The sequence below is a fragment of the Emys orbicularis genome, chromosome 14, assembly GCF_028017835.1.
Source record: "Emys orbicularis isolate rEmyOrb1 chromosome 14, rEmyOrb1.hap1, whole genome shotgun sequence".
NCBI lineage: Eukaryota > Metazoa > Chordata > Testudines > Emydidae > Emys > Emys orbicularis.
Genome location: NC_088696.1, coordinates 33,095,680 through 33,166,760, shown reverse-complemented (window position 1 = coordinate 33,166,760; position 71,081 = coordinate 33,095,680). Strand labels below are relative to the sequence as shown.

Sequence of the window (71,081 nt, the reverse complement as noted above, 5' to 3'; positions counted from 1 at the left end):
ATACCGCGGTATTGGCCGACCCGGAGATGAGGTGGCCTTCGTATGGCTCTTTCGAACAGGTTGCCTTAAGAGGAGTAAGGAGCCAGATCGAAAAAGACCATCCGGGACAGTTATGTTACTGGTTTTGTTGGGACACAGCAGCAGAGCTGTGGAAATCTTTAAAAATTATGGCAGTCAGGTATTCTCCCGAGAGTGAATCCCCTCCATGTTATTTCGATGAAGGGTGTAAACCACGGCGTGTTTTGACTCGTCAGTTGGTCCCCACTGCACCTGCCCCTATTCCTCCGCAGGGGGACTCTCTCCAGAGTGCAGAGGGGAATCTGCAGGACTCCAGATCGGAATCTCTGCAGAGGGATAAGGGGGAAGGAAGGGCACACCTCGGGAGGAGTAATTACTAGGCAAAAGATCAAGCAGATGCAGCAGGATGCATACCCCTCCCCTGAGAATAGCCCAGAGGCTGCCTCCGCCAAACCTTTTGTGAGTAATAAAGGTGTAAGTAGAGAAATGCCTTTACAGGTGCACGACCAACCTTTTGTGGACAATAATGGCCAGTTACAACATACTAATATTGTGGAATATAAAGGATGGCTAGAATGGGACTTGAAAGAGTGGGGACGGTTGTCAGGGTCCTTTGGGGAAAATCCCCGAAAGATCACAGAACTTTTAGAAAGATTGTTTTCAAGTCATAATCCTACTTATACGGATGTAGATCAGTTGTTAAGTAGAGTTTTGACCGGAGAGGAACGTAGTAGATTGTGGATGGCAGAAAGGACATGGGGGGGATAGCGATGCGGTTAATACCACTTGGATGGATAGGCGGGATCAAGCCGCTGGCTGGAATCCCCTAGACTGGAGTCAGCCAAGGCTGACTCAGCTGCGAACAGATCGAGAGCGACTGTTAGAGAGACTCAAAGAAATGGCTCGCCGCTCGCCTAATCAGGCTAAGTTCATGCAGATTCGGCAGGAATCTGATGAGCCACCCAGAAAGTTCTGGTCGAGGCTATTGGAGGGGGCCCGAATGTTCACTCAGATGGATCCTGAGAGAGAAGCAGACCACCCTACTCTTATTTCATTTTTTGTGAATCAGTCAGTGCCCCCTGTAAGGGATTATTTCTTAAAGTTTCGCCCTGGTTGGGGAGGTGAGTCAGTCACTTCAGTGTTGGACGTAGCTGATTTTGCATGGGAGAAAGAAAGGGAAAGTAGTAAAAAGAAAGAGAAAAAGGAAGAATATAAGTTGATGGCTTTAGCTTTTCGCGGCGGTATTCGAGGCAGAGGCCGTGGCCGTGGCAGGGGATTTCAGGGTGCTCGGGGAAGAGGGTCCTGGCAACCCCAGCCACCAGGAAATTGTTTTCAGTGCGGACAGCCCGGTCACTTTAAACGTGAATGCCCCTGGGGACGCCCAGAGGGTCCGGTCGCATCCGCAGATACTTACACCAGGGACGAATACACCCCTGCACCACCAGCCCAGCCCGTTCCTCAGGCCTGGATCAACTACGGGCAACAGCAGCAGCTGCAGCAAACTCAGCCTCCTCAATGACGGTACCCCGGGGGCGAAGGCAAACAATGTGATGGTCTTATTTCCTTAATGTCTTTAGCCGGCTCCTTCCTCACTTTCTCCCCTCCCAGCAAAGAGCCTCGTCTAACCCTTTCAGTCCAAGGACTGCCTGTCTCTTTCCTCATTGATACTGGAGCTACTTTCTCTCTTTTAAATCATGCCCCCTCTCCCTGGCTATCCTCTGAGGTTAAAACTGCAACTGGGGTGGAGGGCAACCCACAGTCTCTGGGACTCACTTTGCCTCTAAATGTTATTTATGCTGATAAATGTTTTTCTCACCGTTTTCTTTTCCCCCCAGCTTGTCCGATCCCTTTGATGGGCCGGGATTTACTCTGTAAGCTTGAGGCTACTTTAACCTGCACTCCTGAAGGGGTAGGATTATTGATGACAGTGTTAGGAGATTCGGCCCCAACTCAGGGTAATTGGGAAACCCCCCCCTCTCTCTCCCCTGACCTCACTGACTTGCCTTTAACCCTCTGGGGAATTTCTGACACTGATGTTGGCCTGCTCCTTTCGGCATAGCCAGTAAGGATTCAAGTGAAGCCCTCCTTAACCCCCCCGTCAGTCCCTCAATACCCCCTGTCGCTGGAAGCCCGGGAAGGCATCCGCCCCATTATCGAGGGATTCATTGCACAAAAGCTAGTCCACCCTCAGCGCACTCCCTGTAACACCCCTATACTGCCTGTCTAAAAGCCTCCTAAAAAGGACGGAGACCCTATTCGTTGGCGCTTTGTACAGGATCTACGGGTTGTTAATCAGTATGTGGTCCCTCTTCATGCAGTAGTTCCTGATCCAGCTACTATCATCAGCCAAATCCCCTGGGATGCTGAGTGGTTCACTGTTATTGACTTAAAATCAGCCTTTTTCAGCATTCCTGTGCACCCAGACTCTCAGTATCTCTTTGGTTTCACCTGGGAGGGACAAAGTTATGTCTGGCAACGACTTCCTCAAGGCTACAGAGACAGCCCCACGATTTTCAGCCAATGCCTCCGCCACGACTTGGAAGGCTTCACCAGTCCGCAGGGATCCACATTAGTCCTATACGTAGATGACATCCTATTAGGTAACCGCGAAGAAGCTGCCCTCCGCATCGATGGTAAGGCACTTTTATTATACCTACACACCAGAGGCCACAAGGTAGACCCTAACAAGATTCAGTGGGTCTCACAGAAGGTCCGATATCTGGGCTTCCTGTTAACCCCAGAGGGGAGACAAATGGACCCAGTCCGCATAAAGACTATCCAAAACTGCCCTCTGCCAAACACCAAGAAACAACTTCGAGGTTTCTTAGGATTAATTGGCTTCTGTCGCCCCTGGTTGCCGTCCTGCGGGGAGTTAAGCAAACCGCTCCACCGACTCACTGCTAACCTTGCTCCTGACCCTTTGCAGTGGTCCCCAGACACGATCCAAGCCTTTCAGTTACTCAAGGACAGTGTGGACTCCTCCATGTCTCTCCGCCCCCCCAATTACAGCAAACCCTTTCACCTTTTTGTCCACGAAAGGGGCGGAATTGCTAGTGGCGTCCTTACCCAGCTGAGCGGGCCCCACCATTTCCCGCTTGCTTTTTACTCTCAGCAGATCGACCCTGTCGCTCAGGGAACCCCATCCTGCACCCGGACTCTGGCAGCAGCTGCCCTGCTGATCACAAAGGCAAAGAGCCTGACCCTGGGTCATTTTACCATGGTTTGGACTTCTCATGCCTTGTCAGCCCTTCTGCGTAGGGGCACAACCCAAGTCTTTTCGGCCCATCGTCAGCAACAGCTAGAGGCCGAACTCTTAGAAGACACTAACCTAATTTTTGAAAGGTGTGGGCCCCTTAATCCAGCTACCTTGCTTCCTGACCTGCCAGTCCTCCAGGATCAGCACGACTGTGTGGAAGTAGTTTATAGCATCTTACAGATAAGGAACAACCTGTTTGACGTGCCACTGGACAACCCTGATTGCATCCTCTTCTCGGACGGAAGCTCCTTCTATGTTGATGGCAAGCGTTTCACCGGTTATGCAGTCACCTCTGAATGGGACATTCAAGAGGCCGCCTCACTGCCAGGCAACTGGGGAGCCCAAGCCGCCGAACTCTATGCCCTGGCCCGAGCTTGCCAGTTGGCCGCTGGTAAGACCGTTACCATTTTTACTGATAGCAAGTATGCTTTTGGAGTTGTGCATTGTCACATCCACCTCTGGAAGTTTCGAGGTTTCCGGACAGCTGCCGGTAAACCCATTCAGCACCTCCCCCTCATCCACAAGCTTTTGGACGCCCTCCAAGAACCCTCGGTCCTGGCTGTAGTTCACTGCCGGGCCCATACTAAAGATGATAGCCCCGTCACCCATGGGAATGCCCTGGCTGACGCCTCCGCCAAGACGGCTGCCGTCTTACCCTTAGCCATGCCCACGTTGGCTATTGTAACCTCCTCCTTTACTCCACCGCACCCCGTACCAGTACCCGCTGCTGAACTACAGTCGTGGGAGAGCCTCGGAGCCACTCTGGTCAAAGGGACCTGGCTTATGCCGGATGGCCGAGCCTGCCTCCCTCGCTCCACATACCCCGTGGCAGTTCGCTGGCACCATGATAAGGGGGGTCACTACGGCACGCACGCCCTTGTGGACACCATCGCTCGCTTTTGGTATGCTCCAGGCATTCAACCCTACTGCCTGTCAATAGTGAAAGCATGCAGCACATGTCAGCGTAATGGACCTGCTCCGCCTCTTAACAAAATTAAGGGTGGAAGACCTCCGTCTGCTGCTCCATTTCAATATCTTCAAATTGACGTTGCAGATATGCCAAAGGCTTTTGGGAAAAAGCACCTCCTTGTTTTGGTTTGCCCTCTGACTTCATGGGTCGAAGCTTTTCCTACTGCTAATTGTACTGCTGCCACAGTGGCGAAGATTCTCCTTAGAGACATTGTACCCCATTTTGGCATCCCTCTCGTGCTTGACTCAGATCGCGGACCCCACTTTACTGGTCATGTCCTTGGCCATTTAGAACAAGGACTGGGCATTTCACACTCCTTTCATACACCCTACCACCCCCAGTCTAGCGGGAAAGTTGAGCGTATGAATAGGGAGCTTAAGCTTACATTGGCTAAATACTGTCAGGAAACAGGGTTAAAGTGGCCTCAGGTACTTCCCTTGGTCCTGTTTCACCTTCGTACTCGCCCAACCCGTGTATTGGGATTATCCCCCTTTGAACTGCTCTATGGACACCCCCCTTTCAAAGGCGGGGCGCTACCACGTGCTGATGTTTCACTATTGGGAGGGGATCATATGACCGCGTGCCAGTTTCTCTCCCTACAGGCTCGCCTCCGTACCCTTTGGAAAGCCTCGCAGTTTTCCCAGACCGTGCCGCTGGAAGAACAGATCCACCCGTTCCAACCAGGGGACTTCGTCTGGGCCAAAAAGTTCGTTCGTGGCGACACCCTCCAGCCGAGGTTTACTGGACCCCACCAGGTTCTTTTAACAACCCAGACTGCAGTGTTCCTGGAAGGACGCAAATCCTGGATCCACCACTCCCACGTCAAGCCAGCCGTAGTGGACCACAGTGACGGACCAGCAGCTCTTGCCACCACTGAGGACACTGCCTCTGACCAGTGGACCAGCTTACCTCTTTCAGACATCAGACTTAAATTGACTCGGAAAAAAATGAGAGGACCTTTTATTCTGACAACTGTATGTTTTTTATTATGCCTTTTTAGTTTATTTTCTGCTTATGAAGATAATGCTTTTATTAGATATTCCCACGAGGTTAAAACTCTTATTTTAGGAAATAGAAGTAATTGCTGGGTATGTACTCAATTTCCAGTAAATGCAGAACAGGGACTCCCCTTCACACCCATTCCCCTGACCACTGCTAATATGACTTGGATGCCACCGGCTAGAGTAAAAGATCCAGTCCAACACAATCTTACATGGGACAAAACAGGAGTGCCAATTAACAGATATCTCAGGGTAACCAATCAGACAGGATCACTGTGTTTTGTTAAAGAAAAGGGGTCAACTTTTGTGGGAACAAGTAAATGCAACATGTATTTTAATGGCACCGCCTTTAGTAAAAATCTTGGCTTCAAGCCTTGCGCATCCCACTTATCCCATATGTGGATCCCTCACCCCGATCCAACTTTTTCATGGGTGGGCAAGCCTTCAGAGTCAGCTTTTAAGAAGCCCTGCTCAGATCACGAGGGTGTCCAACTAATTGTTAAGGGATATACGATTGCCTTCTACAACTGCTCAAGCAGTACTACACTGCACTTTGAAAACACCACTACCAAATTGTGCCTCTGCAGTTCGCACAACGACCCCTCTGCGTTACCAGGGGAACAGTGGTCCAACGGGTGGTGGGTTACCTCCTACTTTGAGAAATGGAATACCCGAAACGCACTGTATGGAACATACTGGCTGTGCGGGCCCAAAGCTTATTACTTTCTCTCCCCTGATTGGGCAGGGTCATGTTATTTAGCGTGGCTAACACCGCCTTCTCGCATCTCCCTCACTCCCCCTCATTTTCCCCACGTTCGTAACATCCGTGAAACCTTCAGAGATATTAATATCCGTGATGGTTTGTCGTGGCAGCGGTGGGCTGGTCTCATTAGCTTGAGGGGTGGTGTCATCCGTCTACAGGGACTACTAGAATCTTTAACCAATGAAACTGCGACCCTATTTGAGAATCAGGCCGGGGAAATGTCCCAGCTGCGCCAGTTAGCTTTGCAAAACCGAATGGCTTTAGACATAATGTTAGCAGCCCAGGGAGGAACTTGCGCCCTCATAAATGAAGAATGCTGTGTTTTTGTAAATGACACCTACCCTGACACTTTTCAACGTACCAAACATCTAAGGGAAATGGCTAAGAACTACTCTGGCCAGCCACCTTATGATTGTTGGGGAGCCTTATGGAATTGGCTGCCTGGATTTGGGTGGGTTAAAAAACTCTTGGTGGGTATTGTTGAGGCCATAGTAATCCTTATAATACTGTGTTGCTGTATTCAGTGTGTCCCCTCCCTCATAGACTCATGTGGGTCAGTTTATTCTTTTCCTACTTCAGCCAAAGGCCTTACTCTCTTCGAGTTGGCCCAGGCTGAAATTGCCAAGCGGCCCTTGGCTCCTTAAAATGGGGTGTAGCTTTTGGTAAATAGTTATCCCAAAGCTACAAATGGAGGAATGTTGAGTCTGAACTTTTGATGAGCTTAAACTTAACCCAGACTTGATGTTTCTGTCTGAAAGTTTTAATTAAAGCTCTGACCTGCTAAGTACTCATGACACCCCCCCTCCCCTTAAGTAGCCATCTCCCCTTTTGTCTTTTTAAGTTTACATTTTAACCTGTTTTATCCTGTAGAATCTTGATTGATTATGCATGACCATTATGATCTGTTAATCACTTTGTTTACTTCTGTGTATAAATATTGATGCTCACCCCTAATAAACTTGCCACACTTACTCCGAAGCCTTTTAAGCTAAGGATAGTGTGAGCCCGTTGATCAACGAATTGGTGTCTGGTCTCTGACAGATTGTGAGCCCCATACCAACTCCGCACGAACTCGGGTGCTGGAGAGGTGAGTAAGGACGTGCTTTTTACCTAACAGAGGAATTAGTTATGTACATTTTTTTGATGATTTATAATGTGCAAAGAACAGTTCAAGTTTTTTAAAAGCTCTTTCTGCTTAATTTTTGCATTGGAAATTCAGGTTTTGCCTTCACAAGAAAACTCTGGCCTCGCGAAAGCTGAGGGAAAGACTGAGTTTAAAACTTTCCTATTTTTAACATTTTAACTTCAGTGACTAAAACATTGTAAAGAGAAAATGTATTTGCTAAAGATTTAACACTCCTGACCCTTCAAGGAGGGAGAGCTCATAATACACATGCTCTGAGTCATCCAGGAGGACCTCAAGAAAACAGGGAAGACCAGACTGGACACTCCAGATTCTTTAAGTGTAAGAAGCAGAAAAAACTTTAAAAACTATCTCCAGTATTTAAATAGCAATGTCACGTTTTGCTTTTTAGTGTCAGAATTGTCCTTTGTAGGCCAAATTTATAATTAAGCAAACAAAAATCATGGAGGATTTTGTCAGGTTTGCTTCAGCACTTGGATGTGATCAGCCTCACCAGATAAATATTGGCAGAAAGTCTATTTCAGAAAGAGGTAGCACCATCTGTATCAACCCATTGTATCTTTTCAGATCTCCATGCTATTCCTTTCTTTTCAACAGATGCCATGACTGAATACCATGTCAGAAGCCTGGAAGTTAAGTGAATCTGTGATTTATTTTGACCCAATTGTCACTTTCTTTCTGCTGATTACAAAGTTTTTGTGGCACTATAAGATGCCTGTGGCAGGGCAGGGGTAAAACCCCCTTTAAAGCCCTGCCAAAATGCTGGCTACAGCCTGCTCTCTGGCTAGTAGGCCAGGTGTAGAGATGCAGGTACTCCGCAGGGAGCCCAGCTGCAAGCCCTAACGAGGGCTGGCTCAGAGGAACATGCTGGGCTAAGTAGTGACAGCTGGGCTGGGGCAGGAGAGGGCTATAAAAGCCGTGGGCAAACCTCAGTGGGGAGGCTAGCCTGGGAGGAGATAGGAGAGTAGTATTTCTGTCTCCTTGCTAACAAAGAAGCCTCAAGGGCCAGAAGACTCTGGGGAGGGTCTGTGGGGCACTAACTGTTGGGGGATCTGGGAACTGCACAAGCGCTGTAAATAAAGACACTGGGGTGAGCCAACAAAAGAAGGAGTGAATGCTTTTTATTATACCAGCCTAAACACAGGGTGCAGGCACAAAAGTGGGAGAGCCTGTGCCGACCCTCTGGCAATGCTCCACAAAGGTGTTATGTTCAGAACAAGAAAAATAAAAACAGCTGTGTGCTTCTGATTAGGTGGGAGATAAGAAATACTTAGCTTCAGCCTTTTTTTCCTGTTTCTCTTCAGCCATTGGTGACCTGCGGCCAGTGCAGCTGCGTGAGTATACTGTACCACAAGTAGACAAAGAAAACTGTAAATGACACTAGCTGAGCTTACTCCTGCCAAATTGGAGTCATGCTAATTGTTGCAGCTACACGGATTGGGGAATCAAGGCTAACTCTGTAGACAAAGCGTTTGACTAACTTGGTTCATGATCTGTTTGGATTTCACTAGGTTTGGTCAATACTTAAATGGGAGACCTCCACTGAAAAGCTCATTGCACGGATCCCAGCTCATGTAGGGGAAAGGGGCAATGAGTTGGCAGACAAACAGGCAAAAGATGCTGTTAAAAATGAGCAAGTTGATTTAGAAATCTCTTTAAGTAAACTGGAGTTTAAAAATCTAAGAATGTGTTGAGAGAGGAATGGCAGGAATAAATACGGGCAAAAGAAACGAGGGGGGGAAAAGATTCCATGAAAAATGTCCAACAGTCCAAAGTGCTAATGTACTCCAAGGCCTTGAGAGAGAGAGTGAAGTGGCTCTATTTAGAATTTTAACTGGCTATTGCATACAGACGGATTATGTAGGACATGCAAGGTCCAGGAAATGGTTGATCATCTCCTTTGGGAGCTCAAAGAATGTACCATTGAAATGGGATATTTCTATGAAAAACGTAGAAGCCTTAAAGTATCAAAATTTTCACTGTGACACGTAGTAAGAGCATCAGGAAAATGGAACTTTTTTTTTTTTTTTAAGGAATAATGCAATTCTTTAATAAAACTGGGAGGTGAAAAACTTTAATGCTTGAATTATCTATAGTGTCCAGAACTTGGCGGTTATAGACTTGGCAAGTGAGTCTAAACAAAGTCGATTTCATTTTATGAATTAGAAATGACTTGGAGCTCAGTGAAAGGAATTGCTTGGAACTTTGATGATGTTCCACCAAACAGCGGTCTTGCAGTATGTCCTACTTCCAACGAACAGCAGCTTTTTGAAGACTGCCAATCTCACTGTATTTTTCACATTAACAGTGCAACTTTTGTAAATCTGCTTTCCTCAATCCAGTCTTTGCATGCAATGATTCCCATTTTTAAAAGTTGGCTTCAGCACTGGATTGACAGCCATGGAGACAGAAATCCTTTCACAGAACATGCAGTCCAGGCAGCAACAATGCAGACTTCTTAACTCTATACCAATGTGCTTCAACTGTAAGTTACTTCATAGCCACAGGGGCCTAAGCCGGACTGACCTGATAACAGAATGTTGAAGTACTAGTGAGCAGGGTGGAGGATACATTAAGCTTGCAAAGCATAGGGATATTACAGAAGTTGAGTAAATGCAAAGTTTAAAACGGCTGTCATTGGGTGCATCTCTATATTCTATATAGACCTATATTCTAATAATGGTGCAATTGAACTTGTCCTAAGTGCTAGTGAAGTGAGTGGTAAAAATGCTTGAACTCTGTCATTAAACCCGGTTTTATGGTACAGTGGTTAAAAATGCTTGAATGCTGGCTACGCTAGTACGTTTACTAAAACCAGTGTAGCTGCTGTGTGCTGAAGATAGCTGAATTACAGGTACAGGCTTTTGTAGTATAAACAAAGTCTAAATGTATGCTGTTACATCAGACTTCTGTGTTCTAAAAGCAAGTGATTATACTTATGTGATACAATTGCAGCAGTCAGTTTACAGGTTCTCAACTTGCATGGAAATTTCCAGAAAATAATACAAGTGGGGATTGCTTTGATTGGGAGCAGCTGTGCAGATATCCTTTCAATTATAATTTATTTTAAAAAAGAGCAGAGCTCTGCCAGACAGAGGAGCTTGTAAACAAGAAGTACATCTCGAATGCCAATAATGCAGGCATTATTAAACATAAAGTCAAAATGAAGAGCTATTGCAGTCAAAGAAATCCAAGGACACCTGACCACGAGTCAAAGGAACAATTTGTTTTTTGCAACTTTAAAAATACCCTAAACATTCTAAACTTGTGTGACACACTTGGTTTTGTGAGGGGAGAAAATTCAACATTTTCTTCTTTTTTTTTTTTTTGGTGTTGGAGATGATAATGGCCATGTAGGCTTATGAGTATTGGAAGAAGAGGGAAAGGTGTAAATAAAGGCTGAGAATTGTATTCAGTGTTGGCAAGGAAATAGGAGCTGAGACAGAGTCCCTTTAAGGCAAGCTAGGCTTAGCCTTGCCTGTGATATACCAGCTAGTCCCCACAAGATAGTGATATGGCAACTTAATGATAACTAGTGACCCCAGCTGTTAAAAGGTCAGGAAATGACATAAGTGAAGAACTTTATTAGGGGGAAGACCTAGGAGAGAGGAGCAAGGGGAGTACCCTCTCTGGGAAAGGCCATCTTGAGGCAAAGAAAGTGACTGCCATGGGGCGTTAGAGATGTGGTCCCCGTACAAGTAGACAGGAAGGAGTTCCCACGAGGTGAAGGCGCTCTGTAACAGATTGGGGCAGATGTGGGAGTCTGAGGCTGAGACTAGCATTTGGTGATGGGAGTGAAAGTTGGGAATAAAGAAAGGCTTTGTGCTCAAGGTTCAGAGTGGAGAGGAACACTTTACAAAAGAGAGAATTTGTCCCAACCCTGACCTTAAATATCTTTTTTGTTTAGGATGCTGTAATTCATGTGAGTTGACAGAAAATGTTCATAACTGAAGCTCACTGCACTAACAATGTCCAGTTAAAATTCTAATGGACTCAGGATTTCTCTCTGTTTGCATCCTAGAGTACAGAGAGTTCTATTTCTGTGGAAATGATGACATACAAACATTCCTGTTAAGAATCTTGACCAATCCTGAAGCTATTGGGTGTAGCTTTTTAACCAGATTATTCCAGTTTTGGTATGACACTGTATTGCTTTTAGAGGAGACAATAATCAAGATCCTGATCTCTTTTTGCAAGAATAGGGCTATTACCCAATTGTAATTTGGCAATGACATGGTGCTAACTGCTGGCAAAATTCTCGCCCTCTGAAATTCTGTTTTCAAAAGTGACATGGGCATATAGGAGCCTTTGTCATTAAAACCTTTGAATCTTAAATTGACTGTAAATGAGATTTAAAGGTCAGATTTTTAAGGCATTTAGGTGAAAAAAGATGCAGATAGGTGCCTAGTAAGATTTTCAGAAGCACCAAGATACCTAACTCTCCAAAATGAAAGTTAGGTGTTTAGGAGCTTTTAAAAATCCCACTGGGGGGTTAATCTCTATCTTTACGTGCTCAAATACCTTTAAAAATCTGGCCATTTAGTTTAAAGATTTTGACAGTTACAAGCGTGTGCTGTACATTTGGCTTAAAAATATAGTACATACAGTAACAACGGCTTTACCTGAGAAGTTGCTTCAAAGTCTAAATTAGCATAACAGACTACAACATTGTGCCATAGGCTTTACACAGGTAGGCACAGGCCCAGCCTCAAAGAGAAGCTAAGGGTTACCCAAAGAGCCTAATTTTGTTTGAAAATTACTCTATCTATAGTAGGAAAGCTGTCAGGTCCAGTAAAAATGGCTCCTGGCTCCTCTCAAAGTAATATGATGACACCCGTTGGCTATATAGCCCAATTCAATCTGAAAATGAATGAGACCGTTGAAGCTGACTCCACAGATTATTCAATTGATTTAAAAATACATATTATCCTATAACACCTTCTACTCATTTTAAATGAAAATTTTTATTAACAAACAAAAGTCTCTAAATGGGATCAGGGTCTGAACAGCAGAGTGGTGAGTTGCTCTCAATATGTTGGTTCATTGTATTAATGTTTTCCTACCAGTTCTTACGCCCTAATCTCTAAGATTTGACCCTTTTGGGTTGCTGACACCATTCTAATAATAAACTTCTTTTGGGCAAGTGTTTGCTACTCACATTAATTGCTAATATACAACACCTTGAGATGATTGACCACTGTCAGCCACAGAACATATGCTTACATTGAATGCAGATTGCCCTTTAATGGAAATCTGTATATTTCATACGAAATACCCGTTCCCAGGAGGTGCCAAACACCTACAGCTCCTCTTGAGGTTCCGACTGGAGAATTGGACAGTCCCTATTGGAGCTGATTTTTTTTCACCAGGACTGATCTGTAGTAACAAAATTACAGGATGCCACAAGCTGCTTTGTTGCCATTTGAGCAAGTACTTTTTTTTTATGGAGGCTGCTTTCTTGTACTCCAGAGTATACTTCGTTTGTACAACAACAAAACCCTAAGTTTCTAACTCTTGCAGAAATAACTACGTCTTCCTAGAACCAACACTGCCTTGCCTATTAGGTACAGTATTTTTTTTTGAAACTGCTTAAGGCTTTGTCTACACACATTTGCAATGGTTTAATTAATTTGGTTTATTTAAACTGATACAGTTAAACCAACAAAAAAGGTACTATGGATACTTATTTTGTTTTAGCTTAAAATGAGTAGGAACAGGTTTAGGGTTAAACCAAGATAAGCCACTGTTAGACCCAAATAAGCATCCACATAGAGATTTGCACTGCTTTAACTTGGCAGGTCTAAGGCCTGCTTTACACTGTTTTTGTACAGCATTAACTGCACTGGCTGAGAAACAGGTACAGTTAGAGCAACACATGCCCCTGTGGTGGACACAGTTATAGGGCCATAAATGAGTATAGCTCATTTCCCTAAATCTAGCTATAGCCAGATAAGCTCCTGTTTCTAAACCAATATAGTTAAGCCTTAGCCAAAACAAATAATGATGAGTAATCCCTATCACACTCTGCTTCTAAATTGAGCACCTTTTGGTGGAGGGGATGTGCAAAGAGCAGAGCTAATAGTTTGCCCACAAGGAGGAGCTGATAGTGACGCTGAGCAGCCTGGAAAGTCATCACTTGCCGTCTGCTTTTCAGCGATTACAAACCGGGGGGTGAGACTGTGGTGCTCCTCTGTGCTTATCAGCTGGTGGAAGGCTCCCTAAGCCGGAATGTGAAGCCGGGTATGTTTGTGAGCCATAAAAGAAGCAGAGTTATTTGTGGCGATGTGAAACCAAAAGTAACCAGTGCCAGGCTCGTGCTGTTGTATCCAACCCAGTGGAATGTGGATCTTGCCTCTTTTTCATTGCCCAAAGAAGGTAACCGGCGCCAAGGATACATTTACCATAAAGAAGGAAGAGCTACGAAGCTCTGTCCTGCTCACTTGTGAGCTCTGTTCAGACAGCAGGGGAAATGGCTGAGTGGATTTTATACTTCTATGCAGTGAGTGGCATTTAAATAAGGATGCTTACTGCACCCTGCTTTAGCTTAACTGTACTGTTTGCCATATTCCTAGAGTATTTGCAGAAGCCATTTAAAATTGCTAAATGATAATATGCATTGACTATCCATTTACATGATGTCTTAAGAACATCATTAAGAGAAGAGTGAGGCGGGGGGGATTTGATAGAAGCCTTCAACTACCTGAAGGGGGGTTCCAAAGAGGATGGAGCTCGGCTGTTCTCAGTGGTGGCAGATGCCAGAACAAGAAGCAATGGTCTCAAGTTGCAGTGGGGGAGGTCTAGGTTGGATATTAGGAAACACTATTTCACTAGGAGGGTGGTGAAGCACTGGAATGGGTTACCTAGGGAGGTGGTGGAATCTCCATTCTTAGAGGTTTTTAAGGCTCGGCTTGACAAAGCCCTGGCTGGGATGGTTTAGTGTGTGTTGGTCCTGCTTTGAGCAGGGGGTTGGACTAGATGACCTCCTGAGGTCTCTTCCAACCCTAATCATCTATGATTCTATGATCATAAGACTAAAATGTCAACATTGTGCAGTACAACCCCAGTGAATTAATTGTGGCTTGAGCAGCTCATAAAATCAAAAAGTTCATACAATTGAACGTCTCAGAATTACAGTAGCTCTGGTGCACATACACTGCATCACTTGCTGCTTGTGCTTCACAGTGATTTCCAATGCGTTGAAAATATTGGGAATGTGAAGGAATGTCGACTTGTTCTTCATTGACATCAATTTCATTATGTGACTTTTGTCCACACTGGAAAAAATGGTTTTTATAACTTCTTGTTCTTAAGATTGGTGTTCAGAAAACTGAATTTCTTCCACTACATAATAATTGCATATTTTGTCACAATACTAAGCCTATAAATGATCTTCCATGTATTTTAGTCAACCTTATTTCAGTATCTAAATATTTTCTTTCAAAAGGTAGTGTTACATGGGAAAATTTTGTATCAAATGACATTAGAATTGTTTGGTCAAGTATTTAAAATTGCTGTTATATCTATCTTTATAAAGTACTGGAACAATGTCTATGTGGACAGTAAGATGTTACTTTCCTTTAAAGTATTTTTGTTTTGATAGCTAAGTGTATTGTCAGTTAGCAATCTTAAATGGATTTTGGAACTTGTGTGTGTTTTGTTTTTCAGACTCTTGACTTCTTCTTTTAAATAGATAGTAGACAAAATGGGTGAGGTATTTCCTCTAGAGGTTATTTCCTCTGGGGCTTGAAAGCTTATCTTTCTCACCAACAGAAGTTGGTTGAATAAAAGATATTACCTCCCCTCACCCACCTTGTCACTCAATTCTGTGGCATTTCTCTGTCTGTAATGTGGTAACTTTGAACACACCATCCTATCAATTCCAAAATTTCAGGGAACTGTTCTAGGCATCCTTGACCAGAACCGTGTTGTTTATTGGTGACAATGAGAAAAACCAAAACATGGAAATGGGGGACATACAGAGCCCCTGGCATCTGGTTAGCAGAGTTCTCAATTGTGATTGACTGTAGACCAAAGAACCAGTTGATGGCAGACATTAACCCATTTCAGCATAACAGTAGTCCCCATTTTAGTTCTGCTCATCTTCCCTATGGACTCCCAGACAGATAGAAAAGAAATGAGAAGGGGGGATGGGGGTGAAGTGAAGGGGGGCACAGAGCCTCTCGAGTGTGAAGGGAAAGTGTGGGGGAAGGGGAAATTGGGGGCATACTGTGCCCATGACATAGGGGAAATGTGGGGCACAGCAAGCCCCTGGCATGCGGCACAGGGAGAAATGGGGGGCACACAGAACTTGCATGCTGAAGGGGTGGAGGTGAAATGAGTGGGCACACAGAACTCCTGGCCAGGGGGAGAATAAGAGACCCTGGCATGGGGGAAGAGGGACAAAGGGGCACACAGAGTGTCTGGCATGAGGGGGGGAATGGGGAACAATGGTATGGTTGAAGGGGTGAATGGGGGGCAACACAACTGCTAGCATATGGTGGAGAGGGGAATGTTGGGCACTGGCATGAGGAGGGTGGGGGAATCGGGAACACATAGAGCCCCTGCAGTAGAGGGGGTGGGAGGGTGGCACACAGGGACACTAGCTTGTGGGGGAAATGGAAGAATGCAAAGCACCTGTGCTGTATGCAATGCACTTGGCTAAAAGAAGCAACAAAGTTTGCAACTCCCCAATAGTATGAGCAATTGGGAATATTTTCAGCCTGAAGGATGAATTCTTTGTTTTAGCCCACGAAAGCTTATGCCCAAATAAATGTGTTAGTCTCCAAGGTGCCATAAGGACTCCTCGTTGTTTTTTCTGATACAGACTAACGCGGCTGCCTCTCTGAAACTTGTTTTTGCTGAACACTCACGTACTTGTTGTTCAAAGCATTTTGGTTTGTGTTCCAGGAAATCAACAGTGACAAAGTGCTAAAAGAGAAGATCCGTGAACAAAGGAGCAGCCCTCCCCAGGTGCTACAGGTAGGGCCAAATTCCCCCATGATGTAACTCCCCTGAAGTCAGTAGTGTTAAACCCAGGAGAGCTTTGTCCCATAACATGTGGGTAGACTCAGTGCTTTGTGGGCAGGGCCGGTGCTACCATTTAGGCCAACTAGGCGGTTGCCTAGGGCACCAAGATTTGGGGACGCCAAAAAGCGGTGCCCCCAATTTTTTTTTTTTTTTTTTTTTTTTTTTACAGCGGCCGCTGTGCTGGGAGGGAGAGGGAATCTGAGCTGCTGGCAGGCAGCCCAGGGGAACCCCTGGGTCAGCGCGCCGCCGGCAGCCCAGGGGTTACCCTGGGTCAGAGCTGCCGCACGGATCCTTGGGCCGGGGGGTGGGGAGCTGCCGTGGGGGGGGGGGTGCCTCAGGGTGGGGGGGAGCTGCCGCACGGCTCCCCGGGCCGGGGGGAGAGCTGCCACCGGGGGGGGGGGGGGTGCCTCAGGGCAGGGGGGGAGCTGCCGTGGGGGGAGCGGCTCAGGGTGGAGGGGGGGCGGGGAGCTGCCGCAGGGCTGGGGGGGGGCGCAAGGTGGAAGTTTCGCCTAGGGCACGAAACTTCCTTGCATCGGCCCTGTTTGTGGGTAGCCACCAGGCTGTTGTGGTGATAACTTTACTCACTGAAGATGAAATGCAGAAGGAAACACATGTGAAAAAGATGATTTGTCTAAAACTGAGGAAACCTGAGAAATTTGGAGTTCATATTTCCACTCTGTCCTCTCCTCTGATAGGAATGACTGCATTAAGGCTTTCTTTCTCTCACGGCTGTCATGGGAGAGATGGAATCTCTTCTGAGTCTGGTTTCTTAAAGGAAATATTATCCAGGACTTGGCATTTCTGCATGTGTGTGGGCGGACGTGATAGCAGACAAATGAGCCAACTTTAGAGTGTGCGGAGCTGAAACATTAAATCTGAGGCAACATGGAACAGAGCAGCAAGAACGCCATGGCAATGCTGGCAACAAAGGACCACCCTAGGGGGGAGAGTCTGTGAGACCTTTAATTCCACAAGGGGTTGTAAGTTTCTCCCCATTACAAGCATGAGGTTAACAAGGGATAGTTTTAAAAAAAGGAAACAAATTTGTTTTTGCAGAGTTGTGGTTTAAGGCCTGTGGCATCTGGCCAGTCTTCTGTGAATTAGTTAGTTATAACCACAGCAGAGCCTGCCTAGGTTTGATGTACTGGTGAGTATTTCCAGCAAAAGCCAACATTCCTAGAGGCATCAGATGAATCTGGGTCAGGGGATCAATAGGGTAAAGCACCCACAACCCCCACGCTGCTAGGGAGGCCAAACCCCTCATCCCTGGCCCCACCCCAAATCCTGTATCCCAACCCCATGCCCCAGCCCTGAACCCCTCATTTTTGGCCCCACCCCGGAGCCTGCACCCCAGCTGGAGCCCTCACCCCTTTCCGCACCCCAACCCCTGCCCCAGCCTGGTGAAAGTGAGTGAGTGAGGGTGGGGGAGAGCGAGCGATAGAGGGAGGGGGGATGGAGTGAGAAGGGGCGGGGCTTTGGAGAAGGGGCAGGGGCCTCGGGAAAGGAGCAGGGGGCAGGGCAAGGGTGTTCAGTTTTGTGCGATTAGAAAGTTGGCAACAGTAGGGGCACCCCAGGACGCCGCTGCTCTGGGGGTGGGGCCCGGGGGCTGCCCACTACTCCGTCCACCTCTGGGACTGCTGCTTGGGCAAGGCCAGCTGCCAGGGCCCACCTAAGTAGCGGCTGGTGCGGCTGGCCCGAGGACCACTCCAGCATTGGCCGGTGCAGCTGATTACAAGGCTACCGGTGCAGCTGGCCCAGGGTCAGCTGCTTTGGTAGGGTTGCCAAATTTCTGATTGCAGAAAACCAAACCCCCTTCGCCGAGGTCCCTTCCCTGAGGCCCTATCCCCCACTCACTCCACTCCATCCCTTCTCCCTCTGTCACTCGCTTTCCCTCCACCCTCGCTTATTTTCACTGGGCTGGGGCAGGGAGGGCTCCGGCTGGGCATGCGGGCTCTGGTGTGGGGCTGGGGATGAGGTGTTTGGGGTGTGGGAGGGGGCTCAGGGCTGGGGGTGGGGCTGAAGGGGTTGGGGTGTATGGGGGGGGACGGGCTCTGGGGTGTGGCTGGAGAATGAGGGGTTTAGGGTGCGGGATGGGGCTCAGGGCTGGGGCAGGAGGTTGAGATGCAGGAGGGGTTGTGGGCTCCAGGAGGGAGTTTGGGTGTGGGAGGAGGCTCAGAGTTGGGGAAGAGGGTTGGGGTGCAGGGTGTTGGCTTTGGCAGGGAATTTGGTTGCGGGGGGGGCCTCAGGGCTGGGGCAGAGGGCTGTGGTGTGGGTGGTGCTTACCTCATGCGTCCAGGAAGTGGCTGGCATGTGCCTGCGCCCCTAGGCAGAAGCCCGGCCATGTGGTTCTGTGCACTGCCCCTGGCCGCAGGCACCACCCCCGCAGCTCCCATTGACCATGGTTCCCGGACAATGAGAGCTGCGGAGCTGGTGCTCGGAGTGGCATGCCAGCCACTTCTGGGAGCTGTGTGGAGCCAGGGCAGGTAGGGAGCCTGCCTTAGCCTTGCTGTACCTCTGATCAGCCTTTTGATGGCCCGTCAGCTGTGCTGACCAGAGCCACCATGGCCCCTTTTTGACTGGGCGTTCTGGTCGAAAAACTGACGCCTGGCAACCCTATGCTTGGGCGGTTCTGGGGTCAGCCAGACTGGCTGCTGCAGAAGTCATGGAGGTCATGGAAAGTCTCAGAATCTGTGACCTCCGTTACAGACACAGAGCCTTAATTATTGGGTACACAGAATCTCCCAGGACCTGGTGCATAGACTCATACTATTTCTAAAACAGCTACCTGTATGGGGCTGGGTAGGTAAGGCAATCTGTGGCCCTAGGCACACCATGATATAGCCCCCTTCCCCCGACTCCTCCCCACACAGTTGCCCCACCGACCTGCACTTGGAGTGGAGGTGGCAGGTTGCCCCTTTCTACCTAAAGAGCAGCAGCAAGGGGGTCCCTCCCCACTTGGGGCAGCAGAGATCCTTCTTCCCTTTGGCATTAGGTGGCCCCCAATGCTGACCCCAGCAGCTGGGGTGCATCTGTTTGCTTCATTTGTTCAAGCATTTTCCTTGTTAAAATGTAAACGTGGATTCTAATACGTTTGCACAACTCCAGAAGCTGGGACTCTGGTTACGGTACACACCGGTTGTGCCTGTCTTAATCTGCCTTGTACCTGTACAGTCTGCCGATTGTTTGTGGTGCTTCGCGTGGGATGTGTACGAGTGGTTATTGCCCATGTGCTGTGGCTATTATTGAAACTTTCAATACTGAAATGTGCTTGGTAGCAGAGGGGATTAATCTCTTTAAAGGGCTAAGACAGATGTCCCCAAACTGTGGGGCACGCCCCCCTGGGGGGCACGGAGGAACATTTGGGGGAGTGTGGCAAAGCCTGAGCCAGCCCCCATGAGGGTGGGGCAGGAGCCCCACCCAGCCCCGCTCTGCCACCAGCTCTGCCACGGCCAGAGCCTCGGCTCCTGGCTGCGACTCTGCTCCCAACTCCAGCCCCTAGTCTTGGCCCCCGACCATGGTCCGGGCACAGCTTCCGCTCCCGACTCAGCCTCTGGCTGCAGCGCCATGCCTGGTCCCAATCCCACCCCCAGCTAAGGCTCTGCTCCCGGCCCCAGCCGCCCTGGTCCTGGCCTCAGCCTCAGCCCCAGCCACGGTTCCATTCATGGCCCCGGACCCACCCCCAACTGCGGCCCCAGCCTCATCCTCCTTAACCCCATCCGCTCCCCTTCCCCCAGAGCTGTGACCCCACTGCTGTGGGTGGAGTGGGGGGCACGGACAGGGGCAAGGGGGGAACGACCCTGAAAAGTTTGGGGACCGCTGGGCTAAAAGGCATGCCTGGAGTTCATTGCAGAGTCTATGCACACTCTCCAGGTGTATAAAGTTGAATCGAGAATACCCAGGGTTTCAGACTTAATTCACAAATTGTGACGATTGACAAAATGTAGCACAGTTCTGTTTATATTTTCTCTCATGGCTTAAAAATATGCATGGTCTAAATCAAGCAATATAAACAGATCAAATTATTTTCTCCTAAATCTCACTGCTCTGCTTTTAGGTTGGAAGCACTTTTCAAAACCGAGCTGGTGTCTCATGGAGGTTAACACGATCCCTTGTTCTGACTGACTAAATCAGGCACAAGGCATAAATACTTCCCCTCAGCCCAGACTAGCTGGTGAGGGAGACGCTGGCCTCCCAAGGGCCTACAGAGCTGGGGCTTGATCAGTGCCCTGGATAATTGCTCACTTCAGTGGCAGGTGAGGGTGCTCAGGACCACATAGGGTTGCCAACAGTCCCTTATTTTTTCATCTCTGTACAACAAGATTGGGAATTGCTGAGTGCTGCAAAAAGCAGTAAGAAATACCCCTGGCAAATGTAGGCGAATACTGTTTATTAATGATAATATCGGGAGGAGGGATGGGGTGGGGTGCAAAGAAAACAGTCCCTTATTTTTGAAATACAATGTTGGCAACCCTAAAAAACTGCTTTTGGGCTTTTGAGAATTGGGCTTTTGTTGGAGATCAGAGTAAAGTTTGAAAACACATCCTTCTGCATCTCATGGGAACACTCACTAGGTGGGAAACTGCCATTGTGCTCTCTAAAACAGGAAGAAATGCCATAAACAGACCCTGGGGTGGCTTGCACTGGTGCAGAAAGCAAGGCAGAGTGATTTCAGTCTAGTATGATTCCCCGTTGGTGCCAGAGAGGCCTGTGTACTCGGTCACAGGCTGATACAACTCAGTATTTTTAAAGAAGAGACACTTGTTTTTGTACTTGAGCTGCACAGGAGTGTCAGAAACAGATATTCAATTAAAAGGTAATAAATATAGACTCATAGACTTTAAGGTCAGAAGGGACCATTATGATCATCTAGTCTGACCTCCCGCATGATGCAGGCCACAAAATCTGACCCACCCACTCCTCGAATAATTCTCTCCCATGACTCAGCTGTTGAAGTCCCCAAATCATGATTTAAAGACTTTAAGTCGCAGAGAATCCTCCAGCAAGCGACCCCTGCCCCATGCTGCGGAGGAAGGCGAAAAACCTCCAGGGCCTCTGCCAATCTACCCTGGAGGAAAATTCCTTCCCGACCCCAAATATGGCGATCAGCAGAACCCCGAGCATGCGGGCAAGATTCTCCAGCCAGACCCACATTGACCATTGATACTAATTACCAGCGATGGCACGTTATTGACTTATTGACTAAAATCACATTATCCCATCAAACCATCCCCTCCATAAACTTATCAAGCTTAATCTTAAAGCCAGAGAGGTCTTTCGCCCCCACCGTTTCCCTCGGAAGGCTATTCCAGAACTTCACCCCTCTTACGGTTAGAAACCGTCGTCTAATTTCAAGCCTAAACTTCCTGACGGCCAGTTTATATCCATTTGTTCTCGTGTCCACATTAGTACTAAGCTGAAATAATTCCTCTCCCTCCCTGGTATTTATCCCTCTGATATATTTAAAGAGAGCAATCATATCCCCCCTCAGTCTCCTTTTGGTTAGGGTAAACAAACCAAGCTCCTCGAGTCTCCTTTCATACGACAGGTTTTCCATTCCTTGGATCATCCTAGTAGCCCTTCTCTGTACCCGTTCCAGTTTGAGTTCATCCTTCTTAAACATGGGAGACCAGAACTGCACACAGTACTCCAAATGAGGTCTCATCAGCGCCCTGTATAACGGAAGCAGCACCTCCTTATCCCTACTAGAAATACCTCGCCTAATGCATCCCAAGACCGCATTAGCTTTTTTCACGGCCACGTCGCATTGCCGACTCATAGTCATCCTGCGATCAACCAGGACTCCGAGGTCCTTCTCCTCCTCCGTTACTTCCAACCTATGCGTCCCTAGCTTATAACTAAAATTCTTGTTAGTCATCCCTAAATGCATCACCTTACACTTCTCACTATTAAATTTCATCCTATTACTATTACTCCAGTTTACCAGGTCATCCAAGTCTCCCTGCAGGATATCCCGATCCTTCTCCGAATTGGCAATACCTCCAGACTGATTTGCACAGAACATGGTTAAATTATCAACTTTTTTGTGACTCAGCTGCTGCTGTCACTCACCCCTGCACTCCTAACTCATGGTTTGTCTACACAGGGGCACTCAGGAAAATTAATCCAAATTAGCTAAGGGCGTAGATTAAAAGTGGATTAGTTTAACTGCATTAAACTATTGTGTGGACACTCTCGTTCAGAAGTAAAGTGGCCTTGAATTAAGCTAAATCTAGTTAAGGCCACTTTAATTCTGAATAAGAGTGTCCACACAAGGGATTAATGCAGTTAAACTAAGGGTTTATCTACACTGTGCCACAGGGTGTGCTACAGGGGTGTGGCAATCTAACTGCACTGTGTGGACACTGGTGATGTGAACTAAAAAGTATCTAATCCAAGTTAATGTAGTCTTCTTTGCTAGGGTTGCCAACCCTCCTGGATTGGCTGGGAGTCTCCCGGAATCGGGCTCGATCTGCCGGAGACTACTGAAGCCAATCTGGGAGATTTTAGGCGCTAAAAGTCTGGTGGCGCAGCAGGGCTAAGGCAGGCTCCTTACCTGCCCTGACTCCGCACGGCTCCCAGAAGCAACCGGCATGTCCAGCTCCTAAGCACAGGGGTGTCCAGGGCGTCTCTGCGCGCTGCCCCTGCCACAAGTGCTGACTCTGCAGGGACAATTCGTGGTGCCTCCTGGCTGCCCCTGAGCCTAGGGTCCAGACAGGCCGGCTGCTTCCCAGGAGCTGCCCGAGGTAAGCGCCACCTGGATGGAGCCTGCACCCACTCCTGCATGCACTCCAACCCGCTGTCCCATCCCTGAGCCCCCTCCCACACCCAAGCCCCCTCCCGCACCTGAGCTCCCTCCCAGAGCCCACACCTGAACTCCCTCCTGCACCCCAACCCCCTGCTCTAGCCCGGTGAAAGTGAGTGAGGGTGGGGGAGAGCGAGCAACGGAGGGAGGGGGGATGGAGGGAGTGCGTGGTGGCGGGGCCTCAGAGAAGGGGCGGGGCCTCGGGGAAGGGGTGGGGTAGGGGGCGGGGCAAGAGTGTTTGGGTTTGTGTGATTATAGAGTTGGCAACCCTATTCTTGGCCAGTGCAGCAGTTTCTGCTTTGGCTGCTTCCGCACCTACCAGATGGCTTCTCTGGCTGACTTCTCACTGCAGTTTTTCCACATACCAGGGAGTTGGTGTCCCTCTGACAGCATTTCATGATACAGCACTGAACATTGCCCCCTCTTGCTCCTTAAGCATTTTTGTTCACTTAAAAGTTGGCAACCTGACTCTGGGATGGGGCGGGGAGAATCCAGTTATGAGGCTTAATATAATGCTTATAAAATACTTCATGGCATTTCACTTAACTCAGAGGTGTCAGTTATTAGCAGCTTATGAGGGCTCATTGATCTCTGTGACATTCATAAGTGGATACAACAGGTTTATGGAGTTGGTATAAAGTACTGTGAGCTAGGCTGTCTCACACCATCTCTGAAGTTAGCCCCTGGGAGAGGTACAGGAAGGAAGTGGTGTGATACAAGGGGTGACCACTCCAAATAAGCCCTAGCAAAGCTAGTGTAATAGATGTGTGCATGTTACAACCAACAGCAAGTAATGCAGCAGTGTTCAGCGATTAAATACACAATCAAAACCTGAGAGCCAGAGATCCTTGAGAGCCCTTAAAGGGACACTTAAGATAGAAAGGAAACCTTGTTTAAGTTATCAGTTACTCCTGAGCTGAAAACTGTAAAATAAAAAAATTTCCTTTTTTCACTGCTTTGTTTCCTTTCTGTGCTTCACTCAGCTTGAGAAATGGAACTATATGGGTCATTGGCTTCATTTTTAGTCCCTCTTGCATGGGCATTCACACCAGGCTGAAACACAAGCACTTTGATTTCTACCACTTCCTGAGCTCCCTAAATCAAGAACAAGAAAACCCCTCACAAAACCATTTCACTTCGTATTAGGATTTGTAACCATTCTTCTCATCAGCACCAATTTTCTTTTGATAAAATCTAGTTTTGAATTGTCACTGACACTCAAGATCTCAACTGGAGAGAGGCATGGTCTAGTGGTCTGAGCCACAAATTGACTTTTGATCTCAGCCCTGGCTGGCACTGAGAGAGCTAATTATGTCCATACTTCAAATTGCCTGCTAATTTTGAGTGTCTCTTTTGTTTGGGAGTCCAACTGGATACCTAGTGCCTGACTTCTCATAACTGCTGTTGCTATTGAAATCAATTGGAGTTGAGGGTTCTTGGCATACACTGAACAATCAGAGGTCTCAACTTCTCTGCCTCAGTTTCCCTATTGACTTCACTGCTTATCTCCTCCTATTACTTTTCTCTCTTTGAAGTTTTCACAATCCTTCATTAGCATTAAGTTCAGACTGGTGAAAGGAGATCCATTGTGAACTATACAATACTCAATTTGCATCTAAATAGCCAGCTAGATAAACATTTCTTGTCTGACTGAAACCGTGCTTTTCACCTTTGCTGTTGACCAGTCTCTAGACAAAGACCTTAAGAATTTAATTTTCAGTGTATATACATAACTCTTCACGAAACACACTTACAGATGTTGTATAATGATACTAGTGACCAGAGTGGAACCAGCTTTATTTGAAACTTCACATGATACTCTTCGGTGAATTACAATATATGCACCAGATGCAGGAGATCCCTGTAACCCTTCTGTGCCCCCCGCTGAGCCTCTTCCAGTTGGTACTAAGAGGTTCTTGGGTCGCAGTGTAGAAAGGCCAGTTAACATGGGAGAAACATGGGAAGATTTCTATGGCTGTAGCTCAGATGGAGGAAAGATCGCTTCTTCTGTCAGTTGTGGCACAAACCCTGTGAAAATCCAGAGGATTTCCAAGGACTGGCTGGCCTGTGTGGAGAATGGTTAGACAATTTCCTCCGTACCTGCTACAGTAGTGGGAGTTCTTTGAGACTGGAATGAGGAGAAGGGAATGGTGAGGGCTACTCCTGTGATTAAAGCAAGCAGAATTTGGCGCTCATCAAAGGAACGGTGCTTGGGATTTAATCAATATAAAGGTGGTACTATAGTCAGACTGTTAAACACAGACTGCCTGGGTTTTTTTCACCTTTGAAGCAGCCCGGGCTGTGTTTGGTTGTTCTGGGAACTAATGTCACTAGACAGGGTCCTGTAGCTGCTGGCCTGGACCAGGCGGTCATGGCAGGGTTAATCCTCTGGGAGTTGACGATTAAAGTGTTCTTCCTCAGGTGTTATTTTTCCAATAAGCATGTTTTTCATTTGCAGATACTGTAGTATCGGGCCATCCACATGTTTGGCAGCTTTCCAAGTGCCTGCAAGCTTGTGTTTACTGTACAGTTTCTCACACTTCTGGCGTGGAACAGGACTGTGCTAGTTCCGCCAAAGAAAAAATACATTTGGAATCTGCCAAAGAAAAAGGAAATTACCAGAACAGCAGCTGGCATCTTTCCAAGCCCAAAGGGCCAGTGGTACCCCTGTGAACCTAAAGGTAATATTCAGAATAGGTTCCGCGCATAATCTTTATCTGCATGAATTTGATTTTGGAAGGCAAGTTCGGGAGCAGACTGCCAGCTGTTAGTCTGGAAGAGTGGGTATTGGACCACCACAGTATTGCTTAATGGTCTGTAGAAATCTAGCAAAAGAGAATAAGTGCGGAAAGAATAAAATGTAACTCTTCTTTTGCTTTCAGGAGAGAGCACATATTAAAGGGATAGTGTTGGGTTAAATTAGAGTTTTTAAAAGTTCTAACTGAGCTAACAGCACCTTATATTATTAAAAACAAACTCCTATATTTTTTAAATAACCCTCACATTCTTATTTAATCATCTTACTTTGCATTCCTCTGAGCTTGGACAATGCAAATAGGCTGGTCAACTTTTTTTTTGTCAGACTCCAGTCAATGTGATACATCAGCAAAATAGTGCAGTGTTTGGGTTAGAAATATCTCAAAATCTTATAACAACAAACTGTTGTCACTGGAATGTTTTGTAACTCAATGGATACAAATCTATTCACTTTTGTTCAATATGGGTTTTGTAATCTAAAGTTCCACTAAAATGAAAACAATAACTTTAATTAGGTAATTAATTTAAAATGATTTAAATTCATGTCTGGGACTGCAGCTGTCTCTGGAGCTCCAGTTTCGTGGTTTTTATAATTATTAATCTGTTTAATAAGGGGGTCTTTTCTCCTGTTGCTTTGGGAGGTTCACATAAAGGGGAAACAGACTGTGCAGGGGAGAGTGATATAGACGAGAAAGGAAATTCCATCAAATGCACCAAGTCAATTTTTTTTTCTTTAATTTTTCAGTTATAGTAACTGAAATTTTAAGACCAGGAGAGACCACTAACTAGTTTGAGTAGATGAAATTCAACGTTGATAAGTGCAAAGTAATGCACATAGGAAAAATTATCCCAACTACACATATGTAATGATGGGTTCTAAATTAGCTGTAGCGACTCTAGAAAGATCTTGGAATTATTGTGGATAGTCCTCTGAAAACTGCGGCAGCTGCAATCAATGTGCAGCAGCAGTAAAAAGGCTAACAGAATGTTAGGAACTATTAGGTGTTGGAGAATAACAGAGTTCTCACTTTTTGTTTGGGTACAGCAAGGCAGATACTTTATTGTCTTTAACAATTGCGTAGAGGGAGAGAGCTAAACAGGTCTCTCTACAGGTAAACAATTACAGCAAACCTTTATACCTTTCATTACAGACAATAATAAGCAACAGCTGCATTTTGTTTATACATAGGCCATCTTGATATTTTATTTTTTTTACTTGTTTTGACTCTAGTCTACATACAATATTTTCTACACAATATCTACACAAGGTCGCAACAACTTCTCACACAGTTTTTTTCCACTCGCCTCACACAATCCTTGCTTCTACAAATCTCGCGTTATTAGGGTTACAGTTAGCCTGACTCTTGCTAACGAACTGTCATGCATTGCATCCCCTTTCTGTCAGTTCTTTCTCTGCTTCCACAACCCCCCCTTTTGTACTACTAGTACAACAAACATTTTTAAATTTTTATTTGCATTAAATTTTGGAATTTAGATTTTATATTAGGTGCTTTAATTTTAGGGGTTTTGATTGGATATAATGACAATGCATGATGAGCATGGACATGAAAGGTATTACTATTATTATATTTTTTATAACAATAACATAATTTTAAACTAACTAATAGCAATACAAGCAATAATATTTTTATAGCAATAATATGATGGGGTTTTTGTATAGTTTTAGTTATAAAGCATAATACATTATATTTAGTATATAAAATAGACACTTTATAAGCTGTATGAAAGGCATATTTTTTAACTTGATATATATTTTGAAGCATGTGAATTTGCTTTTGTATTTTAGAGATTTTTTGAACCTTTGGTAACAGTGAAAGCAAATTTTGAAATTGATTAGGTACTAAACTAGTTTAATTAAAGGGTATTTGGAACCTAAGGATTACTTGCAAAATTTTATTTGCAGGCTAGTAAATAATATGATTGCCTGCAGTGGTAATGAGATTAAAATATGTTTTGCGATGTGGTGGCATTAACATACATACAGCTATTATTAGCTTGAAAAAGTAAGTGTTTTGTTAGGGTAGTTTTTTGTTTTTTATTTTTTTAGCAAATGTAGTTATGAAGAGTAACAATTGCTTTTGGTTTTAGTTTATGGATATATTGAAGCTGTGGGGGTTTTAACGGCCAAAATGTTTATTGATTTTTTTAATTTTATTTAAATGTTAGATGTAATTTTAGGAGCACTGACTATAGTTGCTTGGGCACATTCTCACCCAATATTCTGCTTCTAACCCAAAGTGATAGAAAATAAGAGAGAAGATACCATAATGCCACTATATAAATCCATGAGGCATCCACACTGAATACTGTATCCAGTTCTGCTTGTCCCGTCCAAAAAGTATACAGACGCTCCCCAACTTCCATTCTGGAACGCCTTGCGTAAGTCAAATTTTACATAAGTCAGGAACGTATACCCGACGATTATGTGCGCAAAAAAAAAAAGCTTACAGAACTTATGGAACTTTTTCCGTAAGTCCGGATTTGCGTAAATTGGGTTTGCGTAACCCGGGGAGCGTCTATGGAATTGGAAAAGGTTCAGAGAAGGGCAACAAAGATAGTCACGGGTATGGAACAGCTTCCGTATGAGGAGAGACTCAAAAGATTAGGGCTGTTCATCTTAGAAAACAGACGATTAAGGGCGTATATGATAGAGGTCTATAAAATCACGTGTGTGGGGTAATAGTGAACAGAGAAGTGTTTATTTACCCTTTCCCGCAATACAAAACCCAGCGGTTACCCAATGAAATTAATAGGCAGCAGGTTTAATACAAACAAAAGGAAGTAATTGTTCTCACAATCCATAATTCACTTGTGGAAGTCATTGCCAAGGGATGGCCAAAAGTATAACTGGGTTAAAAACAAAAAGTACTAGATAAGTTCCTGGAGGATAGGTCTATCAATGGCTATGGGCCAAGATAGTCAGAGATGGAATGTCACGCTCAGGGTGACCCTAAACCTCTGACTGCCAGAAGCTGGGAGAGGAAAACAAGGTGGATCTCTCCAAAACTGCCTTTTTCTGTATGCTCCCCCTGAAGCTCTGGTATTGGTCACTATTGGAGATAGGATTCTAGGCTAGATGGACCATTGGTCTGACCCAGTAAGGCAGTACTTACGTTATGTTCACCTGCACAACACAGGCAACTTACAACCCACCCACTAATTCCTACATCCAGCCCAAATCTGTTGCCAACCCTTGTTGGCATATACCTCCCAACGTGTGTGGTTTTTTTTAAAGCCACTGCTGCTGGAGTCATGAGATTACATGAAAACATCTTACTTTATTAATGAGAGAGCTGTTTCTAGCTTTCATTGTTGTGGAGAAAAGCTTAAGAATACAAACAATTAAGGCTCACAAACCAGAAGGCAAATAAAAAGCCGTTTAAAAAAAAATTCATATTCTTTTGGGGCTTGACTCATGATTTTTTGAATGCCTGTGATTGACAACACCAGCACTGTGATGTTAAAATTACAGAACTGTATCATTGCCAGTATATGACGTCCTACATGAGGTATTGTTGGAGCAGGGAACAGTGGTCAGGAATCTTCTGGGTTTTATTCATAGCTCTGCCATTGACTTCAATCCTGGAAAAATTCTTTCCTCCTTACGATGGCATCTTCATCCGCTAACGGGTTTAATATTCATATCATACTGTCAGGTATAGTTAATGTTTGTAAAATGCTTCCTGATTCACACTTAAAAGATGCTGTAGAAGTGCTTAAGTATTACCATTATCTGGATTTCTATACAAAAGGTAGGGAAGAATGCTCACATTATTTCTTAGAAGGGTTCCATGCTCAACTCTCTTTAATAGAAATAAATTTAAAAGAACAAACTGACCCTTTCAGATTGTGCTCTGGTTACTCAACTATGTCATAATGAAAGTATTGCATTCAGATTGCTTCACTCAGAAAATACACTCTATACAGTGGATTTATTGCTTCAGTCATTGCAGTGGGTTTATTTTTTATACAATAAAGAGCTTGCTTTCAAATGAGACTTGGAATTTTGGTGAAAAATTTCACTGAAAGTTTCAAAAGGAGAGGAAATCAGCCTATTTGTACATGCAAATCAGTTAATTTCCACTTTCAAATGGGAACTAGATACATAGCTTTCGCTACATGCTTTGGACATGTAATTACTAGTTGGTAGATTCAAATCCAGGCCCACCCATTTCCTCCAGCTGCAAAATGGGTAAATACTTCCTTTAATTTCATCTGGTAGCAACAGTGTTTGGAAGGAAGGGGTAACTGCAAATATCTGCTGCTCAACTTTCGAGCAACAGTGAGAAGTGTGAATCTTTTATTTAGAAAAAGGGAACTGAATACCATGAACATCATCCAGCTCTAAACTCCTTTCTTACTCTCTTCGTTCCTTTTGTTTGTCTTCAGAACTTCCGAACTTCCTTCACCACCAAAGACAGAGACACAGCAGTTCTGCCAAAATCATTAAGTCTAGAACCTTTGCAGACTGGAAATTCCCTGCTTCTTCATTCTCTGGTGGCAGCCTTCTTCTCTAGTTAACGCCTTTGTGGAAATGAAGAGAGATCCTATGAAGCTGTTTCTGTGGCTCTTGCTGCTCATCTCTGATGTTTTGGCTTTCAGAACTGAGAAACCGGTCGGAGAAAGGGCTGTTGAGCTAATGAAGCAAGCCCCTCTAATTGATGGGTATGTAGAGTGTCTTTTTTTTCAATACACCTTGGTAACTTTCATTAACAGGGTTACATCAAATAGCTTGAAAACCAGCCAAAAACCTTTAATTCACCCTTCCCATATACCATAAAAATACACCTTGGTTTCCTTACACACACATACTTAAGACTAGCAAAGCATATTAAACGTAACTGTACTTTATAGTGAACCTCCTAGATCACTTACGAGATGCAACAAGAGAACCAACCATTCACCACAAATTATTGAAAATCTGAAAAATATGGGTCTAGCAAACTGAACACTTCAATGGTAGGTTTTCAGTTTCAATCCTTGTAAACAAATATTGGTGTATTTTAAGGCCCCCCCCTTATCCTCTGCCTGTTACAATGGGAGACTAAGGGCTAAATCCTGTAAACCCTGAGCACAGGGCCGGATTAACTCTCCTGTGGGTCCGGGGCTATTAGATTTTGTGGGGTCCCTGGGGGTTTGGAGTGGGGGAGTGGGATCAGGGTGCGGGAGGGGGTGCAGCTCCAGCTTGGGGGGGTGGGCTCTGGGATGGGTCCAGGGATGGGACAGGGGGTTGGGGTGCAGGCTCCAGCTGAGAGGTGCTTACCTCGGGCGGCTCCTGGTCAGCGGCGCAGCAGGGCTAAGACAGGATCCCTGCCTGCCCTGGCTCCGTGCTGCTTTGCTCCCCGAGGTGGCCGGCATGTCTGGCACCTAGGCAGAGGGGCCAGGCTGCTCTGTGCAGTGCATGCTGCCCATCCCCACAGGCGCTGCCCCCGCAGCTCCCATTGGCCGTGGTACCTGGCCAATGGGAGCTGCGGAGCCGGTGCTGGGGGCCGGGGCAGCGTGCAGAGATTCCCTGAACACCCCTCACCCAGGGGCCGCAGGGGCACATTGGTGAGCTGGCGCTCATGGCTCCAGCCCGGGGTTGGGGCAAGCGCCGAGGCTCGGGGACCGGTGTCCGGCCGGCAGCGCAGAGACTTGCCACGGGCCGAATGAAAAGAAGAAGTGGGCCGCATCTGGCCTGCGGGCCTTTGGGGCCCCCCTTAGCACGAGGCCCTGGGCTGCAGCCCCTAAAGCCCCTGCATTAATCCGGCCCTGCCTGAGCAGCACAACCAATTCTGATTTCACCCTGGGCTCTAAAAGCAGAGGCCCATCCATTGTTGCACAGCATCAGTGGATCTTAGCAGGTTCTGAAGATCAGAGATGTAAGCAGCACCCGTGGCATAGCATTTATGTCTCATTGCATTAGCTTATCACTCTGAAGGCATTTTCAATTTGAATTCAAAGGCTATTTATAAACTCCTTTGGATCAAGTTGCATTAGTCTTCAGGGGAAATTTCAGCGTTTATCTACTTTTGCATTATGCAATTCTACCATCTCCCTTCTTCAGTTATAACTTTACTTCCTTTTGTATATGTTTATAAAGCAGGCAGCATGATATGAGAGCATGCCCAGGCAGCTCAGAGGAACATTGTTTCTGTTGAGTCTGACTTCATCCAGGAACAGAAGGGAAAGGGTCACTCTAGCACTCAAATACTATTGTGCTGTAACCAGTGGTGAGCTGGAGCTGGTTCGCTCCGGTTCGTGGGAACCGGTTGTTAAATTTAGAAGCCCTTTTAGAACCGTTTTCCCGTGTGGGACAACCGGTTCTAAAAGGGCATTTAAATTTAACAAGCGCTCCCCGCCGCGGACCCAGCTCACCTCAGCTCTGCCTCCTCCCATGAATACTCTGCCCTGCTTCTCCTCCCCCCTGCTTCCCGCGAATCAGCTGTTCGCGCGGGAAGCCTGGGAGGGCTCACAGCAGGCTTCCTGCTCAGGCCCAGGAAGACGGAGCTAAGGTGGGGACGGGGGGGGGGGGGGGGCGAGGAGGGCTATGCGCCCTGGCCGGTCTCCGGCCGTGGTCCTGCCCGTCCCCGCCTGCCCGGCTCTGGCCGCAGCCCTGCCCGGCCCCGCATCCCTGGCCGCCTGGCTCCGGCCGCGGCCCCGCGGCCCCGGCCGCCTGGATCTTGCTGTGGCACGACACGGCCCGGCTCCGGCAGTGCGGGCCCGGGCGCGGCCCCGCATCCCCAGCTGCCCGGCTCTGGCCGCGGCCCTCCCCAGCCGCCCAGCTCCTGCCGCGGCCCTCCCTGGCTCCGGCCGGCCGCCCGGCTCCCGCCGCGTCCTCCGGCCCCGGCCGCCCGGCTCCTGCCCCGGCCCCGCGTCCCCGGGCTCCTGTCGCCTGGCTCCTGCCCCGGGCCCGCGTCTCCGGGGGGGGCAAGGAGCAGGGAGAGGGTATTGGAGAGAGGGCAGGGGAGTTCGGGGGGTGATGGGGAGGTGGATAGGGGTTGGGGCGGTCAGAGGGCAAGGAAGAGAGGGATTGAATGGGGTCAAGGGTCCCGGGGGGGGCAGTCAGGAAGGAGCAGGGGTTGGATGGGGCAGTGGGAGGCAGTCAGGGACAGGGGTTCCAGGGGCAGTCAGGGGACAGAGAGAAGGGGTGGTTGGATGGGGCAGGGGTCCCGGGGGGCCATCAGGAATGAGAGTAGGGGTTGGATGGAGCGGTGGGGGGCAGTCAGGGGACAGGGAAGGGGGGTGGATGGGGCAGGGGTCCCTGGGGTGGGGGGGCGTCAAGGAACACGGGGGGTTGGATGGGGCAGGAGTCCCAGGGGGTGGGCCATGACCCCCTCGTGGGGTGAGGAGGGAACCGGTTGTTACGATTTTGGCAGCTCATCACTGCCTGTAACTCAAATAAAATTCAAAAATCCAACTTGCCTGCCAATAGCATGGCTGCTATCTGCAGATCCAACATTTGAAGAGAAAGAGTGGAGATGGGAATAGAGCTAGAAGAATAAGGTGGAAAGAGGGACTTGTGAGAGAAACTTCAGCATCAAGGAATGAAAGGGGGAAAACCTTCAGGACAGCAGAAAAAAAGATCTGCAAGGAATGAAATTTGTTACAGAAAGTGAGGCTCCAAACAAACCTCACTGCGAGGTGGTGCGTAAAGTGGTCTGAGAAAAGTGGGTGGGGTTTATCATAATTTGGGAGCAATAGCTTTGGTAAGACAGTCAAGTCTGGCCTTAGGGAAAATGGCACCCTGGGTGAACTTGCATTTTGGTGCCCTGGCCCCCATGGGCATGGTGCCCCCCATTGCCCCTGGTCCCCACCCTCCCTTCCCCCCCAACCCCTGCACCTTCTTGCCCCCCTAATCCCTGCACTGTGCCCCCTTCACCCCAACCCCTGCACTGTGCCCTCTCACCCCAACCCCTGCACTCCCCTCCTGCCCCCCAACCCTTGCACTGTGCCCCCTTCACCCCAACCACTGCATTCCCCTCCTGCCCCCTAACCCCTGCACTCTGCCCCCTTCACCCCAACCCTTTCACCCCTCTCCTCTGCCCAGAACCCCTGCACTTTGCATGCCCCCTTCACCACGACCCCTGCACTCCCCTCTTGTGCCCCTAACCCCTGCACTGTGCCCCCGACCCCTTCACCCTTCTCCTATGCCCCAATACCTGCACTGTGCCCCCTTCACCCTGAGCCCTGCATTCCCCTCCTGTGCCCCCTTCACCCCGACCCCTGCACCTCCCTCCTGTGCCCCAATACCGGCCCCTCCTGTGACCCAACCCCTGCACTGTGCCCCCGACCCCTTCACCCCCTCCTGTGCCCCAATACCTGCACTGTGACCCCTCACCCTGACCCCTTCACCCCTCCTGTGCCCCAATACCTGCATTGTGACCCCTCACCCTGACTCCTTCACCCCCTCCTGTGCCCCAACCCCTGCACTGTGCCCCCTTCACCCTGACCCCTGCACCTCTCTCCTGCCCCCTTCACCCCAACCCCTGCACTGTGCCCCCTTCACCCCAACCCCTGCACCTCCCTCCTGCCCCCTTCACCCCAACCCCTGCATTTCCCTCCTGTGCCCCCTTCACCCCGACCCCTGCACCTCCCTCCTGTGCCCCAATACCTGCACTCTGACCCCTCACCCTGACCCCTTCACCCCCTCCTGTGCCCCAACCCCTGCACTGTGCCCCCTTCACCCCGACCCCTGCACTGTGCCCCCTTCACCCTGACCCCTGCACCTCTCTCCTGCCCCCTTCACCCCGACCCCTGCACTGTGCCCCCTTCACCCTGACCCCTGCATTTCCCTCCTGTGCCCCCTTCACCCCGACCCCTGCACCTCCCTCCTGTGCCCCAATACCGGCCCCTCCTGTGCCCCAACTCCTGCACTGTGCCCCCTTCACACCTACCCCCTGTACCGCTCTCCGGCCCCCTAACCCCCTTCCAGTACCCGCGTGGGGAAACTGACCCACCTGGATGCACAAAGCAGCTGGCACTGCTTCCAGCTCCCCGACTGGACTGCTGCTCCTCTGCCCCGTGAACCCCCTGAGCTGCATAAGGGGAGGGCAGGAGAGCAGCAGCTGCTGATGCCTCAGCACAGCCCAGGTGGGGAAGTGACCTGAATGCAGGGAGCCCTGGTGTTGTGTGTGTTGGAGGAGAGAGAGAGAGAGTGTGTGTGTGAGAGAGTGAGAGAGAGAGAGAGACAGTGGGTGTTATGTTGAGGGGAATGTGTGTGTGCCTGAGTGTAGGAGTGCCCTGTCTCTTTAAGAAAGCACTCAGGGCCAAGCAGCCACCAGGAGCTCCAGACCCAGAGAGGCAGCAGCACACACAGATTCCCCCTGTCCCCTCACCCCAGCTCAGTGGAAATCAGGTGCATGGGTGAGGGGGACACCTGGACACCAGCAGACAGGAGGATGCTCCCAGTCCGGAGTGGCCGGGGGGGCTCTGGGGAGGACGTGTATGAGGGGGGGACAGAAACAGCACATGCGAGGAGGGGAACCCCTGCTCCAGAGGAGTCACCTGGCTCGGACAGCTGGTCATCCAACTGCCCCCCAGCCCCCTCTCCAGCGCTGCTGCTCGCCTGCCTGCCTGCCGCTTCCATTAGCCCAGCTGGCCCTCAGCAGGTCAGGTGGGAATCCAAACCCTGCGCATGGCGCCCTCTTTGGCGGGGGCCCGGATGGCCCACCCCGGACTTGATCCAGGAAGTTAAAGGAAAGGGGTCACTCTAGCACTCAAATACTATTGTGCTGTTGTAGCGCTGAGAGACCCTGGTCTGTCCGTGGGCAGGATCAAACCGGGGACCTCGGGAGCGTAGTGCATGAGCTGTTAGCTAAGGCTGTAGAGTAGATTCATTAATCTCTCTCTCTAAGGTAGGGTGACCAGATCACCCAGGTCAAATATTGGGATGCGGGGGGGCGGAGCAAAAAACACAACAAAAAACCGGCGGCAGAGCAAAAAAAACAACCCCCCCCCCTTCCTCCACAAGCGCTGGAGGGAGGCCCCGGAGACGTAGGGGGAGCGCGGGGCTGGGGTGAGTGAGTCCGGCCTGGCCCCGAGCGCAGGCAGGACTCAGTCGGGCGGTACCTGGAGGGAGAGGAGGGGGGCGGCCCGCGGGGCCAGGCGGTGGCTGTTCTCCCCACCTGGGCAGCGGGAGTCGGGAGCAGCCGCTGCTGCAGCTCCCACTGCCACGGCCAGAGGAAGCGGCCATGGCGCTCGGCGGCTGCGGCTCTGGCGCCCGGGCCTGAACCCCCCGGGCCTGTTGCGGGGACCCAGCAGTGTGCACGCTGCGCCCAGCCCCTGGCCAGTCGCGTCTGGGCTGGCTGCCCAGCTGGTGCAATCCCGTGGGCGGCCCCGGAGTGGGGGCAGCAGGCCCCAGCCCCCCTGTCCCGCTCGGGTCCTGCAGGGGAACGAACGGGGCTGGGCTGCCGATGCCTCCGCCCCGGGGCTGCCGTGGGATTGCACCAGCTGGGCAGCAGCCCAGACGTGACTGGCCAGGGGCTGGGCGCAGCGTGCGCGCTGCTGGGTCCCCGCAACAGGCCCGGGCTCGGGGGGTTTGGGCCAGGGCACCAGAGCCGCAATCGCCGAGCGCCATGGCCACTTCCTCCGTCCGCGGCAGTAGGAGCTGCAGCAGCGGCTGCTCCCGAGTCCCGCTGCCCAGGTGGGGAGAACAGCCGCCGGCTGGCCCCGCGGGCCGCCCCCCTACTCTCCCTCCAGGTACCGCCCGACTGAGTCCTGCCTGCGCTTGGGGCCAGGCCGGACTCTCACTCACCCCAGCCCCGCGCTTCCCCTGAGTCTCCGGGGCCTCCCTCCAGCGCTTGTGGAGGGAGGAGGAATGGCGTGCTTGGGGAAGAGGCGGGGATTTGGGGAGGGAGCCAATGGGGGGAGGAGGGGGCAGAGTCGGGGCGGGACGGGGCACAAGCCCTTCCGGGCTCCGGAGCCTTTGCTTGTTTGTCTAGTGTCCCAACCTAAGATTGGTCGGGATGCGGGACAAACAAGCAAATATCGGGACAGTCCCGATAAAATCGGGACGTCTGGTCACCCTACTCTAAGGCCTGGTCTACACTGGGGGGGGAGATGGACCTAAGATACGTCGACTTCAGCTACGCTATTCTCGTAGCTGAAGTCGACGTATCTTAGGTCGACTTACCTCGCATCCTCATGGCGCGGGGTTGACTGCCGCCACTCCCCCGTTGACTCCACTTCCGCCTCTCGCCGCGGTGGAGTACAGGAGTCGACGGCAGAGCGATCAGGGATCGATTGATCGCGTCTACACTAGACACGATAAATCGATCCTCGCTAGATTGATCACTACCCGCCAATTCAGCGGGTAGTGTAGACGTACCCTAAGTAATCTCGGCGCCACTAGATGGGACAGAACACCACACCCAGGAGGTGTGTGAGTTACAGTAACTCAAATGAAATTCTAAAATCAAACTTGCCTGCCAATAGCATGGCTGCTATTTGCAGATCCAACATCTGAAGAGAAAGAGTGGAGATGGGAAGAGAGCTAAAAGAATAAGGTGGAAAGAGGGGCTTGTGCAGTGATGAGCTGCCAAAATCTTAGGAACTGGTTCCCTACCGGTTCTTCGGCGGCACTTCGGCGGTGAGTCCTTCACTCGCTCCGGGTCTTCGGCGACACGTCGGCGGCGGGTCCTTCAGCCGCCGAAGACCCAGAGCGAGTGAAAGACCTGCTGCCGAAGTGCCGCCGAAGAACCGGTAGGGAACTGCCTGGTGAGTACAAGCCCCACGTGCCTCCCAAAACAGCCTATTTTCCCCCCATCCGATCCCCACCCACGTCCTGCCCCCGACTGCCCCCCTCAGAATCCGCAACCCATCAACCCCCCCACCCCCGCTCCTTGTCTCCTGACCACCCCCTCCCGAGACCCTCCACCCTAACTGTCCCCCAGGACCCCACCCTCTACCCAACTCGCCCCGCTCCCTGTCCCCTGACTGCCCCAACCCCATCCACCACCACCCCGAGAGACCCCCGGAACTCCCACGCCTACCCAACCCCCCCCCCGTTCCCCGTCCCCTGATCGCTCCCCCCAGAACCTCCGCCCCCTCCAACCGCTCCCTGCCCCTTATCCAACCCCTCCTCCCAGCCCTGGCCCAGCCCCCTTACCATGCTGCTCAGGGCAGCGTGTATGGATGCCGCACGGCCCCCTGGAACTCGCAGCCCCACCCCCTTACCATGCCGCTCAAAGCGGCAGGAGCTGCCGAGCTGCCCAGGAACGGTCCAGAGCGCTGGCGGCGCGGCACATTGAGGCTTTGCGAGAGGGGGGAAGGCGGGAGAGGGGCCGGGGGAGCCTCCCCAGCCGAGAGCTCAGGTGGGCTGGATGTGGCCCGGGGGCCGGTGTAACGACAGAAAAACCTCCCTCTCCCAATTGCCCACCCCTTTAACAACCGGTTCTAAACCGGCTTCTAAATTTAACAACCGGTTCGCGCAAAACGGTGTGAACCAGCTCCAGCTCACCACCGGGCTTGTGAGAGAAACTTCAGCATCAAGGAGTGAAGGGGAAAAACCTTCAGGTAGGGTGACCAGATGTCCTGATTTTATAGGGACAGTCCCGATTTTTGGGTCTTTTTCCTATATAGGCTCCTATTACCCCCCACCCCCGTCCCGACTTTTCACCATTGCTGTCTGGTCACCCTACCTTCAGGACAGCAGAAAAAAAGATCAGAGGAATGAAATTTGTTACAGAAAGTGAGGCTCCAAACAAACCTCACTGCGAGGTGGTGCTTAAAGTGGTCTGAGAAAAGTGGGTGGGGTTTATCATAATTTGGGAGCAATAGCTTTGGTAAGACGGTGCTTAAAGTGTACCCCTCAGCCACTCAACCTAATTAAATTTCATTTGCCAGGTTTGCAACCTCTCCAACCTCTAGAGAACTGTTGCAAGGGTGTTGGCAGTTAACTTTCAAGGGGAACTAAAAGTAGATAGATAGATAAACATTAGGAAAGGACAAACTTGTTTGTATCATTAATGCTATTTATTTTACTTCTTAGGCACAATGACCTTCCATTACGACTGAGGATATTGTACCAAAACAGACTAAGTAAAATCAACTTAAAAATTCTCAACACCACACGCACAAACATTCAGAAACTTCAGTCTGGCCATGTCGGAGCTCAGGTATGTACTGTTGGTGCTATGACATGGATCTCTTAGAATATTTATACTGCTCGTTCTACAGGGGGATCTGAGCAAAATCCAGACGCACATCCAGATTTTGGATATGCCATAGTTTAGGAGAGGTGTTTCAGATCTGGGATTTTGATTCAGCCCATGATAGAAAAAAGAGAAAACTGCATGGCTACAGAAGCTTTTCTATATTTACATTTGCCAGACTTTAAAATGCCTTTGCAGAATCCAGCTCCACTTATCCAAAGTGTTATGTATTTTTTTTTTACAGCAACTGAATTAAAAAGTTGTCTTCTCCTCCTGTCCTTGGAAGACTGTATGAGTGATTGGGGTTGCCAAGAGCCTATTATCAGCGAGTGTGCCCCTAGTCTGATTATGTGTTCCTTTGGGATTTCCCAGTGATGAAAGCTCCCCAACAAATTGCCAAGGAGGAAGTGTTTTTATTTATGATTCTGCTGATAATGAAGTCCATGATCTTGTTGTTTGGCCTATCAATGTCTCTTTTTCAGTTTTGGTCGGTGTATGTTATATGCAGCGCTCAGAACAAGGATGCTGTGCGTCTGACCCTAGAGCAGATTGATGTTGTCAAGAGGATGTGTCAAAGCTATCCAGAACTTGAACTTGTTAATACTTCTCAAGGTGATACTTTTTTATAATGAAAATGTTTCTTTAATGAGATTGCAGGAGGGAATATATGTGAGATGAAGTACTTGGCATATCACACATTGCATATTAAGAAAACTAGTTCTGACATTTATGGTTGTGAAATGATTGTCTGCTGCTCAATGCAGATAGCTCTAAGTCTTTGTCTTCAATTTACTGTGGCGTTTATCTTCCCTTTAAACTCCAGGTATTGCTGATAGTAAAAATATAGCATGCTTGATTGGAATAGAAGGTGGCCATTCCATTGACAGCAGTCTCGCAACGCTAAGGATGTATTATGACCTGGGTGTTCGGTACATGACTTTAACGCACACCTGCAATACTCCATGGTAACTGATGTGCACTTGTTTCTGTAACGCTTACTTTTCCAGTGCAAATGGATGGCAGTTTTAAGAGGGGCCAAAAATTGGTTTGAAAAATGTGGGAAACTGCTATCTGTGACTAATGGTGGAGGAGTTGAAGGGTGACTGGTGTCCTTTGGATAGGTCCGCTTGTTATGTGGTGGGTTGAAGAAGAATCTGTTTGCCACTTGAGATCTCAGTGACATCATGGGATCTATTTTAGCTTGTTGGCAAAATAAATACAGGGAAGTCATCATCTCCATTGCTTTGTGAGAAAACTAGAATAGGATGTAACTGACATGTTTCTCTTCTGGAAGGAATGTTACTGAGACTGGTAAAAAGTTCGTTACAGGCAGGAAAGGCAGTAAGAAAGGGTTTTCTGTGCGATCCAGCTAACTTCATACATTCCTTATTGGAGTGGTGAGTGCTGTGTGTGAATTCAGCTCTTGATGGCACTGGAGAACTCTCCTCTTTGGCCAGCCCTAAGCACATACCACATGTATAGCTGTGAAGGCTTGTGTACTGCAGGTGGGTGGGCTGGCGCTCGGTTCACACACTTCCATATCACACACCTGTTGCCTCTCCTAACTGCTGGCCAAGCACACCCCTCTTGTACATACCCAGTGAAGGAAGGATTTGGATCCCAAACTCTCCCTGTAAGAAGCAGATTGATCCATCTCCTAGAAGACTTTGCTGTCATGCCTCCCTCCGCCACACTAGTGGTGATGAGCAATGCTTTTTTAACCCACAGTTATACATCAGCCCTTAAGTCTGCTTAGAGCCCCCTCATCCTGCAGCTTCTTCTAGGGTCAGCCTTAAGTCCTCTGTCCACAAATTGACCAGCAAGGAAAATGTCATTGCCACACTCCTGTCATGGTGTGAGAGGCGTCCACACACTTTCAGTCTTAGGATTCTTTACTGAGGGAACTAATTGTGATGTAGACATCTGGGACTGGGAACTGCACTATGCCAGTTCTTTCCACAAACACCTTCTGAGCAGTAACGTTCTCAGCTGGGTTCAAACCGGTGACCTAAATACCAAAGCCTGCAAATCATATTTCTAATTCCTGAGTCACACAGACCCATATAGGGGCGAAGAACAGCTAACAGTAGAAAATGGCCCTGCATAACGCTGTTCCTTCCTACTGATCTAGTGTTGACAAATTGCCCTCCAGTTTCCTCTGTTTGGCTATTGATGCCAGCCTGAACATCCTGTGTCCACTTCTTACAAAGCCATTGTCATATCTTTCTACACTGTCTCCATGGACATAGATTGTCCTTCTGGAATTGCTCCTGAAGACCACCACTCTCTGATTAGTCCTAACATCCCACCTCTGCTGTAACACCCACAAGAAATAAGTCAACAAAAGCATTCTTTATTATTATAACATTTAAAAAGTAACCTGTGCCCATGCTGCACTCAGGCCTAAGAATCACCACGTTATTGCACTGCTGTAATTCCTTTTCTTCCTCACCCAAACTGGCCCTGGTCAGATGGCGTGGGTGCAATTTTAAAAGTGAACTTAGTTTTGGTGAAAGATACCAGATTGATAGCCCTGAAGTCTGCTAGTGACCCCTAGAAGTGTTGCAGCATTAGACAGCATGCACTTCCTCAAAGTGCCGCACCCATGTGAACTAGTTCTGACCTGGAGGACTAATGTCTAGGAGTGAGATACAAGCATGACATTGCATGAATGAGAGCTATGCTTATCTGTAAACTCAGCTATATCACTTCAGGGTGAGGGTTTTTTACTGTGTTCGTGTGAAATTTGATTGTTTGGATCTAACCCACTAGAATAATGCAATGGTTTCTTACATGTTTTCTTTTTGAAGGGCAGAATCTTCATCAAAGCAAGTACATAACTTTTATCCTAATCTGAATGGTCTGAGTTCATTTGGCAAAGTAAGAATCTCTCCTCAATGGCAACCTAAGCAAACTTTTCTCTCATTAACACCTTCAAAGATTCTGGTCCTTTTTTAAAGCAGTGTGTCTGAAGAGATTTAATCACTATAAATTGTAGATGGCCTTGGGATGGGGGATTCAGAACTTAATAGTAGAGAGAGAGTAAAATATGTAAAGAGACTGTGACTATATAGTCCTATAAAAACAAGGAGTCTGGTGGCACCTTAAAGACTAACAGATTTATTTGGGCATAAGCTTTTGTGAGTAAAAAACCCACTTCTTCAGATACATGGAGTGAAAATTACAGATATGGCATTTATGCCCATATCTGTAATTTTCACTCCATGCATCTGAAGAAGTGGGTTTTGTTACCCACGAAAGCTTATGCCCAAATAAATGTTAGTCTTTAAGGTGCCACCGGACTCCTCGTTGTTTTTGTGGATACGGACTAACACGGCTACCCCTCTGATACATAGTCCTATAGTATGCAATAAAAATTGTATTCTTACTGTATAATTCTATAGACTTTTCCCCATCCTACAGAAAGGATTTCCCTCTATTAAACTGTTTATGTTCCGTCATTCCTCAGCCTTCTCTGTTTGTAGCAATTCAGTAAATGTCTACACAACCTTGTGGGTTTTGTCCCTATCAAATTCTGTATAACTTTCCCAGAATGGGATATTTTGAGGGGCAAAAGGTGGGAGTATTCAGGACTTGAGGTACAGTAATAGGTTGCAGGAATTGATAAATCAAGATTAAGGCTAAGATTGTGTCACCGATATTTTTAGTAAAAGTCTCAGACAGGTCACGGGGAAAAAGGAAAAATTCACGGAAGCCGTGATCTGTCCGTGACTTTTACTAAAAATATCCGGGACAAAATGGGGATCTGCGGGTCCCCCCACTGCCTGAAGCTGGCAGCTGCACAGGGGCTAGGAGCTGCCGGCAGCAGCTGGGGGCTGTGGGGTACCCTGGCTGCCTGCAGCTCTGGGTGTCCCCCTGCTGCCCGTGGGGGCCAGGAGCTGGGGGTGTCCCTGCCTCCTGTGTCAGCTGGGAGCTGCGCGGTACCCCTGCTGTCCGCAGCTCCAGGGGCCCGCAGTGGCCGGGAGCTCAGGGATTCCCTTGCTGCCGCTGGGAGCTGTGGAGTGCCACCGCTGCCTGTGGTGGCCAGGAGCTGTGGCGCTCTGGCATCTGGCACTGGGAACTGCACTATACCAGTTCTTTCCACAAACACCTTCTAAGCAGTAACGTTCTCTGCTGGGTTCAAACTGGTGACCTAAATACCAAAGCCTGCAAATCATATTTCTAATTCCTGAGTCACACAGACTCTGCAGCTCCCGACCACTGCAGGCTGAAGTCACGGAGGTCGCTGGAAGTCACGGACACTTGTAGAATTTTAATATAAACTAACCCAAATCCTGTGGTTCTTTAACTCAGTTTTTATTCCAACTTCAAATGAAGCTGTGGAAGTTTGCCTGAATAAGAACCTCAGGATTCGACATAATCCATTAAATAGCAGCTATAACATGTTCTTGACATTCCTGTTTCAAAATACTTCATAGCAGTTGTTCCATAGACTCAAGTACTGTTTCTTTAAAGGGTGCCCAGGACAAAGTGATTTGTTGCATTTTGCTTCTAGAGCCTGATTGTGTTGCCATTAGAGATGGGCCAGAGAAATTCTAATGTGGATTTTGAACTCCCTTTCCTCCCGCAAAAGAACGTCTGTGGTGGTTGGGTCCATGACTTAATCCAGGCCACCTCTATTCAAAAATATATTTTTAAACCTGAAAGTAGAAGAATGTCGTCAGTGCTGGCTCAGTGCTCACAAAACATAGCACCTAACACAGAAAATGGCAAAACTTGAGAAGCACAAATTTGGTCTGAAAATAGATTTCAGTCTTATTTCCAAGGTATTAACTTCAAAAGTAAATTAAATAAGTTTAAACTCATGACTTCCCATGCTCCTTTATTTTCAGTTATGTTTAGAAGTTTATCCTGGGAAGCCCTCCTGACCTTTCAAGTGTTCAGATGGCGGGGATGAGCAAACTGGGTTAAATTTTCCTGTCAGAAGTGCATGCAAGTCTGTTGGTTTCCATGAGTGTTGCAAGTGCTTATTTAAGGCACGAGAGACTTAGAATCTGGCAAAATGCAATAAATAATTTGGTAAATTAGTACAATTTTCCCACAGCTGTTTCAGAACACTGAAAACTCAAGGAATAAGAAATTGCAACATTTTGTATTAGCAGCAGTACTTATTAGTGAAGTATACAGTATACAGTGAAGTATCAAGACCTGTATATTTTATATACATGGCTGAGCTTTTAAAAATGTGATAACTGCAGTTAGCATTGAGAAAGAGACCCTGTGATGTGCTAGTATGTCCCCATTAGAGAAACGATTAGGAAGCCTGTGCTAGCCACAAAAAACCCACTAGTAGAGAGACCCATACCCCCTTCTATGACAGCTGCAGAATGTAAGTATTTAGTCACATACATCTGCTAACCGATCTCCTTTAACAGAACGCAATACTAATACTGCTGTCTGTAAATCTGTGTTAGGAAGTGGTGATGGAGATGAATCGCTTGGGGATGATGATAGATTTATCCCATACATCAGACTCCACAGCAAGAATGGCTCTCCAGATCTCCAGAGCACCAGTCATTTTCAGTCATTCTTCAGCCTTCTTTGTTTGTAACCACTCAAGAAATGTTCCTGATGATATTCTTCAGAGTTTGGTGAGTGACTTGAAAAGATTTCACTCCTCTGGCCGGCCCAAAACAATCCTGCACATACAGGATTCAAAGTGTACTTCTCTTCCTGTCATCTCGGAAGTCAGTTCATTCTTAGGGTATGTCTACACCCAGCCGCTAGTTCGGCGGCTGGGAATCGAAGTTCCGGGTTCGATTTATCGCGTCTGGTCTGGATGCGATATATCGATCCCGGAAGCACTCGCCGTCGACTGCGGTACTCCAGCTCGGCGAGAGGAGTACCGCGGAGTCGACGGGGAGCCTGCCTGCCGCGTGTGGACCGCGTCTGAACCGCGGTAAGTTCGAACTAAGGTATGTCGACTTCAGCTACGTTATTCACGTAGCTGAAGTTGCGTACCTTAGTTCGAATTTGGGGGTTAGTGTAGACCAGGCCTTAGTCATAAGCAGATTCTAAGCAGTAAGTTAAGCATTTGCTCCTCAGGCTATGGCTTTGGGTTATATTCGGTATGTGACTGCAAAGGTGGAACAATTGCTGGCATGTTGAAAAGAAATGCTTGCAATGAGAGGAGGTTGAATTGGTTTGACATGGTCACTGAAGTAAATGGAGTTATGCTGATTTACACCAGATGAGGATTGCATAAGGGATAGGGAGGCAGCAGATTGTGTTCTCAACTGACCTTCACATGTAGAATGGCATTGACGGGCTGTAGATGGAGCTGCGTTCACATCCCTTGAGGGTGACCATGACACAGGGCCCGTGAATAGCTGCTCACAATACGTCCCTCTATCTTTCAGGAAAGGAACAATGGAATTGTGATGGTGACTTTCTATACAAAGGTGCTGGCCTGTGGAAGAAAGGTGGTGAATGTTGCAACTGTGGCAGGTTTGCATCTAATACACTGCAGTTCTGAATAATGATTCCTTCTATAAATTTCTCTCGAGTCTGAGCCACATTTCAAGTGCAAATCTTTGTTGCTGGAACGCACACATTCGCCCAGCCCCACACTGTGTAAATCACAGCCACTCAGTGACTTGTAACATACATCCCTTTAGAGTGCACATCTAAATCTGGTCGGTTTTAGAGTTTACACTTATTGAGCAATAGTAAGGCACAGGCCTTTAATAAGTAGCTAGAGGAACTGATGGCCCAAAGTGGACCATTAACTAAATCCTAACTGGGTGTTAATCCCCAGGAAAAGCTCTGACCGTAAATAGTTAGTCTGAGAGTAGAAAACCCCCCAGGGGTGTTGGGATATAGGGGTAATGCAATTTCCATTGCTATATACATGGTATTTCTAGAGAATTAATGTCCTGCATGTGAGCCAATCATAAACCTCAAATCACTTTTAATCAGTCTAGTTATTTTATTCTCAAAATGACTAGTACTGCACTGAATACAAAGGTCAAGCTAAGCACCAGTAAGTATCAAGGGCCTGTCACATACAGCATTGAATTTTATCCCATGTTCTACACGTATCTTTTGACGTCACATATTTAAAGTGAACTTAGTGCTTTGTCTAAATATTGTGAGACATGTTAACCAAACACCAATATGTCTGAGATAGATTTTCTTCTTGCCCTCTGCTTTGACATTGTTTTCTTTGTTATTTTCTTCTAGATCATTTTGACCACATAAAGAAAATTGCAGGTTCAAAATCAATAGGAATTGGTGGTGACTACGATGGAGTGGATCAGTGAGTAAAACAATATATAAATTCAGAAATAAAGTGCTCCTCGGATCATGAGGATTTTCTTTCAGTTCTTTTGAAAATGGCAGGCTATGGCTATTGGAGCAGATTGTTGTGCCGTTTCTATTAAAACACATTTTGATAAAGCAAGGGCTTGCTTGTTCCCTTCTAGATCAGTGGGAAGATACATTTCATTTGGTGTGGGGTGGAAATGAGTTTGCCAGCACAACAATCCCCCTATTGTCCTCCTCACCTCATAGGTGCCCTCTTTGAGGTCAGGGATTTGCATGTGCCAGCAATGAATGGCAGAAAAGCTACCGGCGCCTCAAACGGTTAGCTCTTCTGTGAGGCCATTTGTACTGTATAACTGTTCCCTCCCCCTCCCCTTCTTAGCAACTCGGGAAGGACCACGTGGCCCTGAGGCTAAAGTAGAGGCATGGCTATGGCTTCCATTGGTTCCAGGGATCTAGGTGTTTGGGGGGCAACGTTCTGTTCTGTCAGGGAACCCTCCTCCCTTCAAAACAAGCAATCTGATCTCTGCACCCTGGCTCCCCTTGCTCATGCCTGTGATTGCTTCTGGGGTAATGTATGGCCCAGCATAACATATGGACTATAGCATAAGATTAGGCTGCTTGGCATTTGCTTGCCTTTAAGCTTTTCTCCTTTCCTTTTCTATTGACTCTTGACCTTGCGCATCTTTCTTGCTTGTGTCAGAGACACTTGGGCACAAGTCATATCAAATGGTGTGGATCACAAAAAAAAGTCTGCTCCCACAGGGACTAGCCATTCAGTAATAGGAATCTCCTACACGGCGACAGTTAACAATTGGAGCTTATTGTCTTGTACACATTTTCACTAGGATATTCAATAGAACTGGTGTTGGGGGTTCCTAAAGTGCTGAATGAGCCATGAAGAAAAGGGATGACGCTGCTAGCTTGCTTGACACAGCTTTAAAACAATGAGCCCTGCACATAGTCTTTCAAAACAATGCCAAAGGCCCATGAAAGTAAACCCTGGAAGACCAGGTATGCATAGGTTTGGCTGCTTCTTACTTCCAGCTCCCATTGCTGTGACAGGAATTACACAATAGACATCAAATTGCTTATTGCATTCCCTTCAAATGGAGGGCTTCATGTAGCTTTCTTTGCATGTCCAAAACTCCCAGTGAGCTCAAAACTGGGACTTCTCCCAGGACTTTGTCCCCCTAGCTTATTCTGATAAATGACTTAACTTGTATAGTAGAGTAGAAAAAAGGATCAGCAATTGTTCAGGGTATCATATGCGTACAGACTCTCTTTTTAATAGTATAGAATTTCATAGGTGAGAGTGCACTACAGCCTTCTGTTGCATAGATGTTTTCCTGGCCATCAGAGATGGGGTGTGGGGAATGAGGGGCGTTGTTTTTTTAATACTGCCCATGCTGCTTTAGTGTCTGCACAGAATGTAGCCTTTCTCTAGAATGCACAGTTTAGTCCCACTAAAGGAATGCTTCATGCAGAAAGAACCTTGTTTGGTATGGCTCTGGGGCTCAACTGCTCTTCCTATTAAGTCAGTTGGACTTTTGATTTTGACTAAATTGGGAGAAGGTTTGAGTCCTCTGGTGACCTGTTTGTCAACTGGACCCTTGCCACAATCATTTAAAAACCCCTCTCTACATTATTCATCCAGAAGTATGGGTTATATGGTATGTCATTCTGTGTTTGTTGTTGTTGTTGTTAACAGATTCCCTGAAGGATTGGAAGATGTTTCGAAATACCCTGCATTGATTGAGGAACTTCTGAGAAGAGGTTGGACTGAAAGCGAACTGACCGGGGTTTTAAGGGAAAACTTCCTCCGGGTTTTCAAGGAGGTGGAAAAAGTAAGATTAAAAGCAGTTGCAAAATTATGTTGACAAACTCTGAATTTCTGGTTGCTGCCAAGGGGGAAAAGAGACTGTAGTTCTCAAAGCCCCGCTTTTTTTGCTGTGCAGGATGGATGTGAAAAACAGGGGAGGGAGTTAATGCAAAGGTTCAAAATGGCTCTTGGGAAGCAAAGATTAGAAAAGAGGCAAGGGGAAGAGTGTGGATGGGACAATACAGAGCCAGTTTCTTTTTAAAGAGGACTCCAGTAACTGCCACTGTTCTTTAATTTTAAATTAAATTACTTCTCAGTTTGCTAGCTACAAATATACCAGGATTGGAACTATCACTTGAGTTCTAAAAATGTCAGTGTCTTATGCTGAATTTTACATGTGCAGCCAGCTGCCTGACATTGTGATGTGACTGAAGTGTTCATGACACCTAATCCATCTTTCACTGACTTAAAATAATTCAAAAAGGTGAAAAATTGTTAGAGACGTTTAAGTCTTTGTATTAAGACTGTTAGCTGACTATGGTGGAGATACTAATTGACTCAGTTCAGTTGGAGATTTCCAGTGGAGATATCCACCGCAGGCATGGACCAAAAGATTTACCTGCTGAACAGCTAGATGTGTGACGCTTTGCCAGGATGTGTGCCATAGCAGACTCTGGGAAATCTTTTGTATTGAAGAAACTCATGAGAGCACAAAAGATTAGATTAAGATAACAAAGTTGCTTTCCTCATCCTGAATGTATTTTGCAGTACAGTTTAAGAATGGTTCACTTGAATTAACAAAGTTCTATTATAAGACTCTCAATAAATGTATTATAAATCTCCAGGGCAATACTATTTGAATTCTTCCAGGTGCGGAATGACAGTAGATCAATGAATGAGAATGAGGATGAAATCCCACAAAGAGAGGTGCAAAATTCCTGTCGTCTGGACCTAAGCAATCCTCCTCTTCAGACATCTGATACGCTTCCCATTTCCTTTGGATCTGCTTCTGTGGTACAAACTTTCGGTCTAATGTTCATTAGTGTAATATATATAATACTGCATTAACAATGCACAGAAACCTGATGGGTCAAAAGGGTTATTGAATACACATACCCAAACAGACATTACATGTAGAGTGAACTGCAATGCAAATGGATAAAATCTTCTGCTTAGCTACAAAGCTGTACCTCCAAGATGTGTGAATAGTATTAAACATAGAGCATCGTTTCTATAAACCTACCTACATATGGCTTTAGCTTAAGTGTTTAGGTAGCAATGTTTGGAATACTGCTTGGTGCTGAATACTCTTGGATCCACTGATGTCAAAGGAAGCTGGTAATGCCCAGAACCTCTCGTCAGATCCTGTACTACGTACAAGGCCCCTTGTTTTCAGTTTTTATTTTGTTTAACATTTCCTGGGAATTTCAGTGTTTATTACAAAAAAATTAAAAACCTGGATGAAAATGTGTGCAGAAAATTAACTTCATGGTTTTCTGGGTTAGTAAGAAAAAGCAACAGAGAAAAGTAGGAATATTGAAAAGTAAAAGCAGCTCACGCTGTGATTTATTTCATGAACTGTATGTAAACACTTGCACGTGTATGCGTGTGTATCTTTCACTACATTTGCCTTACATTAACAGACAGCCTTGCCTAAATGTAAATGCAAACTTATTATTAACATAAACACGTCACCTAATGTAATGTATTGGATTTCCTTAACATAATCAGTATTTTTATATACTTGAGTAGTCCAAAATCTGGGTGAAAATCAGTAAAAATTGAACAGTAGCTTTTTGGAAAACTTGGGAATTTTCCAGTAAAAACTGAAAACGAAGGGCCTGAACTATGTGGTTCAAGCTCTTAGCCGGTCACTTGTCTTTGGATGCATGCCTGGTATTAGGATTGGGGACCAGAAGTACTAGTCAAATGGAATTTTTTATTAATTATTATTATTATTATTATTATTTTGCATTTTAAGGGAGAGCTAACTGCCAGCTGGGTTTGTAGGTGACCATTGTGACATCAGTCTGAGAAGGAAAAAATGCCATGGCTGTTTGAAGGAGAATGTGGCCTTTTTTAAATTATGTTTTTGCCAAAAGTTAAAGGATTCTCTCCACCTGGAGGTTATTTGAGAAACTATATTCTGCCCTTTATGTAGTGTCACTGCAGTAACTGCCTTCACTTAAGTCTGTGGGCCAGGTAAAGATTCTAGGCATGTGGCACTGCTGGATCTGCCACAAGTGTTTGAATGCTGTTCACCATGGACAGAATTAAGCTGTCATTGGTTTGTATATGCCGCAATATCTTGCTTTGAATCCTATCTCCAGTTCGTTGCTTTGAGCCAGGGAACGCTAAATAACTATACAATTTGTTTTGGGTCCCATTCCTTTAGTAGCCCAGGGCAGCATTATTTATGATCATGACATCTGTTGTTGCATGTCTGCACAACGTTTAGCATCTGGCATCTTCAGGACAACAAAGGCTGGATATCTCAATTGTTTATAGAAATGTAGGTCTCTTCTAAATATGTAAAAATCAAACGCCTACCCTCCACTCCAAGAACTTCAACAGTCCTGTGCTGACTTTTTCCCTTTGGGAGCACTGTTTATTTGCCCCATTCCTGTTTTTATCTTTTCAGATGTTAGTAACTGAACTTCTCTTGAGGGGGGGAGGGATAGCTCAGTGGTTTGAGCATTGGCCTGCTAAACCCAGGGTTGTGAGTTCAATCCTTGAGGGGGCCACTTGGGGATCTGGGGCAAAATCAGTACTTGGTCCTGCTAGTGAAGGCAGGGGGCTGGACTTGATGACCTTTCAAGGTCCCTTCCAGTTCTAGGAGATGGGATATCTCCATTAATTAAAAAATTTAAAAAAATAAATTAATTAGTGATAAAGCTGCCACATGCCATCTTGAACTTCTCCAGGTGGTGACTATGGAGGACTGCTGGAAAGTAAAGAGCATTCTTGGAGGAGATGATAATTAGGGTTGGGTGAAAAACATCTTGTGAACTTGCATCTGATATTTTTGCCAGCTAATTTCATGTGGTTTTCAATTTGTCAGTGGAATGTCAATGCAGTTCAGTTTTCAAGACCCACTTCTAGCACAGAATTACCATCTTGGCTGCATCATTAGCTGTTTTGGCTTGTGGTTGTGCTAAAGGGTTAAACTTCAGCAGGAAATCTGAAATTGCCCCATCCTGCCAGACACTAGTGTCACACCTCTTGTTGACACTGACAAACAGACAGGAGCCAGGTGTAGAGATTAAGATGAAATACAAGAAGGGTAGATTTTCAGCAGCATCAATACTATGATTACTTTGGAAGTTATTTCTTGTTAAATAAGTAGCCGAAAACATGCTGTAGTCATCATCACGGAATACTGCAGGTCATGAGAGGACCAGGAAGGTTGTGAGACACAGACTGACTGTCCTAGATCTGATGGGCATGGAATGGCCAGGGACATGTCAACTCAGATTCCACTTCCAGCAGTAGCATAGGGATCTGTATTGCATCCTGCAGCTTCAAGCTCTCCCAATTCCATAAACTGAGCAGGGCATAGGTCAGCTGAGGCACTGGAGAGTTGCTTGAAGTGAGGCTTTGGGGCTGCTGTCCCTCAGCAGGATTGTGTTTTGAGGCAACATGAGAAGGCCATGCTCAACTAAGAACCCTGGCTGTTCAGTGGGGGAAACAGACCATTCTTGCCCCCAATATATTTGCTGTTATACTAACAGAAAATAGTGTTTGCATTACATTTTGCTGAAAATTTCCAAAACTTGAAAAAAACGGAGAATTTCCAGTTCAAGAAATGTTCCTAAAATAGGCAAATGAAAAACATTCCCCTATACACATTTCACCTAGCTCTAACTGCAGTATTGCCAACCTCAGCATTACAGATCAAGGGATTGGCTTAAAAATCATGAGATTTTAAAATGTGGGTTCTTTTTATTTGCCTTCTGGTGTTTGAGCCTTTAGGTTCAAGGTTTTCTTTTCCACAGTCATGAAGTTGGAAACTTTCTTTTTTTTTAATAGAGAGAGCAGAGATTCTTACATAGTCACATGACTTCAGAAGCTCAGACTTTAATAAACTCCAAATATTGCAAAATACACAATAAAATTAAGTCTGCATCACTAACTTTGTAAGACTGCTTTGATTACCCTGGAAATCCCTTTACTACTTGGTATACCTTCTCTTATTATGGCTTGTTTACGCAGTTGCTGTATAATTGTATACTTTCTTGTAGCACCAGACAAAGGCTGTGATCTGGTCACCCTATGCGTGCCGTTTCTTCTTATATGGAGGGGGGAGGGCGCAATTTTATATTCTTGTCTCGGGTGCAAAAATAGCTAGTTACTGCTCTGAGCTGGAGTAAGAATGATCTTTGTAAAAACACATCATATCTTCAACAGTAACAAGGAGAATGCTGATAATTTCTGTAATGCAAACAGCAAATCAAATCTTTTCAAAGGGGTCTCAGTCTGAAAGCTGACATCCAGAAATAGGCTGCTGGAGCAAGTCCAAGTTCATTATTGTGGCTCTGAAGGAAACCCCTCTGTAGAACAGATCAACTTTAACATTCCTTCATCTAGATATAGCCCTGCCTGGTCCTGATCCACCTTCTGCCTAACTCACCTATTGTTACTGTATAGCCTAGGAGCCCCAGGCATGGACCGGGACCCCTTAGGGTATGTCACTACTGCATTTAGGAGAGAGACTTCCAGCCCCGGTTGACAGACTTGGGCTAGCGGGGCTCATGCTAATGCTCTAAAAACAGCTGTATAGTGAGCACTGTGAAGTTGCGACTTGGGTGGAGCTCGGGCTCTGAAGCCCACCCTGTCCCTCAGCTTCAGAGCTGAAGCGCTGTCGAGCCGGGCTGGGAGGCTTCCTCCAAAATGCTGTGTAGACATGCCCTTGACTTCTACTCGGATTCACTCAGTGGGGCCAACTACACAGAAACTAGACACCCGTGACTGGCCAGTGTAGAGTGTGCGCCTGAGTTCCCCTACCAGCCACTGGGAAGTGGCGCAGGGCATGGAGATGCCAGCCAGATAACTAGTCCGGAACGACTGCGATTTCCCTGGAAGGGGAGGACCTTAGAGGTCTGGGTGGAGGACCAAGCAACAAACAGGAAGCTGCAGCTCCATGAGTGAGAGGGACCTCGGGTGAAAGAGACGATGGGTAGAGACCCTGCCAGAGGAGGGTGGCGCCTGGTAAGAGCTAATCCCCAGAGTTGTGTAGGCACCACATGCGGTGAGTGGTCTCTGACCGGCTTTTAGAAATGACTATCCAGGTTCAAAATCTATGTTGCTTGGATCTTTTGCTCGCTCTGCATGTTGCTGGGTAGGTCTCATTCCTTGTTCTCCCCTCAATCCTTGGGTTTAAAACTGCAGTTAAAAATGTATATTAGTCTTTTACATGGTGAAATCTAATAAAAGCCATTGATTTTTCTTCAGTTAGTTTTTTACCTCCTTTCAGGAAGAGCCATGCACTATACTTGTGTCAGACTTTGGATGGGGTTGGCTTTTTATCCACCTACAGCGTTCAGCTTTATCAGAATGTGTTGACTATATTCTGAACCCTGCTCTAGATACTGTGTTTTTAAGCCTAGCCATGTGGAGTAAATTAGAACATTTTGAGTCATATTTCTAAGAACTGTCTTGTCAAATGTTGGCCTCGGACATAGCTGTATAATTGGAAACTACAACACTGGGTTAAAATAATTCTGGCTTTCCCGATGTTAGCTAGCTTGCATGATCAAATGTTCTTGGAGGGCATAATACTGAAATGATTAAAAGAATTGAGCCGAGCAAACTCCTATGTTCTGATTCCAGCTCTGCAACTGACTTTATGGGGCTGTGGGCAAGTCACCTCATTGGTCTGCCATTTTCTCCAAGTGTAAAATTGTTATTGTGACCGTCCATTTATATAAAACTTTGAAAGTATAAAATACTTAGTGGTATTCCCTCCTTTTTTTTCTCCCCCTCCCACATGTAATATCCCCTCCACTTATGTATGTGTGTCCACACTGCAGCACTCTATTCAGAATGTATTCCCATCCTCAGAAATAAAACCTGGCCCAGTGCCACCTAAGCAAGACATGATTCGGTTTCCACCACTCTACCAGATATTTGCTGTTTACTGTCTTTCTTTAATCACATTATTTTGTATTTAGGTGCTGACTTCTGTGTGCCACTGATAATTTGAACATTAGAGGCAAAATATGTGATGAAACGATAAATAGAACATCTTATTAAAAATATCAGTCTGGGTGGCGTAATCTAGCCAAACACATGCAATGCTCAGGGCTGCAAAAGGCCCTGAGAATAGTAGATTAGGCCCAACTCTACTGCAGGGGGAAGGGCAGGGTGTAGACCAGCGGTTCTCAACCCGCAGGCCACATGTGGCCCAATTAGCATACAGCTGCAGCCCAGCTGTGTGCTAAAGACTGCCAGGCTACCTGGCGGGGTCTGGGTTCCCAGCTGCCCAGTGGGGTCGCCGTCCAGCCCTGCATGGCGGGGGTCCGGAACTGCTGGCCAGCCCCTCAGAGTCCGGGGGCTATCGACCGGCCCAGCGGGGTCCAGGGGCTGCCTGATGGTGTTGGAGTCCAGGCTGCCGCCCAGCTGCCCTGCCACCTGGCCCTGCATGGCCAGGTCCAGGCTCGGGGCTGCCGCCCAGCCCTGCAGGGCGGAATCTGGGGTTCCTGTCACCTGGCCCCCTGCCCAGGGCTCCACTGTGGAGGGGTCTCTGGGTGGGAGGTGCTGAGTATAGGAGTCTGGGGGTGAGGGGGAGGGGCGCTGTGGTTCCCAACCTGTGGACCAGGTAACACAATGATCAATAGGTTGAGAATCACTGGTGTAGACAGACTGCACTGGGGGCCTCAACATCGCCGGCACACTGAGCACAGCTCCAGAGTAGCCGCCACAGCAAGATTGGGGGGATCGGAAGAAGGGGTTAGATGGGTGAGAGGAGAGGGAAGTAGGCCTAAGCCCTAACTTTAGGCCACAGCTTCTACTGCAGTTTCTTGCTGTGGCTGTTGGTCCGGGAGGTCTCTGATCACCCTGAGTAAATGGGGCTGAGCAGGGCTGGCCTGGAGTGGGCGCAGTGAATCCATGACCGCAGTATCACTCACAGTGAATTGTGTGGGCAAGCACAGAAGAATGTAAAATGCACTTTTCCCCCCACAAATTGGTATAACTGGACTTATTGACACTCTCCATTTCAAGGAAGTCAGTGACGGAGTATTGAAAAAACAGCTATAAGAATATTTTCCAGGGGTCAAATACCTCGTTCTATGAATCTTAACTGGAAAAAATGGACCACTAGCTTGTTTTATATCAAAGATGATCTGCAGTTCTTGCAACCATTACAATCAGGATTAGGGGTGGTGTGCTGTTTAATTATCATTAAAATAAGACTGGATAAAACTCTACCACAGCAGTTCTCAAACTGTGGGTTGGGACCCCAAAGTGGGTCATGACCCCATTTTAATGGGGTCACCAGGGCCAGCATTAGACTTGCTGGGACCCGGGGCTGAAGCTGAATGCTTTAGCCCGGGACAGCGGGGCTTGGGCTCTGTCTCCCCACCCCCTGCCCATGGTCATGTAGTAATTTTTGTTGTCAGAAGAGGGTCGCGGTGCAATGAAGTTTGAGAACTGCTGCTCTAGAGTTTAAAGCTGTAGGAAACCATTCTGCTCATCTGAGAGAGACCAGTTGAGCTTAATATGCCTTTGCCATCTTATTTTTTATGGTTAATGTACTCAAGGCCTCTAACATGTGGCTCCAAGTGGCAGATGATTGATAGTAGTGCTGTTAATAGTTCTTTCCCGGACGCCTGAAGCAAAAATTATCGGTCTTTAATGAATCACCATCCTGGCTGCTCTTACTCAGTCTGTCCCAGAGTTCCTCTGGTTGCTTAAGGTTTACATTAGCACATACTTTTTCCTTAGACAGAGTAAGCTCTTCAGTGCAAGTGTAACACTGACAGACCCTGGTTGTCAGCGGGCGGGATTGAACCTGGGACCTCTGGAGCTTAGTGCATGAGCCTCTACCGCATGAGCTAAAAGCCAACTGCCTATTAGCTAAGGCTGTAGAGAAATTTCATTAATATATATCTATCTCTCTGTCTGTCTGTCTCTAGATGGGACAAAACACCACACCCAGGAGGTGTGTGGGTTACACAAGAGCTGTCCTTTTAGCATTTGGAAACTGCCTAGAGCATAGTGAGTGCTACCATAAATAACAAATACTATTTAGAAAGACACTCCTTTAAACTGAATGGAAAGTCACGATCTGTAAATAACACTTGTGACGGGTTGGATCACAGAAACCCCCTTGGGAGCTGCCACCCAATGTACCAAGACTACCCCTGCTTCTGATTTCCCTGCCAGCTCAGGACTCCAGCACCCTGTCTTGCTGAATTAGACACTCCAGTCTGCTCCAACACAGACCCAGGGTCTGAATCACTTGCCCCAAAGCTGCAAGTTTACCTGAAAACAGCTTACAGTAGTGTGCTTGTCTTTAGCACTCAGATGCCCAACTCCCAATGGGGACTAAACCCAAATAAATCCGTTTTACCCTGCATAAAGCTTATGCAGGGCAAACTCATAAATTGTTCGCCCTCTATAACACTGATAGAGAGATATGCACAGTTGTTTGCTCCCCCCAGGTATTAATACATACTCTGAGTAAATTACTAAATAAAAAGTGATTTTATTAAATACAGAAAATAGGATTTAAGTGGTTCCAAGTAGTAACAAACAGAACAAAGTAAGTCACCAAGCAAAATAAAATAAAATGCGCAAATCTATGTCTAATCAAACTGAATACAGATAATCTCACCCTCAGAGATGCTTCAGTAAGTTTTTCTCAGACTGGACACCTTCCAGGCCTGGGCACAATTCTTTCCCCTGGTACAGCTCTTGTTGCAGCTCAGGTGATAGCTAGGGGATTCTTCATGATGGCTCCTCTCCCCCTCTGTTCTCTTCCACCCCTTTATATATCTTTTGCATAAGGCGGGAACCCTTTGTCCCTCTGGGTTTCCACCCCCCCTCACTGGAAAAGCACCAGGTTAAAGATGGATTCCAGTTCAGGTAACATGATCACATGTCACTGCAAGACTTCATTACTCACTTGCCAGCACACACATATACAGGAAGACTCACAGGTAAACACAGTCATCTGCAGACAATGGTCCTTGTTAATGGGAGTCATCAAGATTCCAAACCATCATTAATGGCCCACACTTTACATAATTACAATAGGCCCTCAGAGTTATGTTTTATATTTCTAGTTTTAGATACAAGAGTGGTACATTTCTACAAATAGGATGATCACACTCAGTAGATTATGAGCTTTGTAATGATACCTTACAAGAGACCTTTTGCACAAAGCATACCCCAGTTGCATTATATTCACTTATTACCGTATTTTCTCTAAAACTATCCCAGTTACATTATATTAACTTATTATCAAGTTTTTATAAAATCATATAGACTGCACAACGTCACAACACTATTTCCACATTCATTAGTTACTTGTTTTGAAACTTAGTTTAGGTTTATTTGAAATGTAACGCAGGCCTATTGAAATAGGGGTAAACATTTTGGCCAACCCTGGCCTGAGTTTTGTGTCTGTAAGGAAAGCAGAAGTCAGGTTTAATTTGGTTCCAGTTTTTGGTATGGCAGCTCTGATTTTAATCTTTTGAACTCACTAAGTTTTCTCTTTTCACTTCTGCCCGGAGAGATGACCTATAGTGCAGAGGTTTTCAAACAGTGGGGCATGCCCTGTCAGGGGGCATGGAGGAATGTTTGAGGGGGTGGGCTTGTACCAGCCGCATACAGCGGGGCTTGGTACAATCCCCACGGAGGAGCATGGGTGGCAGGTTTGTAGACATTTTGGTGGTGCCCAGAACCCGCCCCCCCAACTCTGCCCCCCCCAAACTCCGCCCTCCCCACCTTTCTAAGGCTCTGGGAGGGGGGATGGGTGGGGGGAGGAGGTCTGGGGTGCAGGTCCTGGACTGGGGATTAGGGTGCAGGAGGGGTGCAGGGTGCAGGCTCTGGAATGGAGTTTGGGTGCTGGGTGCAGGCTCCGGGCTGGGGCAGGGGGTGGGTGTGTAGGAGGGGGTGAGGGGTGCAGGCTCTGGGATGGAGTTTGGGGGTGGGAGGCGGTGCAAAGGGAGAGGGTGCAGGCTTTGGGAGGGAGTTTGAGGGCAGGAGGGGGTGTGTGGGAAGGGGGAGGGGGTGCATGCTCTGGGAGGGAGTTTGGGGATAGGGGGTGCAGGGGTGAGGGCTGTGGGTCTGAGGATGAGGGGCTCATGATGCAGGAGGGGGCTCAGGGATGGAGCAGAGGATTAGGGTGCAGGGGGATGAGGGTTGGGTCTGAGGATGAGGGGTTCATGATGCAGGAGGGGGCTTAGGGCTGGGGCAGAGGATTAGGGTGCAGGGGGATGAGGGTTGGGGCTGAAGATGAGGGGTTCATGATGCAGGAGGGGGCTCAGGGATGGAGCAGAGGATTAGGGTGCAGGGGGATGAGGGTTGGGGCTGAGGATGAGGGGTTCATGATGCAGGAGGGGGCTTAGGGCTGGGGCAGAGGATTAGGGTGCAGGGGGATGAGGGTTGGGGCTGAGGATGAGGGGTTCATGATGCAGGAGGGGGCTTAGGGCTGGGGCAGAGGATTAGGGTGCAGGGGGATGAGGGTTGGGTCTGAGGATGAGGGGTTCATGATGCAGGAGGGGGCTGAGGGCTGGGGCAGAGGATTAGGGTGCAGGGGGATGAGGGGTGGGGCTGGGGATGAGGGGTTTGGGGCGTTGGAGAGGCTCAGGGCTAGGGCGGAAGGGCAGGGTAAGGACAGCCTGCCTTCCCATTAGTGAATGGGAGGCACTAGGACCTGGGGCAGCAGACAGCAGTTGCTGCCGAATGTGCTACTCTGGCAGCACAAGCAGGCGCGCCCTGCTTTCTTTCAGGCAGGGACATGGGGGGGGGGAGGAGGAGGAAGACCCGCGGGGGGACGTGGGGGGGTTGGAGATGACCTGCTCCAGGCAGGGCGGGGGGCGCAAGGCAGGGCCGGGGGAGAGACCCAGCTCCAAATATTGCTGGAGCAGGGTCCCCGGCCCTGAATATTGCTGGAGCTCGGTCACCACAAAAGAATATAAACCGCCACCTATGCGGAGGAGGAGAGGGAGCACCACCTTCACCCCCTGCCTCACCTCAGCGGGTCACCCAGCCTGTGGGTCAGTGTCAACATCTGCTGCAGCTGCACCGATTCCCACTTCCAGCAACCTCTGCCCCCAGCACTGGCTCTTAGGGTTGCCAACGCTTCAGGATTGCCCTGGAGTCTCCAGGAATTAAATATTAATATTCAATTAAATGTGATGGCATGTGATGAAACCTCCAGGAATACGTCCAACCAGAATTGGCAACCCTACTGGCTCTACCCCTAGAGACTCTCACATGTGCCTTCCCCCACCCTGTAAACCCGAGGGGGGAAGGGCACAGGGGCAGGTATTGGCCTTGCCCTAGTGGTGCAGCCTGGCCGCAGGGTAGAAGCAGCCCACTGCTGAGGAAGTCTTGGCTGTGCCACTGGGGTAAGTATCTGTGTATTTGAAACTTCCAGGTGTAGGTTATTTTAATTAAAGTTGTGTTAAGTTCTCTGGTAGGTTTAGGAGTAGGCTATCCAGCATACTTTTGCATAAGTCTATTTTTGTCCAGGTTGGGGGGACGCATCCGAAGAAGTGGGCGGTAGCCCACGAAAGCTTATGCTCTAATAAATTTGTTAGTCTCTAAGGTGCCACAAGTACTCCTGTTCTTTTTGCGGATACAGACTAACACGGCTGCTACTCTGAAACCAAGAATTGTAACTCAAAGGCCGGGGGGAGGGGGTAAGCTCAAAAAGTTTGCAAACAGCTGCTATAGTGTGAAACAGCACTATTAAAAAAAAAAAAAAAAAGCGGGGGAGGAGGGAAGGGGGTGAAGTTTCCATTTCCTGATCATTTGCTTAAATTTGTTTCCCCATAGCAACATGCAGAACCGGAGCACCCTCTGCTGGCCATCACTTCTTGGAAATGAGTGTTTAGAAGAGCGCTGTGAAATTTAGGTGGCGTTTGCACACACAAGTTGGCAGTTTGCTTTTTGCATCCCCTCTATTTTTTATTTACTTGTAGCCGTGACATTAGCAATGTGTAAAAAGGTGAGTTTGTATGTGTTTTTTTCCCCCCAAAGCAAACCTCACGCTTGCTAGAAAATGTGCCCATAATAAATGGGCTGGTGTTTTAAAAAATGCATACCGTCTTGAAACTTCCTGTGAGAATTGACCCATAGGCTACTGCCCTTGCATTTGGGGGTGTTTTTTTTCTTATGTGGAGTGTACAAACCAAGACCTCAAGGTGGGCAGTAGAGATAGATGAGTGAAATGAGGTAATGGAATAATTACAAATAACTGTCTCAAAGGCCTGGTAAGAAAATACTGGTGAAAATAACAAGTGCCAGCTAGGAAGACATCAAGTTACCTGGTTCCATGAGATTAAAATACAATGTCATGATGCTTAAGGAACAAAATGCAAAATCATTGGGGAAGAAAGTCACACTGGCATACCTTGCAGCTGGCTACCTGCATAGTATCTAGCTTCTGGATAAAGTGCAGTTGGGTCGTTTACCTGCATACTCTCAAATCATGCACAGATACAAATTTCAACCAGAGCAGAAAAAAAAAATCTCATTCGTTGTGTAATTTAAAAGCAGAGCACCATCAGATATGGATATGACCTCAGGCAGAAAAATCACAGTTGGCCTGATCCTGTGAGGTCCAAATGCCTCTGCTCCCATTTCCCAGAGCAGCTCAGAGGAAGAAACTCAGTACTGTTCTCTGAGGGTATGTCTACACTGCAATTAGACATCAGTAGCTGTCCCATGCCACCTGACTCCTGCTCTCAGGGCTCAGGCTAAGGGGCTTTTTAATTGAGGTGTAGACATTTGCATTTGCGCTGGAGCCCGGGCTCTTGGACCCTGCGAGGTGGGAATGACCCAGAGCCAGAGCCCGAACTCTACACCTCAGTTAAACAGACCCTTAGCCTAGGGTTACCGTATTTCAGGTTCCCAAAAAGAGGACACTGCTGGAGGTGGGGGGAGTTGGAGGGAAAGGGGAAAGCTGAAGAGGCTCAGCTCCAGCTCTTGGGACCCCCCACGTTGGGAGAAAAATCCCGGACCATTGTTAATATTTTAAAAATCCTCCCGGACAGAGATGGGTGGACCAAAAACGAGGTCATGTCCAGGAAAATCAAGACGTATGGTAACCCTACATTAGCCTAAGTCCAAGTCAGCTGGCATGGGCCTCCCATGGGTGCAGTGTAGACACCCTAAGGCACCTCAAGCAGGAAATAATTGCTCTTTAAGTTTTCCTTACCAAATGGGAGAATAGTGCATGCAGACAATGGATGGCTATAGCCTGCACCAATTGGTAAAAACCTTTGTGTTTGGAATTTGGCTGTGGGTGGAGTCTGCTTGGCAGCATCTAGAATTAGCACATTCCAGCACAGTGAGTGGGGGTGAGGGAAGTGGTGCTAGACAGTCAGTAGAAGGCCACCAGATGGGATAATAGCCTAGTAATATGCCTTATCAACTACCTTATGGAGATATGTAAATACTCGGTGACAAAGACTGAGCTGCAGGAATGTCTGTGTTGGGGGAATATCGATCCCGACTGCTACATAAACTAGTGCGTAAAGATCGAGCTGGTTTACTGATCAACTGTCAAGTACTTTAATTCAGTTTTGCAAATAAGAGAGCCTGCAACCTTTTAAAAATGTGTTTCAGCCAGCCAGCTCGTGGTGTCACATGTGTGATATCCACACTGATAAGCTACAAACAAAATATTGATGTGACTCTGAAGGACACCACTTCCTTTGTGCAAGTATTATCGATTTTCAAAGCAACTGGCTGCAGGGCCCACTGAAATAAATGCCATGATCAGCTGCCTTATCTGAGTAACTGGTGATGCTATAGACCAGTCCTAAAAGCTACAGCTACACAGAGCTGAACTGGTCACATGAAGTCACTGTAGTTCAGCTAAAAGAACAGGAGTACTTGTGGCACCTTTGAGACTAACAAATTTATTTGGGCATAAGCTTTCGTGGGCTAAAACCCACTTCATTTTATGCATGCAGTCCTCGTTTTTTTTTGCTGATACAGACTAACACGGCTACCACTCTGAAACCTGTCACCACGCAAGGCACTGAATTTAGCCGTATGAAGTGGAAATCCAAGTACTCCTCGTTCTTTTTGCTGATACAGACTAACACTGCTACCACTCTGAAACCTGTAGTTCAGCTAGTGTATCTGACTTCCACTCGTGGGGGGAGTACAGGATGTGACAGGAATGGCAATTTCCTGCAATATCCTAGACAAACCTTATTGAATTAGGTTAAACCTTATTACATTTAAGTATTTCAGGAGTTCATTGTATTAAAAATGCAAATGTTTATGTATTATTGTGGGGTTGTGTGTAATGTCTCTGAGGAGAGATGTGACTAATGTAAATCTTGGGAGGTGTTGGGAGCTTACAGAACTATTTGAAACAATGGGCCAGGCAAGAATAAACATTTAAAGTTAAGTGGGTTTCCCAGGAAATCTCTAGGGGAAGGTGTATGCAAATGTGCCCCCTCCAGTTATGCAAGAACTCAGCCTTTTGAAGCTTTGTCCTGAGCAGGGGACCGTTGTCTGCTGATCACCTGTTACTTGAGAACAACATCAGAGGCCCAAACTGTATAAAGGAGTGACTCTCAGATACATGGGTGGGCTTGTTCTGAGCCAGGATGGTTATGAATTCATAACCAAAGAAAAACCCTTTATTTGCACTTTATTTCCAGTTTGACTTTGTCTAGCTTTCACTTTGAACCATTGGATCTTTTTATTCCTTTGTCTGTTGCATTAGAGTCCTCTGCTTCTCCCTTCTGTGTACTTATAATGATCAAGTCTCCTATTAACCTAATTTGAAAAGCTATATAACCATTAGTGAGGATCTGTCAGACAGTAGTGACTTATTTGACACTGAGTTTTGTTGGATTTGAACTAGAGACCAATGAATCCCCTGAGCTATGGAGCCTGCTTTATGTTCAAAACTTACATTGATTCTAGATAAAAATAAAATAAAACCTAAGAAAATACAGGTTTCTTTAGAGTCCAGTGTGATTTTTCACACATTAATAGTAGCTTAGCAAGTCCAACATTGGGCGTGTAATCCTTTACTTATATCACTTTGCACTGGACCACAGATGATGCTAAGTACTGTTATGCCCCTTTTAACTGGGGTAGTTTGCCAAAATTAGGGGTGTTATGGGCTGTTAGAGTTTAGGAGAAATCTGATGTTACAGTCAGATATTTTCTTGTTGATAAAATCTTGTTTATTTACAAAGCCTTTTTCCTTTTACACAGTGGGAGACACTTTCTTTGCTCACAGTTCCAAGTCCCTCTCTGACCAGCACTTAGCCTACAAGCTTTCTATAGGGTTTTCTCAGGGCCATGTTCCCAATGCTTGTTCTGGTGGTGTCCTTGGCTTTCTGCAGTTCTCTCTCAGCTTCTCTGATGCTTCTTGTGCTTCTCTCATAGAGACAGAGACAAACAACTCCACCAAACAAAACCCCTCTGCCCCATGTGCCTTTGTTTTGGTGGAGGCTGCTATTGTTTCAGCGATCTGATTCCATAAAGGAGCTTAATTGTGTTATCAATAATGAAGGGCAACTGTTAAACCTAGTTGAAATTGATGGATGTAACACAACTCATAACAATACATTTCCCAGGCTTTGGAGCTTCTGTTTCAGTCTGATTTTCAGAATTCTTTAAATCTGGCTCCAGTTATGGGTACATCTGGCTCTGAGCTCTTTGTGAGAATCTGGCCATCTGAGTTTCAAATGACCATAATAAAAATACTTGTGCTTGGCTTGATAGTATAGTTCTGTAGTGCCACGTAAGAATCTGATATTTCAAACTGGAGGGCATTGGACCAGGACTTCTGTAAAGGCACCAAGTAAATTTATTTAAAGAATTTTTTACCAAATGAGTCCCCTGATCCAGGCTGATTCTTGAGGGTGTCACATCCAGCCTTCCAGATAAGAAGTATGTGGTCCTCTGCATGGTCCGTGTCTGTTTATGGGCTACAAACTCACAGAAGTAGATCTGAAATCCCGAGACCTCCTGTAGGGCCTCCAGGGGAGGAGAATGCGGGATCTGTGAGTTGCATGCAGTGACGTGCAAAAAGGAAAGCTGTACATGAGCTCAGTTGCAGTTTCCAAGGCTGACCCTGAACCTGGGTATGACTCCCACTTGTGCAAGAGACATAGACATATTTCCAATGGCTCCAGCACTTCCTTAGCCAAGGGGATGCACTCACTACTACAGTCCATAGGCTGGAGTAGCAGCCCTGTGGGGGCACCTCTGTGCCCAGGCCCTGGGTTGTGGGTGCTGTGTTTCACCTTCCCAACCTGCCTGGACTTTAATCTCCTGGACCCTGGTTCCCTAGACTCTGGGGATGAAGTGAATTTCACCGTAAGGGCTTGAATCTGCTCTCACACCAGTGACAATCAGGAGGACTTCCACTGAGGTCAGTGTATATATACCAACATAGGACAGGTGTAAGTGGAACAATAAATCTGGCCCTGGGTGTCTTAAGGTCCTTGTCTAGGTATGTGCTCAGTTCAGAGTCTGTGTCCTCTGTGAAAATAAATATGACAATGGCATGTGCCATGGATACTAAGCTCAAAACCAACGAAACTTCACACCAATGCTTCTTCCTGGAGGAGTCCAGGATCTGAACTTCAGAAACAACTGTGGAATGTGACAAGTTGCATTAAGAGGACATTACTTACCTGTAACTGGAGATTCTTTGAGATGTGTGGTCCCAGAGTGCTGCCTTACCTTTACCTCCCGAGTAGGCCCTGCCATGGGGGTGGTTCCACCAGCATTGGAGTCGGATGTAGTAGTGGGAGGTACGCTCCTTGCTGAACCAGGCCAATGTACAGGCAGGGTTCCCTGGCCTGGGTCCAAGTGTGGTCTCATGGAGAACTCCATGAGATGCTTCTGGAGGCGAAGTGCCCAGCTTTCTTGGGTGCAGCTGAGGAAGGACCGGCAAATACTGCATTTAGCCATGATGTGAGCTTCCCCCAAGCAGTGGAGGAAGTGTTGGTGGTTGTTGCTGACCAAGGAGGATCATGGGCAGGAGACACAGAGTTTGCAGCCTGGGGGCCTGCACGTAATCCGGTACCCGTACGGCGGTATGTGTGAAAACCACAAAGTCTCTCTAAAACAAACGCTAAAACTATTAACTATTAGAATTAAGAGAAAAATAATACTTCTAAACTATGTACAATTATCTTTTTTAAGATGTGTGTCAGAGACGAGGACTCCTGAGAGTTTTGATCCGGACCATGCAGCAGTGAGAAGGAACTGGAGATGTAGTCGGTCTACCCCGCCCTTTATCGCCTTGGACGGAAGCACAAGATGAATCAGGAGGCATGCATGGACCAACAGATACTACTTTCAAATGCTCCTGCTCCGGGCACGTGGTGCACACATGTACCCTTAGTGGAATACAAGAGGGACCATCACTCAAAGAAAAATATTTTCTTAGGGTATGTCTACACTACAGGATTAATTCGAATTTATATAATTCGAATTTAGGAAACCGATTTTGTAAATTCGAATGTATTCGGCCACACTAGGCACCATTAATTCGGTGGTTTGCGTCCAAGCTACCATAGTAGCATCGATTTCCAGAGCGTTGCATTGTGGGTAGCTTTTACATAGCTATCCCATAGTTCCCGCAGTCTCCACCCCCCTTGGAATTCTGGGTTGAGACCCCAGTGCATGATGGGGCAAAAAACATTGTCGCAGGTAGTTCTGGGTACAGCCTCCCCCTCCCTCCCTGAAAGCAACGGCAGACAACCATTTCGCGCCTTTTTTCCTGAGTGAACTCTGCAGACTCCATTCTGCATCAAGCATGGATCCCGTTGTGCTCCAGAACGCAGTCTTGAACATTATAAACACCTCGCGCTTTCTCGTGGAGTTTATGCTTACACAGGACCAGAAAAAAGAGGCGAGGAGGAGGAGGAGGCGGCGATTGCAGCGCAGCGACCAGCGTGATGAGGACATGGACACGGACACAGAATTCTCTGAGACCGCGGGCCCCGGTGCTTTGGAGATTATGATGTTAATGGGCCAGGTTATAGGCTTTGAACGCCGATTCTGGGCCCGGGAAACAAGCACAGACTGGTGGGACCGCATAGTGTTGCAGGTGTGGGACGATTCCCAGTGGCTGAGAAACTTTCGCATGCGTAAGGGCACTTTCATGGAACTTTGTGACTTGCTTTCCCCTGCCCTGAAGCGCCAGAATACCAAGATGAGAGCAGCCCTCACAGTTGAGAAGCGAGTGGCAATAGCCCTGTGGAAGCTTGCAACGCCAGACAGCTACCGGTCAGTCGGGAATCAATTTGGAGTGGGCAAATCTACTGTGGGGGCTGTTGTGATGCAAGTAGCCAAAGCAATCACGGAGGTGCTGCTACGAAAGGTAGTGACTCTGGGAAATGTGCAGGTCATAGTGGATGGCTTTGCTGCAATGGGATTCCCTAACTGTGGTGGGGCAATAGATGGAACCCATATTCCTATCTTGGCACCGGAGCACCAGGGTACCCAGTACATAAACCGCAAGGGGTACTTCTCAATGGTGCTGCAAGCACTTGTGGATCACAAGGGACGTTTCACCAACATCCATGTGGGCTGGCCGGGAAGGGTTCATGACGCTCGCGTCTTCAGGAACACCAATCTGTTTAAACGGCTGCAGCAAGGGACTTACTTTCCGGACCAGAAAATAACCGTGGGGGATGTTGAAATGCCAATTGTTATTCTTGGGGACCCAGCCTACCCCTTAATGCCATGGCTCATGAAGCCATACACAGGCAGCCTGGACAGGAGTCAGGAGTTGTTCAACTACAGGCTGAGCAAGTGCAGAATGGTGGTAGAATGTGCATTTGGCCGTTTAAAAGGTCGCTGGCGATCCTTATTGACTCGCTCAGACCTCAGCCAAACCAATATCCCCATTGTTATTACTGCTTGCTGTGTGCTTCACAATCTCTGTGAGAGCAAGGGGGAGACCTTTATGGCAGGGTGGGAGGCTGAGGCAAATCGCCTGGCTGCTGATTACTCGCAGCCAGACACCAGGGCGATTAGAAGAGCACACGATGAAGCGCTGCGCATTAGGGAAGCTTTGAAAACCAGTTTCATGACTGGCCAGGCTACAGTGTGAAATTTATGTTTGTTTATCCTTCCTGAAAACCCGCCCCCTTTATTGACTCATTCTCTGTAAGGAACCCACCCTCCCCCTTCCCCCAGCTTGCTTTCAAAGGAAATAAAGTCACCATTGTTTAAAAATCATTTATTCTTTATTAATTGATTATAAAAAGAGGGAGAGAACCTGAGTGGGGTTTGGGAGGAGGATCAGCGGGAAGGAAAAGCCCAGTAAAAAAAGGTTAAGAAAATGGCAGCCTTTTGCTTGGGCTGTCCACTGGGGTGGAATGGGAGGGTGTACGGAGCCTCCCCCCCCGTGTTCTTACACATCTGGGTGTGGAGGCTATGGAAAATGGTGAGGAGGTAGGGGGGTTATACAGGGGCTGTAGCGGCACAGAACCTGAGTGGGGTTTGGGAGGAGGATCTGCGGGAAGGAAAAGCCCAGTAAAAAAAGGTTAAAAAAATGGCAGCCTTTTGCTTGGGCTGTCCACTGGGGTGGAATGGGAGGGTGTACGGAGCCTCCCCCCCCGTGTTCTTACACGTCTGGGTGTGGAGGCTATGGAACATGGTGAGGAGGTAGGGGGGTTATACAGGGGCTGTAGCGGCACTCGGTTCTCCAGCAGCCGTTCCTGAAGCTCCACCAGACGCCGGAGCATGTCTGTTTGCTCACGCAGCAGCCCCAGCGTTGCTTCCCGACTCCTCTGATCTTCCTGCCGCCACCTCTCATCTCGAGCGTCTCTCCTCTCCTCACGTTGGTCCCTTCTGTCCTCACGTTGGTCCCTCATGTCCTCACGTTGGTCCCTCATGTCCTCACGTTGGTCCCTCCTGTCCTCACGGTCACTGGCTTCTTTCCTATACTTGCAAACCGTCTCCTTCCACTCATTCAGATGAGCTCTTTCATTCCTGGTGGATTGCATGATTTCGGAAAACATCTCTTCTCTCGTTTTTTTTTTACGACGCCTTATCTGGGATAGCCTTCGGGAAGGAGGAGGGAGGCTTGAAACATTTGCACCTGCTGGAGGGAGTGAAAAAAGGAGAGAATTTTTTTAAAAGATACATTTTTCAGAACAATGCTTATACTCTTTCACGGTGTATACTATTCACATTACATAGCACATGTGATTTCTGTGCAAGGTCGCATTTTGCCTCTTAATATTGAGTGCCTGTGGCTTTGCTGCTAGAGATCACAGACGCAGGTCGGGGCAACAGAATTCACCTTGCATGCTGCCATGGTAAGCCACTGTCTTTAGGCTTCTGCGCCCTGCTTTCCCACATACCAAGCAAAGCCCGTTGTGCTGCAGTTTTCCTGTTAGCTTGTTTTCTGCTGCTGAAGGTTAACACCCCCCCCCCACCCGCCATGAATTCTCTGGGATGAGTGCTTTATCCCTCCCCCCACCGCGTGGCTGGTATCAGGGAAGATCCCTGCAGGAACCAAACTAACACCCCCCCCCCCACCCGCCATGAATTCTCTGGGATGAGTGCTTTATCCCTCCCCCCACCGCGTGGCTGGTATCAGGGAAGATCCCTGCAGGAACCAAACTAACACCCCCCCCCCCACCCGCCATGAATTCTCTGGGATGAGTGCTTTATCCCTCCCCCCACCGCGTGGCTGGTATCAGGGAAGATCCCTGCAGGAACCAAACTAACACCCCCCCCCCACCCGCCATGAATTCTCTGGGATGAGTGCTTTATCCCTCCCCCCACCGCGTGGCTGGTATCAGGGAAGATCCCTGCAGGAACCAAACTAACACCCCCCCCCCCCCACCCGCCATGAATTCTCTGGGATGAGTGCTTTATCCCTCCCCCCACCGCGTGGCTGGTATCAGGGAAGATCCCTGCAGGAACCAAACTAACACCCCCCCCCCCCCACCCGCCATGAATTCTCTGGGATGAGTGCTTTATCCCTCCCCCCACCGCGTGGCTGGTATCAGGGAAGATCCCTGCAGGAACCAAACTAACACCCCCCCCCCCACCCGCCATGAATTCTCTGGGATGAGTGCTTTATCCCTCCCCCCACCGCGTGGCTGGTATCAGGGAAGATCCCTGCAGGAACCAAACTAACACCCCCCCCCCCCACCCGCCATGAATTCTCTGGGATGAGTGCTTTATCCCTCCCCCCACCGCCTGGCTGGTATCAGGGAAGATCCCTGCTAGCAAAACGCGAAAAGCTCTGGGCCAATCCTCCCCCCCCCCTTGCACTTGGCTAAATGCAGGGAAGGATTTCTTTTCAGCCACAGGCAAACAGCCCAGTAGGAACGGCCACCTCAGTCCCCTTAATTAAATTCCCTTATTTCAACCAGGTTACCCTAAGCGATATCACTCTCCTGAGGATTACACAGCAAGATAAAGAACGGATGTTGCTTGAATGCCAGCAAACACCGGGACCATACGCTGCCAGGCTCTGTCAGGCAATGATACCAGATTACTTGCTACTAGCATGGCGTGGTCAAGTGTCCTACCATGGAGGACGGAATAAGGCTGCACTGCCCAGAAACCTTGTGGCAAGGCTTTTGGAGTACCTCCAGGAGAGCTTCATGGAGATGTCCCTGGAGGATTTCCGCTCCATCCCCAGACATGTTAACAGACTTTTCCAGTAGCTGTACTGGCTGCGAATGCATCCCAAGTGCTCAGGGCAAATTAATCATTAAAAATGCTTGCTTTTAAACCATGTTTTATATTTTAAAAGGTAAACTCACCTGAGGTCCCTTCCATGGGGTCATGGTCTTGGGTGCTGGCTTGGGAGGCTTGGGAGGGTACTTCAGTCAGGGTGAGAAACAGTTCCTGGCTGTTGGGGAGAACGGAGAGCTGGGTGCTCTCTGCCAGCTCGTCCTCCTCCTCCTCCTCTTCCCCTTCCATGGAATCATCAGGTGTACCTGATGAGATTATCCCCAGCTCGGAATCCACAGTCAGAGGTGGGGTAGTGGTGGCGGCCCCCCCTAGAAATGCATTTAGCTCAGCGTAGAAGCGGCATGTCCGCGGCTCTGACCCGGAGCGACCGTTTGCCTCCTTTGCTTTTTGATAGGCTTGTCTGAGCTCCTTGACTTTCACGCGGCACTGATCTGTGTCCCTATTGTGGCCTCTCTCCATCATGCCCTTGGAAATTTTTTCATAAGTTTTGGCATTTCGTCTTTTCGAACGCAGTTCAGCTAGCACTGAATCCTCTCCCCATATAGAGATCAAATCCAGTACCTCCTGTACGGTCCATGCTGGTGCTCTTTTTCGATTATCAGCCTGCATGGTTACCTGTGCTGATGAGCTCTCTGTGGTCACCTGTGCTCTCCACGCTGTGCAAACAGGAAATGAAATTCAAATGTTCCCGGGGCTTTTCCTGTCCACCTGGCCAGTGCATGCGAGTTCAGATTGCTGGCCAGAGCGGTCACAATGGTGCACTGTGGGATAGCTCCTGGAGGCCAATAACATCGAATTGCGGCCACACTAACGCTAATTCGAATTGACAAATTCGATTTTGGCGCTACTCCGCTCGTCGGGGTGGAGTACAGAAATCGAATTAAAGGGCCCTTTAATTCGAATTAAATGGCTTCGTTGTGTGGACGGGTCAAGCGTTAATTCGAATTAAGGCAGCTAAATCCGAATTAAAGTCGTAGTGTAGACCAGGCCTTAGAAGTTAATTTGGGATACAGTTTCTTGAAAAAAATCTCCCTACTACACGATACTATAATGCCCTCTTGTGGTTGATAGCATCTAAGCCTTGACATGTTTCGCAGTACATCTCACAAAACAAAAGCAGAATTTCCACAGTTGCAGTTGACATGCAAACTTTTGCAGAATTGTAATGTGAATTTCCTACAGATGTGTCTAC

At 47.6% G+C, this 71,081-nt stretch overlaps 1 protein-coding gene and 1 long non-coding RNA gene across 8 annotated transcripts; both read left to right on the top strand.

Annotated features, from left to right (window-relative positions):
• The first annotated feature begins 13,305 nt into the window (after positions 1-13,305).
• On the top strand, positions 13,306-49,695 carry LOC135889066 (dipeptidase 2-like). 7 transcript variants are annotated; one of them, XM_065416890.1, is made up of 14 exons: positions 13,306-13,527; positions 16,060-16,131; positions 25,440-25,662; positions 27,998-28,138; positions 30,149-30,424; positions 38,730-38,856; positions 39,375-39,504; positions 39,716-39,857; positions 41,703-41,772; positions 44,328-44,504; positions 45,273-45,360; positions 46,096-46,171; positions 47,888-48,023; positions 48,869-49,695. In XM_065416890.1, the coding sequence occupies exons 5-14, from the start codon at positions 30,294-30,296 to the stop codon at positions 49,064-49,066; spliced, it is 1,275 nt and encodes a 424-aa protein (XP_065272962.1). In that variant the 5' UTR covers positions 13,306-13,527; positions 16,060-16,131; positions 25,440-25,662; positions 27,998-28,138; positions 30,149-30,293; the 3' UTR covers positions 49,067-49,695. The 7 variants fall into 7 exon arrangements, with proteins under 7 accessions (XP_065272962.1, XP_065272963.1, XP_065272961.1 ...); XM_065416891.1 differs by lacking the exon at positions 27,998-28,138 and adding an exon at positions 16,875-17,156; XM_065416889.1 differs by lacking the exon at positions 27,998-28,138.
• Positions 49,696-59,018: 9,323 nt separating this feature from the next.
• LOC135888704 (uncharacterized) lies at positions 59,019-65,438 on the top strand. Its single transcript, XR_010561897.1, has 3 exons — positions 59,019-59,577; positions 60,008-60,179; positions 65,363-65,438. It is a non-coding gene; the product is annotated as an uncharacterized LOC135888704 (long non-coding RNA).
• Positions 65,439-71,081: the final 5,643 nt, after the last annotated feature.

Bases quoted from the DNA above. Each gene is read 5' to 3' on its own strand.
- LOC135889066 (XM_065416894.1), top strand. From the start codon at position 30,294: ATGAAGAGAGATCCTATGAAGCTGTTTCTGTGGCTCTTGCTGCTCATC. The intron at 38,857-39,374 runs GTATGTACTGTT...TCTCTTTTTCAG, and splicing joins CTGGCCATGTCGGAGCTCAG to TTTTGGTCGGTGTATGTTAT. The intron at 39,858-41,702 runs GTAACTGATGTG...TTCTTTTTGAAG, and splicing joins CACACCTGCAATACTCCATG to GGCAGAATCTTCATCAAAGC.